Source organism: Opisthocomus hoazin, chromosome 14 (assembly GCF_030867145.1).
Source record: "Opisthocomus hoazin isolate bOpiHoa1 chromosome 14, bOpiHoa1.hap1, whole genome shotgun sequence".
Classification (NCBI taxonomy): domain Eukaryota; kingdom Metazoa; phylum Chordata; class Aves; order Opisthocomiformes; family Opisthocomidae; genus Opisthocomus; species Opisthocomus hoazin.
This window is the reverse complement of record NC_134427.1, coordinates 4,926,101-4,998,189: the sequence shown is the minus strand read 5'-3', so window position 1 is coordinate 4,998,189 and position 72,089 is coordinate 4,926,101.

Sequence of the window (72,089 nt, the reverse complement as noted above, 5' to 3'; positions counted from 1 at the left end):
TTCCACTGACTTCGCCCTGCCAGGGCTCACGACAAGAATTTCTTCATATTTAGCCTAGAAAGGAAGGATTAAAGGTTTTTGAATCCCACGGCTTCTAGTAAGTGCTGCAAACCTTTGAAATGTAAATTCTGTTATTTCTTTTTTCAGTTTTTTGCACTTTATTTATCACAGGCATCTAGAGTAGGGCCTTCACCATACGAGCAAGCCAAGGTCTCAGCTAGGCTTCAAGATCATCAGTGACGATAGTAGGTGTTACGCTGGCTTGTACGTGCACGTGGCTCGCTCGCCTGACAAGGTGAGCTGGATGGCCGTGAGACTTCCCTTTGGACACAGACTTTGGGGCTTCATGGGCCTGGAGTACTTGACGTTATGCTGACGTCAAATATTTGAGAAGCACCTGTTAAATGTGTTATTCTGATACTGAGAGAAGTGCTGATTTTCTTCATGTTGTCAAACTGAAAGTGTCCGTGGGACTTCAGTAACGGCTGGCTGTGGCAGGTGGGCACCACAGTGAAGAAAAAAAGTTCGGTTCCTGGTCTTAGATCAAACTTTCCCTTTTCCTACGGAGGCCTGCCTGACTCTGCGTGGCTTTAGGTGCAGAACTCCTTTACCAGATTAAGGGATAAAACATTATTCGAGTAGCACAGCGGCTCAGCTGGTAAGAATTAGCATAGCTCTGTGGGAGTCGACAGACATCTGAAGGATTAAGAACAGCTCAGGGCCTGGCCTAGCAGCCTTCTAAACATCATTTCTTAACATAAGCCTTAAGAACCTTGCTTTGACATAAGGCCAGGGAAAATATTAGGTAACAGCACAAGTCTGGCAAAATGCTGCCCATTACGAAAACGTCTTACCGTAAGGAATGAGCTTTGTAAGCTGCTCCAAGCAGGATGATAAATAACGCTGGGGAAGCTGACTCCGTGTACCGGGGTGAGTGTTGTGGATACTCACAGTTTATGCTTTTGGCTTGCGTCTGGCAAAAGGAATGGGTTTTTCCCAGTGAGTTTCATATTGGCAGGGTAGCCAGCTGGTACTGTGAGCATGACTGAGGTGCAGCCTGCGCTGGGTGACAGAGCTGGTCGGTAGCTGTGAGCGTGCGGCAGCTTGGTCTGCTTGAACTCTTTAAAGGGCTGATTCTGTCCAACCTCTCATCTTAGCGTGTCTTCAAGCTTCAGCTCAGGGCAGAACGTGAGCTTTCTGGGCCTGTGAGACTCAACATTCAAGTCTAAGTCCTTATTTTCCATGTTCTCCCAGGTTTCAGATAAAATGCCAGGAAGGTAGGCAGAGCTCAGGCAGTGCCAGGAACATCTCCTGTACACATCAGGCTTTGCTTCCAGGGAACTCCTGTGGGCAGATAGCAAGTGCCACTCCGTTTTTCACATGCAAGGAGGAAAGCTGCTTGCAAACAACATGGTTTCTCACCAAATTAATCCATGTTCTAGTAAAGAGTAGGCTTATCACTTTTTTTTCTTTCTAAGAGCTTGTTATTTTAAAATACCGTGTATATATTAGTGTATTTTTGAAATGCCATCGTGAAGATTTGTCAGCATTTACTGATTTACAGAGATACAGAAAGGAGATGCAACATCCATTGCAACACTGAAGTGTTAACTTGCCATTTGGACAGGTTTAGTGCGTGATAAAATATAAGTTTTGGTTCTTCTGCCAAGAGTTTAGGATTAATTAGTTAAAGATGTAGCATAAATAATGGCCCTTACATATAATCTAATATTTGCACTATGCACTATACAGGAAAAGTCCAGGATGATTTGGGCCGGGGAAAGGACAATTTTTATGTTTCAGACTTCAGTAATACTGGAATTTTACATCAAAAGTTGTGTTGTGGTGCATCTGGAGTCCAGCATCCTTCTTCTGACCTGCTTAGTGTAACTACCTTGCTAGAAAGTCTGTGGAAATCCACACTGATTTCATTGATCCTAACACCGAGAGCTGTGTTCTAAATATGAAAGCAAGTAAAACATGGGCTGGTGATGACACTGATCTCTTGAAATCATTTATTCAATCTAAGCAATACCTAATTTTTTGCAGCTAAATGGGGCTGCCTGTGGAATGAAAAAATATATACTGTAAAGGCAACAGAGTATTTCCCCTGCAAGTATATATTATATTTATTTTCTCTGTTTTTTGTGTGAATTTATATTTTATTTAAATCTTCCCTAAACCTTCTCTTTCTTTATGCTTATGAAGTGTTGAACACATTTTAAATATTACCACCATATAAAGTGACCTCTATTTTATGTGGGAGTAAAATCCTTTGCATAATCCAAGTCAAAGGAGAAGGTTCCCAGAGTGTTAGCTTTTTTCCTCCTTCCTACTTTTAATTTAAATTATGAAAGATCAATTCCTGTTTTATCTCTGCAGCAGAGGAAGTGAGGGGAGCAGTTTCCTTTTTTGTGTCAGTTTTCTCAGCTTATTTGGGTTTGGTTGCTAATATGTAATTTGCTCTCTCTAACGATGTAATTGATGATTACAGTGCCTGCCTCCCTTACTTTGTTGGAAGATCAGAGTTCTCTACTTCAAAAACACACACATGAGAATCAGGTGCTGTTATATTCACTGTTTAGTAAAAATAGGCTCTTTTAATAAAGGAGTAACTTTGTTCTTCTGACTTCATCAGTTTGGAAAGTAACTTGCATTTAGTGTGACCAAAGGGCAGTATGTTGGCTTCTAGTTCCAGTAATATTATTGATTTGAATTGCATTGTAGAAATATGACAGTAATTATTCATCAGGATATCTCTGAAAATTATTTTATGATACGAAATTGCTCTCCAGTAATTTGAAAATTAGACACTGTCGTGTTCATTTGTTGATTTTGTATTAGTATTTGCATGTGTGAAAGGAGAGGCGTAGGTAAAACTGAAAGAAAATCTCTTTAATCACTGGCCTTTTTTCTTTGAAATTATCTGCTGAAGAACTTGTTATTTTTAAAGAATCTGCTGGACATAACCACACTGACTAATTTGTGTAATTTTTCTATAACATGTCAACAGGAGTTGGGGATCTAATGTGTTCTGAGGTCAGATACTCATTGGGTGTAAATCGGTGTAGCTCGATGTATGTCAGGTGCAGATCTGGATCGTTTTCTCTCTCTGTAGTTGGTACGTGCATAGAAAACTCTGACGTCACCTCACGAGACTGATTTAAATAATTGGGGCAGCCATGGGAGATCTAATGGCGGGGGGTCAGCAATGTGTTGGAAGCGTAGCATTAGTTTCACTGCAGAAAAAAGAAGCCAAGAACGCTCCACTTACATTAACAAACGCAGCCTATGAACACTGCTATTATTTAATCAGTGGAAGCTGGAAACAGGCCACCGTTTGGGTAAATAAATGGATGTCTGTCTGGCGGTAACCGATGAGCAGTGACTGCAAGTTTTCAGGAGAGGGAAGATGTCTTCTGTTATTTCTTTCTACGGTGGAAAAACAGCCTCAGCACATCTGGGATGTCTTCCTTTCCTTTTTAAAACAAAGAGAAGCTTATGTATTATGTTCACACAAGTCCCAAGCATCAAAGAGTCATCTTAGCTTTTTCTTTCAGGTGTTTTGGAGAGTAAAGCTAGTGCAGATAATAATGTGATAATTCTGGAATCTAAAGCAGATGATACCAGGATGATCCTCAATAGTGTCAACTTCTGAGGTTTAGAGATTTGCTTCTCGTTTGCTCTGGCTGTACGGCTTAAGTTATAACAACGGAATACCTTCAGAAGGTTTGCTTTAGGGGAAGAGAATCGGATGCTGAGCGAGCCTGGTGATTAATGTGTAGGAGTAGTGTGGGGGAGGAACTGGGCCATAAGTTCTGCTCAGTCTAATTCTAGGCACTTAATTAAAGTCTCCTGAATTTAAAGCTGAAGTCTTAAAGATAAACATGTCAAAAAATGAGAGGTCTCTTCTTTCTCCAAGAGATACTTTTGTGAACTGTTTTGACTGTAAGGAAACAACAAATTGATAAAATCTTATTTAGCAGAAATTAAATAGGGCTATTGGCTGTCTGTTGTTTCCTCCAAAACTACAGTTCATTTCGTATTCTTATTCATCCACCAGGCTTTCCTTGCATCTTTAGTAATTATGTAATTACCATTTGGAATCAAGAACTAGGGAAATAATATTTGGTACTCTGTCTTGTTTAATGTTTCTACAGAAATTTTAATAAAGCTTAAAGATTTCAGGCCTTTGCTCCTCAAAGTACATATCCATATGATCCCATTACATTTGAATTCACTGTGGTCCCAGTTGTGTATACCAACTGATACCGTTTTCTGACTTCTCTTCTGAAACCTATCCCAGAGGCCTGACTTGGCACAGGCCAGAGCTTTAGAGTATGTATGGGTGGGTTGTGTCCACAATTGGATAAATACACTTTAAAGGTATATTTGCAAGTATTATCTGACATTTTAAGATATAGGGTAGAGCTTGAAAGAACTTGCAACCCAGGTTTTGCTTCTTGTGCACAGTTCCCACCAGTAACATTTTAAAGTATTGTGACTTTTCGTAACAGAAACCAGTTTGTGTTTCTTAAGACAATCTAGAGCATAATTTGAAAATTAAAAATTTGTATTTAGATGAAGGACACTAACATGTGGCATCAACTTGCAGTGCATAGTCTGAGAATTGGAATAGAGGATATGGTCCTCTGATAAGAAACTCAGTGTGCACGTGATACAGAAATGATCCCAAAGCTCAGTGGACGGGATTTAGTAGATAAAGTTTCTTCCTGCCTGCAATTTCTAACATTTTTTTCATTGGTAGCTGATGGTATCAAGTCACTTAAAAAACTGTAACTACTAGCAGCTATATCATTCAACAGACTCGAAAGTGTATTTAAAGAGACAGTTTTATTAGCTGTTATTTTCTCTTAACACCTCGACATTGGTTCTGCCTTCATTAATAAATCCACTGATACATGTGTCGTTTGGAATGGAAGGCGGCCCATCGGGAACTTGGTTCTGGTTAAGGCAAGCGAATTCCCTGTGCTCAACAATAAAGACACGGGGTGTTGCTTGAAGAAAGATTACACGTACCCCAGCTAGTTGTGCCAAAAGAAGGCCCTTATCTGACTGCTTGCGTCTAGCAAAAACTCACTGTAGATACAGTGGTGACAAAGAGAAAACTCACCACCTCAGTTTTGCAACATCTGTTGCTGAATTCACTTCTTCCAGGAAGGTGTCCTGCATGAGAAACAGGCATCTTGTTAACATTACTTTGAATAGAGAAAGGGATTAAAGATTAAGAAGGACAGAACAAAAAATATAGATGCCAGGAGTAAAGAGATCCTTCCTGTGTTTCCACCATATCACAAAAAGGCAGTGATTAATCTGCTTTTACAGCTTTTCCCAGATGTCCAGTGCATGCTGCAGGGTTTTGCATTCAAGAATGTGATGAGATGCTAATGAGTTTATGGCTTTTGGGAAACAAAGTAAAAATGTTTCTAGATGCCAGGAACATCTATCATTCATTTACAGTCTACCAGAAAACAGTGGAATTGCCCCGTCCCATTTGCAGTGCTAATTTACTGTAGGTTTCCTAGAGAGAAGAGCTATCATTAGATGCCATACAATTTCTGCAATTAGCTGGTTAAGCAGCATTTCTTTTTTAAAGTAGCATAAAAATGATATGTTCAGGAACAGCACATTAGATTTTCTTCTAAGTGGCTACTCCAGGGAATAGTATTTGTCCTAGAACATAAAGGTCAATGATAATTGAAGAATGTCAATAATGGCCAGAGCCACTACAAAAATTCATATAAATTTGTAAGACAATTTTATATGTTCTTTCTTCAGTAATATCACAGGAGGTGGTAATCCAATAAGTCAAATTCTGTAAGTAGGAAAGTGCTCAACCTGTCCTTCAAAGACTTGGCTTGTAACTAAACTTATCCTGTAGCGTATTTCTTTTTAATTAGTATTTCTAACAGGTGGAGTCAGGTGGCAACCGAAACCTATCCTGATGCATTTATTTGTGGTCTAGGGAACAGTACAAATGAACAGTACGTTGAAGTATGGCCTTAGGAGAGTATATTTTTGATATGTGTAAACCTTATCTGCTAACCCGCATTATTTATAACCACTCGCTAATTTCTTTTTAATTGGTATTTCTAACAGCTGGAGTCAGGTAGCAACCAAAAACCTATCCTGATGCATGTATTTGTGATCTAGGAGCAGTACAAATGAACAGTACATTGAAGTATGGCCTTAGGAGAGTATAATTTCGACACATATAAACTTTATCTGCTAACCCACATTATCTATAACTACTCGCTGGGTAGAGGTGTTATGGCAAGAAAGAAAAGTGAAGGATGTGAAAGAATGAGTTTTTTCCCTGTATGCAGTGGAAAGCCTTAAGAGTTGTCTTAAATCCAAAGAAGGAAGAGGCATCTGGGACGTGGAAGCCCAGAAGGCAGGATCCTTTTGGCTTCTGTAAAGTGTGTCATACATGTTCAAAAAAATGGAAAAAAACAGTGGGATTTGTCCCTCCTGCTCATCCTGCTGGAAGCGCGTTGTCTGGCGAAGGTGGCAGCGGCCGTAACGATCCGTTGCACTGAATCTGGTGTCTAAAATACGTGCATGATTGTGAACACAGGACTATTGGAATGCACATTTCAAGTATTAAAACTTCAGTGCGCTTCTTTTTCTAAAATGAATGAGAAAATTTCAGCATTTCTCCCAATAAAAACCTAACTGAGAATATAATATTTGATTTCTCAGTTTTACATGCAGCGATTAATTACAACAGTACTCATGGTTTGTTGTGTTACAAGGCTTTCCTCTACAAACTAGTTTTCTTTCTTTCATATTTCTTGGAGATGATGAACTAATTTCTCCATTCTTTTGAAAAATAAATACAAAAAGTACTTCTTCCAAAAGAAGAACTTTTCCAGGATTAGAGCAGGATAGAGCAGGATTTGGTGACCTGGGCAACTGTAACTTGCCTTGGAGAAGAAGGTAGAAGTGGTGAGGAGAACAGACGAAAAGCAAGCTACCAGGCGTTTTTCCTCAAGTCATGTAGACATGCGCCTTGTTTTGGTTTACTCAGATGCAGAGGCTTTGTGTTTCTGTTTTACTGCATTTGTTTTACTTTCTGCATACATGTTTGAATGTGTCTACTCATTTCTATATCATGTTGTACCATGTGTGCAAATTCATATCTGTCAGTGCTACGTGTTGATGCATGGTGCGTCTTCTGCATGTAGATGTTCTTTGATAATTGCATTCATAAACGTAATACTGTCTTGCATCCAATTTTCTTCTCTGTTTTGCTTTACAAAAACTAACATACAAATATATTGATGGACATTTTTGTTCATTATAGGTGGGCTGGATAGATTCACAAACATTCAGGTACAAGCTGCTGGTACAGTTGGTGTTTTCCTATCCAAGAAGCTGTTCGCCAAATCTAAATATGAAGTGTTTTTAAATACTGTGGAGGTTTGGCTCTACTGACTACTAGCTGTGGTGTTATTCTCCTGAAGTACCTTGGGAATGACATTATGCTAGTACTGCTTCCACACCTGGAGGCATTCGTGATGGCGCGTTACCAATTAATTTTCATTTTGGCTTTCAGTGGTATTGAAGCACAGCTTAGCAGAGGTACAAACGAATTAGTGTAGGATTCAAATGCTTTACTTTTGTTTTTTTCTTGAAAAGCCAGTTATCACGTCAGGTTTAGAGCAGCTACTGCCTTGATCCTTGACTGTACAATTCATCCAAGAGCACTTGTCCTGTTGATAAATTAACTGATGGGCGTAGAGTTCGCTGATGGTATTAGAAGTCTGCACAACATGACGTGGCACAGGATAGAGCCAATCTAAATTGATACCTCGGCGGTGGAAATAGTAACTCAAAAGAAGAAAATGATTGTCTCTGTATTGAAAGTACAGCAAAAGAAAACATAATTGGCTTGTATTACACCGTTAGGAAATCAGTCTTTGAATGTTCCATAACATAAGGATGTAAAGCTATGTCAGTGTGGTGCCATGCAGAAATGACTGAGCTAGATCTGAACAAGGCAGTCCCTGTACCTGCAGTGATACATGCTTAAGAATCAAAGCGGAATGCTACTGTGGCATTGTGAGGGGGTTTTTTTGCCTTGATAAGAGAACGGCTCAAACATAGCTCAGATGTTTCTGTATTTCTGAGCTATGCTTCTGAGCCCACGTAGGATTTGATGTTCAAGCGTCCAAAAACCTTTCAGTGATATAAGTCCATATACCTGTTTTGTATCAGAAGATGTTATGACTGCGGGCACACGTCAAACTTGTGTTGTGTACAACCCATTTTAGTCTGGAATTTCTGAGACAAAAATACATATAAATGGCCTGTGGTGTGCGAATGTGGTGGTTCTGCACACGCCAAGTAATTCTGGAACTTGTGCATGTGTTGTACTTTCTGCAGAAGTGAAAGTCAGCTGAGTAGCTGCTTGGAAGTGTTAGACTCCCTCCGGGTGCACGAAGAAGCTGTACAGAGCATCCGTGGTAGATGTGTTCAACACTTCCCGCTTGGGTCAGTGCTACTGTGCTGGGTTTGTGCCAGTTCAGACATCTACACCACGCTCTGCTTCATGATACAGAAACAACTTGTTAGATATTTCTGTGCCCGTCAGGTAGACGCAGTGATAAAAGAAGTTACATTAAAGGAATTCTGGAATTTATCTGCAGACGGACTGTAAATACGTCCAGGTTTTGTGTAGATGTGATAGTTTGGGTATGTGTAGAGGGATCCATCAACATGTCAGACGTTGAGAAAGCTGTGATAACGGTGGAAATCCTGTACTTGTGGTAGCTTCATTTAGTTGAATAATTCAAGTTCCAAGAGTAAGCATTTAAGTAATGGATTTTCATTCAGGTGTGTCATAAAGTTTAATACCTAGTGTACAACTATTAAAGAAAATGTTCAGGTGCCAATCTGACCTTTTCTTTAAGAAATAAAGATTTTTTTTTTTTATCTAGCTATGTGTATTATTAATACTATCGGAAAGAATACTCTGTTTAGAATAAAAAATCCACCCTGCCCATCTGAAATGGAATGACTGATTTTTAAGCCAGCACTGAAAATAATTGTATATGTCTGAATGTCAGGACTGTTCAATTTAGCAGCCATTATATTAGGTACTGGATAAGGATTGAATCAAAACTTTAGAAATCTGCTGTCACATTTTAAACAGATTTGACACAATGGCAGAAATATGAAAATATTAAGGTTGTACAAGCAGGAAACAAAAGTGCTACAAAGCAAGAAACCACAAACCCCAAAAAGCAATAAACAAATAAACAAAAAGCCAATGCCCCAAAACACCCAAAGCAGTAGACACGGGAGAGTCCCAACAGACAAGAGCTGCAAGAATTCAGTCTTTCGTGGTTTTATTGTTCACGCAAGCACTGATTTTTGAAGGTCTCCATCAGTAGGTATTTGTCAAAAGTCAGCAGAAGAAAGCCTTTTTTTCTGCTTAGTTTGGAGTCTGAAATACAATAGACTGAGATAATCAAAGGCACCAAAAATGACAAAAAAAGAGATTCATGGTGAAAGTTCTTGTGTTCCTCTTACAGCTAGAGTGGTAGTGAATCTATCATGGAATATAATCCAACGAAAGCTGTGCTGGACCAGTTCATTCTGGCAGCTACGTCTGGAACGATTCCAGAGCAGCTCATCTTTTATTCAAAGAAAATTTGAAAAGGGATTTGACTTGGCAGAGTGTCTCATCTATAGAACAATGAAAGCAAAAAAGTAAATAAAAATAAATGCAACAATAAAGGCATGTCAAAACACTAAGCCACACTAAAAAAAAACCCGCATAAAATTGACAAACAGAAAAGAAGATGAAATAATAGAAAAAATAATGGAAAAAAATAGTAGAATAGGTGAAATAAAAGCAAGTAGGAAATTGCATGTCAGAAAAAGAAGTGCAATAGAAAGGGGAAACAGAAGAAACCATGTGGAGAGAGCAAATAAAGCAGAACAATATTGAAAATCAATTTAAAGGTGAAAAATATATGATTTGTTGGGGATTAGTTTCCTTGAAAGAATTTGAATAACACTGAATAACATTGAATTATCTGTTGTTTGAGGTCTAAACTGAAATAGTTTTGTTTTATTCAGTAATGTATGGACTATTTTTCCCTAGACAGTAAGAAAAAATGCAAAGATAATTCTGTCACTTAATAACCAATTACAATTAAAACTGCAGTGGTTAAAATATCCAATGAAGACTTGACGGATTTTCACAAAGTTTATGCCTTTGAAATCATGGAAATTAAACATTAAATACAGAGATACATATTATTTTTATGCTTTTATCATAATGCAAACCATTAGTCTCTTCAGGTTGGATATTAACATATTGTAAATGAGGTGAAAATTAATGAATGAACTAACAAATGAGTAAAATATGAAGATCCACTTGAGCATCATAGAAGTGAAATCCTGTTGTCCGAATTCCAGACTTTTAACCTCTGTCTTTTGCAACTTAATTGCTCTCTGTGATCCCTCTCTTTCACTAAAATTAGACATTGCTACCTACTGCAGTAAATGCAGCTTAACGTGGACTGGGAACGCTTTTCTTTGGGTGCCAGGAGAAATCGTGGCCGTGGGAGCATAAAACCAGGCACAGGTCATTTAGCTTGGGCCTAGGTGGGGTTTGCAGCTTACTCTGAGCTCCCAATATCCTGGCCAGGCTCTGGGTCAGTGGGATACAGTACAGGGCCACTGACCTGGCACTGTCTGCTCCAGCACTGAACTCGGAGCTGGCTGCTTGGAGCAAATTTGGGAAATTGTGGCTACTGTGAAGCGGAGAAGTAAGTCTGTTATCGTGGGTTTTCAGTGCTTTGCTATTCTAACCTAAGGATTCTGAAATAGTGTGTTTCAATTGACTAAAGTAGCGTGTTCCCATGCCAACTCATTTGGAAAAGGCTGTTCGTTGTCTCTGCAAACACCTGCTCTTGTGTGGCTCCAATAGGGATAAACTCTTTATCAGAAGTCTGAGCTCATTTGGACTCGCAGGGAAAGCCTCAGTGAAAAGGAAGGTTGCCCAAACCTCGGAAACTCGTCCTGGAATAGTAGAAGTGTAGGATCAGAAACCTCTTGCTTAGGGCTTGGAACTAAAGCATGTTTTGATAAAAATCGTCAGCAACAAGTTGTGAAAAACTTTCAGACTGGGTCTAAGGAAGTTGCCTGCCCTGGGCAGCTAACTTGAGAGAAGAGAAATAAGGAGTTTTAAGGGGGACTGAAGTTACTGTATTTAAAAGCCAGAACATGAGAAGAGAGAGAAATGAATTATGCTTTTTGGTATTAGTTCTTACGTACTTCACTGCACATCTTTTCACAGTTAAAGGGTATGTTACATCCCATGCTTTAGTTACCTTTTTGTAAATCACTTTGTAAATTACGCTGCTGGTATCTGTAGTTAGGGATTTGAACATTCTTGATATTTCAAGCAATTCTATAACTTCGGTAGGTCACCGTGTAACTGAGCTGAGAATGTAAATACAGCTGAATCTGCCTTTACATAGATGTTAGAAATACTTGTGCAGTTGTGCAGATGCTCCTGCCTCTTAAATTTGGCCTATACCCGTCCCACCAAAATCTGTAGGAATGGTGCATGTGCGTATGAGAGATGGTAGATCTGTGAAGACAGGTTTTCTGCCTGTGAGCTGTGGCTGGAAGTCCACTTGATAATGCACTGAGTTTCCTTTTGAGGACCAGCAAGGAATGAACCTGCTCACACCCCCGAGTGCTGCACACGATTTCTGACAGTCACATGAGACGCAAGGAGCGTTTCGTATTCTGCTGCTTACAGAATCACTTGCATTTTCACTGGCAGAGAGTAAGACGGTTTCAGTTTTATAACAGGTTAAAGCTTTATTGTCGTAATCCAAATTAAATTGTTTTGCTGCTCTTGAAGATATATTATGGTTTGACAGTATTCTCTCCTAACTTTGGTTGCTGTCGTCATGGTGAAGTTTAAATTGGGATTACCTTTCAGCTCTAGCTGAAGCTGCAGCTTCCCACTATTCTGGATCAAACACTTGCCACGGGCAATGAAAACAATGCTGCGGTTTCCTCGCGGTGGAAGAGAAGCCGTTGTCTGATGAGCTCATGACTTCAGCGTGAGTTCCCTTCACACCCAGAGCCATTCGTGTCTGTGCCGTGCTGCAGCGTAGTGCTCCCTCAGTTATACTAACACAGCTGTTTATGGAGTCATGTTGTGACTTGGATCAGCAAACTCATCTGGGTTAAAACAAAACAAATAAAACCCCTGCAAAATAGGTAAAAGGGGACCACTTACAACTCGTGTTGCTTCTGAAATCCCTCTGTTTTCAGCCTTGCTTTGAACTCTAGTGTCTTTCATGTTTATCTTGGGCTTACGAGTTCCTTGAGCTCTGGGATGACATCCATCGTCATTATTTCTGACAGCAGATTGTGAAAATCTTAGGACCTTTGCAAGATTCCTAATCTTTTGTGTCTTCACCTGGTGGCCCGTGTCTGCATTCCTGTGCTTTCTTTAGCAGCTACATAGTGCAGCTTCTCTCCCCCACATAAACATCTCGCTGTTGTTTTTTAAATCTCACTACTGCTAAAGTGATGTTTCTACCATTAAGAACAGTGATTTAGTCATATGATCAATAGCTATTTTTGTGGAGAAGATGGTATTGAAAGCATTTAATATATGGACTTAATTACATTTCTAACCACTAAACAGTATGTGGAAAAAGTAATGGCTATATACAGAAAAAGAAAAAATGCACCGGTTTTGAAGTCATGTTTCAGTTTCTTAGTGCTGTAGTAGAGCATTTTGTGAATCTCAGGTAGCTGTCTTCAGAAAACCCAGGATTCTTCTGTGGCTTATGTTGGCATCTGCTCTTTTGAATCTGCTAGCTTTTTTCTCAAGTACAGGCAATGTTTCTGCTTATAAGCATGGCTTGGAACGTAAGACTCAAATATCACACCTATAGCTATATTGCATTTAAAAATTATAATGAGTTAGAGTTTGGAGGAATCTATAAGACTCATTCACAGTTCTGCTGTCTTGCTAGAGAGTCTCTTTTTTCATACTAAGCCCATTTTTTGAATACTGGCAGCCATAAATAACTCTCATCCAAAGGCAGTCACTAAGGTATAAGTCTTAAACTTTTGGGCAGAAATATATGAAGGATTTATGAAGTCAGATAGAGAAGCATAAGTATATGAGACTTGCAGTCTGTCAAATCACCTGAGATTTGTAGGATGGGCTCTACTGAATTAAAGTGAAATTCAAAAAGCTGCTGAAACTATGTTCTGGTCTCTTTGATCCCTTCCCACTATTCAGATTAGACTAATGGTTTGTCTAAGTTCTGCTGAATGTTCAATATAAGCATTTACAGGCTGCGCAGACAATGTGAACAATAAACAACTTCATTAATAATTACATAAAATTTATTCCCATGTAAGCAGATTCTTCCCCGTCCACACTCATTCCGGTTATTGGAAACAATGCAGCGTTCAATTTGCTAAACAAAAACAGCTACTTATTGTGGCGGGAACAAGATGCAGATTGCATTAGGATGGCATTTCATCTGATCTGTTAGAGCTTCTGGGATTATGCTTTCCTTCTCCCATTTCAAAAGGAATTCATTATGCTGTGATGTACAGTAGGAGTACAGCTCCCTTTATAAAATTATTAAGCCGCTTTACAATTAAAATTGCCATCTTTTGTCCTAATGCTGTTGCTTAGAAATGAGAAGAAAAACTGAATGCTAAGTAGAATTGTTGTACAGTACGTGCTTATTCTCCAGGAGTATATTTTCCATTTTCTTACGAAGTACTGGCCTTGTTCTAGTGTGTATTATTAATCACATATTTTATTTATCTTGGAGTAGTAGAAGCCCCCAGTTGGGACTGGGAGTCCTACTGTGTGATTGTTGCACACACCTGTAATAAAGAATAAAAGAGCTCCTGCTTCAATCTGTACGGAAGGTTACTACCAGCACGTTTAGAGGCCTCCTTTCTGCAGGCCTCGTGGGGCAGCAGCTTCATTCAGACTTTGCTAGCAACATTCTTTCACTGTCACAGAGCCCAGTGGAGCAATTGCTGCACCCAGTTAAACCATGATTGCTAAATGGCAATGGATTTTGCTGAAAAAATTGGGAGATTTTTGTTGTTTTGTGGCAATTTGTTTGGCACTGCAGCCTGCTTCATAGGTGGTGTTAGTCTTGTATTGGTTCCTGATGGCATCATAACCCAGTACACATTGATTAAGATAGTTATAAGCAGCTGATGGTAGTTAGCTCGCGTTTCGTTCATCTAACCCAAAAGGAACACTGCTGTACATCCGGATGCCTGCGATGTGTAAGAAAGCTTTCTGAGGCTGAGTCCAGGTGAATCTGAGATGATACTGGCAGTTGCAAAGCATCAGCAGGGTTAAATTGGTACTTTTTTTTCTTCAGGGTAGAGCAATAGTAGTGAAAATATCAGGTAACTGATGTAACCTCTGAATAAATAATGAAAAAATTGGGGACTGGTAATTATCTAAAAAGTTTCCAGTCTGAAAACCTCTGGATTACTTGAGAGACTGTGTATCAAGGTTTAGTAAGTGGAGTGTAGAGGAAAAGGAATATAGATCACATGGTCAGAATGGGGAGGTATATCCTAGAAAATTCTGGTTTTAAAATGGACTTCAGAGAATCACTGTCAATACTAATTAAACATAATGTGATAGCGCGATGGATTAATGTCATAAGGAACATCAAGAAAGAGCAAGGTATGCCAAGGGAAAAGCTGAAGGCTGGCCTCAGTTCAGTTACTCATTCCTGTCTTCTGTTCAATGTTTCATTGTGGCTGTTGGCAAGAGAGAGAGTAACAATACCTAGGATGCATTGCAGAGAAAAATTGCATATGCTAGATTCTTTATCTTGTACACTCTATATGATTAAGACATGCCACACACTGGTGATAGGCAACAGATGTTACATTTTAATTCAGCGTTAATTAAGCAATGACATTGAAGTAATTAAATCTACACTATATTCTGATGACCCTTTGTGGAAAAAAAAAAAACAAACCCAAAACAAAAGCCCCAGAGCTCAAAGACGTGAAAGCTTCAAAGCCAGTAACGTCTGAAGTTAACCAGCTATTTCAGTCAGGGGTTATGCTTTGGTTTCATAGCACGAGTGTATAGTAATAGCAATAAATACATGCAGTCTTTATTAGTAATGTGGCGTACTGATGTAAAGAGTAAATACATCATCAGGTTGGAAATGTGCTTCATTAATCTTAAACTTAGAAGAGGAAGGATAAAATCTGTCACACATCCTTAAGATTAATTTTAACTGCCTGTGAATATTAGTGACTGCTACACTTGAGCACAGAAGTCCTCACTGCAGGAAACAGAAACAGCAAGGACAATACCTATATAATTTTTATATATGTTTTGTCAACGTATCTGACCTGTAATCAGACGAAGACCATTTCTAGGAACAAAAGTGCCATTAGGTTCTAGCCTCATTAATCCTCAGCCTGTCTAATGAGATATCTAACATGGGTTTGAACTCATTTTTTATGATACAGATTTGTATTCCCTCAGAGCTAGACTGAATTCAGTCTACTCGCTTTCCCGGGTAAGTGATTTGCTGCTAGATGGCAGTGATTTAAATCAGTGTTATACTGAAAAATATTTGCAGTTACAGTCTAGAAGAAGAAATCCTCATATTTTTTTCAATATCCTATCTTTTGCACATTCTTTTTTAAAGATAAATAGAATTCTAAAATTATTTTAGCATAAGCACATCAGTGCTTTGTTGGAACGTTATTGTCCATGTCAAAGAAGAGTTGGTACCACTTGGATCTTGATTTGCCTTGCAGAAATTACATGCTTGTATTGACATGTTCCTTCAGTAGTTTATGTTACTCTTTGCAACGTTCATTTTTTGGTTTTCTTTGTTTTTTGTTGAGCGTGTTTGGCACAAAGAATGACAAATAGTGGTTAATAAAGTGGAAGTATAGTTCAACAAAGAAATTACTCTGGATTAGACACACTACATTGCTACCAACAGCTATGAGTTTCTTATGTAGCAAGTATTTTCTGTTATTTCCTGCTGTTGGATACTGTTCTTTCTTCCTCATTAAACAGATAACTTGCATTAAGAGATAGATGGCTAACCTGTAATAAATAAATCACAGCTATGCATGCAGATGTGTCTTACACACCTGACATATATTTATTTTTCCACAGATGATTATGATCTCGAATTCTTTTGGTAGCTCTACTGTTATACTTTTTGTTTCTTCATTAATGAGGAATTTTATTTAAAATGATAAGAATAGAATAACATAAATTCTCATGGAACATTGTATCCTACTGAAGTGTTTTTTCTTATGAAGATGACTTCAGATGACTGTGATAAGCTTTTGGCAGGATGCTGGTTGTATGGTCTGTATTTCTGAGTAATCCTGATATTTACAATAAAGCATAATATCTTAGTTTTAATTTGAGGTGTAAGTTCAGCGTACCCTGTAGAAAATTTTTCCCCAGCTTTTTTTTTTTTTTTTTTTTGAGAGAGAGAGAGAAAGTTGGCAGCTTTCTGCTCCTGGCATACTAATTTTGCTATTAAAATATACCTGGCACTGTGACTTGGAAAGACGTGATTGTGTACGTATCCTATACCATTCATTGCATGAGGAATTACGTAAGGTTATAGCTGAGTTTTTGACCAAAGCATAGAAAGTGTTATCACAGTGATCTGTTACGGATTAGATGTTTTAGATCTGATGAGAAGAAAAAGAAAACAAAGTGCAGGCCATCTGCTCCTTCAAAATGAGTAGACATCTGTTGGCTTGGGAGGGTGCAACTTTATTTCAGTTCAGGAAGGATGGGATCTGGAATTTGTCATTACAGGAGGGTTTTTTAATTTTCTGGAGAAGGAATTGGAGTAGGATGTGTACAGTCACCAGCTTGGCGAGAAGGGCGAGGGAGGCTGTGGAAGGCGAGAGGGGTAGTGCAGAGTAGGAGCTGGATCAACGCAAGAGCTCTCTTTGAAGGAGGTGCATTGCAGTACTGAAATGAGACCCCAGAAATCATTCTGTGTAACTAGATGGGCTGCATCGTCTTTGTGTGCGTTCCCACATGCAACTTTACTGCCACCTCTGTATTTCTCAGCAGAACAGAAACTTCTTCGAGTGCATTTTCAAGCACGTTTGTTTCCCTGTGTTGGAATAGTCCGTTGTGAATTCGTGCTCTTTGGAAGATGCGTGGTTACCTAGTTTTGCTGAGCAGTGGGTTTATAGTTGTATCATTTCTAACGATGTTATGTCAAGGCTGCGGAGTCAAAAGGAAGTGGCAAGGATTTAGCAAACTCTTATGATTGTTCGTGACTTCTAAGTCAAAGTCTTGTCATGAGATGCAAAAAGAAGAAATGTCACTTGCATGGTAATTTTGCCTCCAGTGAAATGTGGGCTCTTAGTATTTTTAGCACATAATTGGCAGAGCAAAAACACTTAAGAGATTATTATGGTCTATCTTCTTGTCAATATTTGATTTTCAGAGTTTGGTCATGGAGCTTCAGTGTTTTAATTTTCTGCAGAGTCTAATCTAATCAGGGTTTCTTTTTGTTTCCCCACAGACCCTAAGCCTTACATGTACATAGCTTCGAAATGCTCCTGGACATCACACAACTGATGCAAACAGCCATACACAGTGAAAAAAAGAAGGAGCCAGCACGATGTTTTTCTGATTTCTAGTCCTACCTGCAATTTGGTGGAAGAGGCGGGAGCAGGCTCAGTAAGCATCACGTAATAGATTACCTGTCAAGACAGATCCCAGTAAGACCACCACGTCTGCAGTGGCATCCTTCTGACAGGCAGTGGAGGCAGGATGAACACCATTTTTCTCTGAAGCAGAACTGTAGGCAAAATAGAGTGCACTTGCCAACAACCAATATGAAGGCAAAGTAGAATCAGAATAATTAAGGAATGTTTAGGACTGTCATTCTGTTCAGAGCTTAGCAGACTGATGCTGTATCTTGCATGTCTCAGATGCGGCTTTCACCTTTGGTCACATTCAACTGGAATGTTTCTCAGAGAAAACAGATTAGCAGTGACACTGTTCTTTCTCTTGTGAAGAATATTTCACACTACTGCAGGGTCTGGTGGCATGGAAATGTGCAAATCTATGAGGAGATGGTCACATTCGCACTTTGGGCTTTCACAAGCTTTCCGGAGAGAGGGTTCCCTGGAAATGTGAGCAGTGTGCTGCAGCACAGCAGCTGCTCCATGAACTCCCTTTCATCTCACAGTTGTATAGGATGTAACGTCCGGAATTCCTAAAATTCTGAGGAAAAAGTTTAATGCTTAAAGTTTTCTGTTTTGAACTATTGCCATAAACTCAGATAGCAGCAATATCTTGGTCATAACCTTTTCTAGAGAACAAGAAAATCCATGTTTGCCAAAAAGGCGGTCTTTTTTCCAGGAATACTTTGTGCTTAAAATGTGTCCTGGGCAGCTGTAGCAGCAAACTTACCTGAAGTGGTGTTCAAGAGTAAGATTTGTTTTTAGGATAAAGCTACCCAGTTAAATGCAAAGATCCAGTCAGAAGGACTTGAATGGGTTGGTGGCTGAACTGTGAGCCATTGAAATGCCTGAAGACCCCTTGTCCTAGTCTGCATACGAGACAAACACAAGTAAATGCCTTTATGGAGGAGTTAGTTGTAAATTCTATTTGGTTTTATAGAGCCTTACAGATTAGGGAGTCTTCTAACAGTTCTTGGATACATTTGACTGAAGAGTGTACTACACTTCTGCCCAAGCATTTTTGTAGGATTCATGTCACAGGTTTTTCTAAGAGAGGATGCGCAGGAGAGGCCATCATCTGGAAGGGAAAAGTCCATGACTGCAGTGTGGAAAAATTCTGGCCTCCTCAGTTCTTTGGCCCAGAGACGTTACTATTGAGAATCATGTATCTTCCTGAGATCAGCAATGTGATTTTCAGGTTATAATTTAGGAAATGGAAATAAAATGTGAATTAAGCCTAAGCACAGGAGCCGGGAGACATTAGGAATACTGTAGCTATTATTTCTCTATGAAGAAGCATAAATAAGACAAAGACTTTAATTACCTCTCTTTGGGGTGCATTTGACATTCCCCCTCTGCCACAGCATGATGTTGCTTGTTTTCTGGGCAAGAGTCAGACCACCTCTGCTTTCAGCAATGCAATATCCCGTGATGCTGACTGAGAAGAACCACTATGACTTTAAAATTAGTGTCATCTTATTTGTCTTTTCAAGTTCATTTATGTCAGTTGCCACCGGAGCCAGAGTGCAATCTCTTTTTAATCATTTCTTCATTCCCCCTTGAATGGTCATGGTATAGCCGGCTAGAAACTGAGATGAAAAACTCCACTTAATTTGGTTGCCTTTCATCAGGAACTTCACTTACTACAGAGCCACTCTATTAGACCACAGATGTCAAGGCAGCTCAAGACATTAGCTGTCAAAGTAACTCTCCATAACCACCTGCTATTTACATGCAAAACATGCCTCCCTGTTGAGACTAAAACTGTAAACACATTTCTAGGAGAAAACTACTGGCTTAAGCTGTGACAGAATTTTTTTCTCTTTTGCTTTTATGTGATCTTGAAAAAAATTCCCTTGCTGTCAAAATGAACGCAAGAAGCCCCATTTGGGAAGAACTCTTATGGCTTTAAATGCTCCCACAAAACTACTTTGATTTTACTTTTGAAAAAAGGTTATAATTTATTTGTCTTTCTTCACTCCCATATACCCCATGGCAACTGTGGTTACATACAAATAATAAAATCTGATTGTCTTGCCTTCTGTATGACAGAATGGCTGCTTCTGCTGCAATCCTAATAGCTGGTTATTTATACCTTTGTGCTAATTCAGCTCTGCCGAATGATGCTTTAGGTCAGCTTCTCATCCATCTGTGATTGTTTGCTCCCCAGCTGAACGCGTGAGGTGTCTGTTTTCTCCAGATCCACTGAACAGGTATTGAATGAAAGATAAGCTTTTTAGTTCCTTCACCCTCAAGGCACATTACAACTGAGAGCTATTCCACTGGTAGCAGGAGACTGTGTGGCCTAGAACTGTATTAATACAGTTAATAACAGTATTAACACCTTTTGGTGATCCATGGTCTGGAGATGTTTCCTAACACCATATGGATGTGGGTAGATATTCTGTCACAACTTCTGCTGGTGAAACTGGTTGAATAGTGTAACTTGATTAAACAGATGTCCAGTTCAGAAGCCATTTAATGTTTTAAGTTCCTGCTGATGACAGTAGCATAAATACAGTAGTGGTGTAACGGAAAAGTTGCAGAACTAAGCAGAGAGCAAATATAGACCTATTAGCTTTTGCAAACAGGTCATTATTTTTTCTGAGAGCAACTGCTAAAGTGTATCCTTAGATATTGGTAGTAATCTCACTCTGTAAGAAAGTTCATTATTCAGGAATTTCAAGATCTTATCCTCCTGATAAGAGAATTAGAGAGGTCTGTTGGAAAGGCAGTAGTCACTGCATTGGCATCAGATGGAATTTCATCAAGATTACATTTATTCCAGTACATTTAGAAAGTAATTATTGCCACAGAAATGTTATGCCAGTCTAATATTTTTTGCAGTTAATACAGAGCCCAAAACTCTGAGTTATGTCAGGCGAAGTTGGGTTTAGTGTAACGAGTCTCTGACATTCTTGTCCTTTATTCCTTATATATTCTGAATTTCGACTCCTTGAGATAGAAAGGGGACATGGGGAAGAGCATATGACTGTATTACTGGAAAGAAATCTGCGTGTGGAATCCCAAACAGGCAACTTCTTAACGAAATTGAGGGTATTTCAACTATGCAGATCTCAGTTTGTGCAGAAAGATAGATTAGGTGACCTATTAGGAGTTTTTCCATTTCTGATTTTATACTTCTGAGAATACAATGCTTGCCACCAGTGCCTGAAAGTCATTATTCCAATGTTCCTTTTCTGCTGATGAAAGAACGCTCTTCAGAGATTTCTACACATTCTTGGCATCTAAGAGATGGCAAATTAGGCAGGGAAAATGGGAGTAAGTTAAAGGATATTGTAATGCCTAAATGGAAAAATAATGGACTCCCTTATCAGAATATCCCATCTACCTATGAAAAACCTGAAAGGTTATTTTGATAGGTCTTTTTTGACTCATTTTCCCCCTGTATGTATTATGAGTAGAAAATGAAAACAATAAAACAAATTTGAAGGTACGTAAATAAAAAAGCAACCGGTAGATTAAAGCGATCACTTCTGGAAGTGCTGCTCCTGCCCACACGCTCCCTGCTGGCTGCTGCCGCCCCAGCCCGCAGCAGGGGGTTGTCCATGCCGGCGGGGAGAAGGCCGACTGGGCAGGGTGTGGGCAGCACAGCGGCTCGCTGCTGTGGTGGAAGCCAAGCAGCACCTGCAAATGACTGCAACAGCAGAGACTGCAAATGTGGGACTGCCCCCAGCAAGTTATACAAAGCGCTTGCTGCCTAAGGGAGCAATAAAGAGTACAAACTTAGTCAAGGCTAAAAAAGAATGACAGGACTGTGCTGTCCAATTAATAGTCTGAATACAGGAAGATGGATATTGCAAACATAACTGTTTCTTTCCAGTTATATCTTTTAAGCAAAAGGCAGAGGGTCATTTTGTTCTGATGCTATGAGCAGAAGACAAAAAAGGAAATGCATCTTGTAGCTCTGAAGTTGCGTATTTTACAGTTTGTAGCATCTCTTAGCAAGGAGAAAGCTAAATGCAGAAAAATCCCTAAAGCTAGAGATGCTCAAGGTTCTTTAGAATAAGATATGAAAAGAGAAAAAGTGTTCTTTGGGGGAAAAAGCTTTCAGGTATATTTCTGAACAGCTTTTGGACTTGTACTGGAACTAGCTATGGAGAAATTTCAAGGACAGAAACTTGGAGTAGCACATTAGAGGCTCATGTCCGTTGTATGTAGCCTATATATTTATTAATGAGGATAAAGTGGTTCCTCAGCTGTTCTAAAATAATGCAGTGGTGCCTCCCTGCACCACCCGATTCCCACCCTACATCTTTTTCAGCCTCCTGCTAGCTGTAGGCATAACGTTATAGCCAGTGACTGTCTGAGTTTGACCTATGTATCCTAGAACAGAAGACAGGCCACACAGTTGTAGCTGAGATTGTGGCTCTGACAAAGGCTAGGACTTCAGGAAGCTCTACACAACAGGACTTATTTTTTGGGGGGTTTTTTAATTGTTAATTAGATATCTCTTTAAGCAAGCAGGCACTCGGACATTTACCTTACATTCAGCTCTTTATTCTCCAAAATGATTACTGACATGAGGTGAGGACTCTTTTCATGTCATCTCTACCAGAAGGCACTCCACAGAGAATTAGTTCAATGTTTGGGACTTCTTGCAATCTCTTTTCCCAATAATTAGTTCAATTAGAACACAAATTCGTCTTTTAACTCTAATTTCTTACTGTAGAGGACTTGTATGTCATAGCTTCACTACTGTTCATAGTTTTTATAACAGGTAGCTTCAGAGCTATTTATTGTACAACATGAAAGAACAACAAAGGCTTTTGATTAGTAGCCTTTGATAAAGACTAGATAAGTTGGCAAGCAGATGGATTGGGAGATGATAAAAGAGATCAACCTTAAATATGGCTTGCTATAATGGGAAAACAGAACTTAGGCAAATACTTGATTAAATGTATATTTCCTGAGTAGAAATGGGCTCCTGAATTGAAGATTGCCTTAGGTAAAACATTTATTGACCTTAGTAGTTAAAAAGAGAACAGTCTCTGTATTGCAGTGACTGAAATTGGTTCTTTTGTCTTGGCATTGCATCAGCTCATATGCTGATTTTTAGACATAGCACATGACGATAGTTCGTGGAGATGTGGAGAACCCCAGAAGGTAACAGGATTTGGGTGGCTTTCCCTGTGGCACAGTCTGGAGCTGGGGAAGGAGCCTCAGTGGTGCAGGCTTCCAGACTAACTCCAGCAGAAGGGTGCCTCAAGGATGATCCAACACATGGAAATATAGCACAGAAGCCAATATTAGAATCAGTACTGAAAAAATAATCCAGTGTAACAGAGTGCTTGGCATGAGACTGAGAAGCTGGAAATAGACCAATGAGGATATTACAGTTTACACCACTTTGAACTGGGGTCCTTGATATTATTTTCAATAAAACTACCTACAAATATTGTATAAATCTAATCATCCCTAGGACAATCTATGCTATACCTTTTTGTGTGATAAATAGCAGAGTATTTATTCAGAAAGTATATTATTAATACAGATACAGATATACTGACCTATGACGTCGTTGCGCAACTGTTGTTTTTTCTGTGGTGCTGTGAGTTTACTCTGCCAAACAGGGATTGGTTGGAGGTTTTTTCCTGCCACTTCCCTCCATTGCAAACCTGGAATAGCACCTTGAAGTGATTTGAGCTACAGAGTGAGCATGGGGCCGAATATCAGGATTTTCATGACCTTCTTTACCTCTAGTAAGCTTACAGTAGTTCCAGAACAGTAGCATTTTCTTTGAATTATGAATTTATCCACATTTCAGATCATAGTTCACTGGAGAGAGCAGTAGCTGAAGAACCTCTCCTTCTTGGGAGTGATGGGCTTGTACTGAACGTTGTCTCCTTCCTAAGCAGCCTCGCTGAGGGATGATGATGGGAAAGGTAAAATACACACGTTTAATAAAGGGAGGTAATAGTGCACAGCAGAATTGCTGCTTCTTATCTGGACATTATTTTCCTCCTGTGCTATTTTCATCCTGAAGGTCTGAGTTACTCAGCAAACAGGTGCTTTCAAAGGCACCGTTATTTCTATGTGCCATTAAGCCAAAGGATAAATATGCATTTTACCTCTGAAGTGAGAAGCCAGATATTTTCTGCCCATTCATATTCTATGCATTTGGGCTTCAACTTTCATGAAAGTCAGATTGTCTCCCTGCATGAACTCTAAATTCAACATAAAGAAGAAAACTAAATTAGGATATGAGTAGTTTAAGTGAACTGCTAAATTGCAATCCTGACTTTAATTAAGTGGCTGTTATGTTTCTAAGTACCTGAAAATTTAGCTTCTATACATTAAATATATATTAAAGGATAATTTCTAAAAATTACTAATGCAACTTTTAGAATAGATTAGTATATAATATAATATACCTTATTATAATATTATATTAATATTTCTGGTATTTGATTAGAATTCATCAATAAAACCAGCTTTTAATGATCCTTTTTGAACATGCCGTCCTTTGTAATACTGTCTGATGAATAAATTTAGAAGCATCTGTGAGTTTTTGCTTCATGTACTTGACATGATTCTGGCCTTTTAACTTTTAAAACATTTCTCCAATTAAGCTGTTCAAGCCCTTAAGGCTGTCCACAGCTGCCGCAAATTGATTTCTCCCATGATGATATTTAGAATCCCTTGCTGAAACATGAGAGGGCAAAAACCCAGCATTTTTAATGTCTCTTTTTTTATCCTTTTGGACTTCCTGAGCATTTTTAAAGGTAATCTGAAAGTTGCATTTTTCCTTCCTTTCTTCATCATCATCTCCTCCTGTACTGATCATCTTGCAAATGTTTATTTCTAAAGGCCATCTTATCCGGGGTTAATCCTTAAAAATGTCCCACGTAGTACCTTTGGGTAGAAGAAATCTGAAGTATAAATGAGAAGGCCCGAAAATTTATTGAGAAATAGAGTGGTAGCTGTAGGCATGCAGTGGTGTAAAATGATAAGGTTATTTATGTTCGAAAGTTTGCCCACTTTTGCAGTTGGAGTATTAGCCAGCAGTAACCTGTGTGGAATCACTCGTTATTGGTGAAGCTGACCATAGCCTGACAACTGAGCACTGCTTAGCTCCTGGAATTCCCGTTGGGATTCAGCCGATGGAGAGGCCTTGTACTGGTCTTCTAGGTGGGAGTCAGCTCTTCACCTCATCAAAAAAAGATTTCTCACTACTGTAGCCCTGCTTCTAACAGTTCGCTATAGAATTTCTTTGCATTTGATCCAAAGAGTTGTGAAAAGGTTTGGAGGACACGTGTTTGGTTTCTGGGTATAGCTGTGCATCAGCATGTGAGCATGCCTGACCTGGCTTTTATCTTGTGTAACGCAGACAATGAAGGCATTGTGGCATAGATTTCAGCATTAAATCCACTATTGTAGGTCTCTTTAGGCCCATAAAATTAAAACCTTGTGCCTTCACAACAGGTTAGTTAGGGTAAGATGACATATATATATACACACACATGCATATATACGTATATGTACATATGACATACATATGCTACCATTATGGCAGTGTCCCATAGCTCAGTGAACACAGAACAACTGGAATTTTTAGTTTTGCTAGTGACATGTTTTCTGCTTGGTTTGTGTGTTGTCTTAGCTAGGTCACATCGTACTTTTTCTGATTTTTGATTGGATGCCTTTTGGTTTTTTTAATGCGAAATCAAAGGATGGCAAGCAAGTGCCTGTAACAGAAATTCCATCCTGAGTGTTTGGGAGGATGGTAGTATCTCCAGAAATTACTGATTTTCTGAAATTAATGACCAGCCAAAAATATCAAAGAATTCTGTTGCGTTACAAAGAAAGAAAGAAAGCGAAGTGCTTAAGGTAAATCTGTCGGATTCCTAAGACAGATTGTAAGTTTCCGTGTTGTTGCTGAACGTGGATCAGGTGCAGATCCCCATTATGGGGAAGATTAAGATCCTGATGAAGTTTAGGGAGAAGTTACAGTCATAACCAGGCAGACAGGATAACTCATGTTAGCTACCATTAATTTAATTCATGCCATGCCACAGACACAATGTTGATAGATCTCTGCAGTCATTAAGATCTTTGTATGTTTTTATATCTCAAGCTTTTCAAAATATTCATTACAGCTTCCATAAGAACCTGTAAATAACTGTGAATTTAGGAATTTGGTTTTCCTCAGACCACTGTGTAATTGGTTTGTGATTAATTATTGCACTAAGCTTTCTTAGTGTGCTGGGATTTCAGATTAGTGTCTGAACATTGATAAATGAGGTTTCACTGTTGCTGAAAGTTCAAATTAGGCCAATGAACCTGTTACTTGCAATAGGGTATATGAAAGTGGTGACTGAATTGGCAAGCATCAGAAATAAAGATTTTTATGATATTATTTAGTTTGACTTTTAGTCTTGATCCTCTCATTAACCACTGAAATCTCCTGCTCCAGGAAGTTCAGGGAAGCCCGCTCCATTTGAAACACTTTGTTTGATACAGGCTAAAATAGAATTCCTTGAGCAGAGTTTCCAATCTCATTAGTTTGACATTAAACCAGTTTGCTTACATGATTTTTATTTGCACACTGTTATTGATGGACATTTAGTACTAAAGTTCAACCTGCAGTGAAGTAAATTTCAGACAGGCGGCTGATGAGGTAACACAATGATGAAGTCTCTGTTATCAGGAGCACCGTTGCTCTTTTAGGGAGTGTGCATGGTTTAATTTCATCTCGTCTAATTGTTATCAGCAAGCTGCCATTGGTTCATTAAAAACTTTGCCCATCGAAATAGCAACAGTCTAATGACTTTATATAAAGGTCTGCTTCTAAGGGACTTTGTTTTTCATGGTAGACACAAATTAGAATGAATTATTCTGAGTTTTTTTTTCGGTTACTATGTTTTGTCGTAATTTTAAAAGCTATAAGTTGGAATCTAATTTGCTTCCCAACTTTTTTTTAACATTTAAATGAGGAAGAAAGGAAACAAATTTTGCTAGTAATAGCCTTTAGCATCTTATTTATGTTTTTTGGTTTGGTTTTTTTTGGGTTAGTTGCTTCTTCTCCAAATGAACATTGTGCCGGCTAAGCTCATTGTCATGTTTATCCGTGTTTTCAATGGTACATGCCAATTTTCTAACAGTTTTTCATAGCACTAACTTTGAGAGAATTTGGCATTGTTCTCGGAGTTTGTGAGCTTTTTTGAATGAAGAATGAAAAACTCAATTTTCATATGGATATTTACAAAATAAAAAAAAATAATACTTCTGTCATGGGTTTGGCCAGGACAGGGTTAATTTTCACCGGACTCCAGGAAGGGGCACAGCCGGGGGGTGGGGGCTGACCCCACCTGGCCAAACAGAGCCCGGTATTCCATACCATGTGACGTCACGCTGGGTTCCGGGGGGGGGGGGGGGGGGGGGGGCGGCGCGGCGGGAACGCACTCGCGGCTTGGGCGGGCGCAGCGCCGGTCCGGTTTCGGGAGAGCGGCTGTTGTACGGTTCGTGGTTGTGTTTTCTCCTTATTTGTATCGTTGTTGTTCCTGTTTTTCCTCTGTTTGCTGTTCTGTTAAACTGCCCTTATCCCGACCCACCAGTTTCTGCCTCTTTCTTTCCATTCTCCTCCGCACGCCGGCGGGGGGAGGGGCGGCCGCGTGGCGCTTTTGTTGCCGGCGGCAGCCGAAACCAAAACATTAAATTGGCGCCCAAGCGTGGGGCAGGGATAACGGCAGGGCTGAGCAGCGGGTGTTAAAACTGTTTTCTTAGATTTGCTTAAATTTTGTTATACACATTTTTCTGTGTTAAGTAGTCGCCGATAAAAAAGGAAAAAAAAATGTTTCTGACTTTGATCAAGTGGCTCTGCTATGTAAATCCGTACTTGCACTATGTGTTCATTGCCATGCTGTTCATCATCACTGGAAAAAGGATTAAGATGATGATTTTGCTGTACTGTACGATATCGACTTATGATATGATAACATCACTGTGCATGAAATTAGTCTTGTATTTGCATGCGGCACTGCGGTCATTTCCGTACCTCGGATCCTATGTCTTAGATTTTGTTAATAATCAAACCCAGTCTGTGGGGAAAACCGAAGGGGATACCTTCCCCCACTCTTTCGCCCCCCCTCTCTTCCTCAGGCTGGTCCTAACTGCTTTTGAGAATTTCGAGTACCCGTGGGAGGCTCAGGGCAGCACTCTCCTTTTGTTCTGCCTCCTGAATGGGTTCTGGGTTTTGTTTAGGGTTAAGCAAGTCGTTAGGAACATCCTGCAGAGACCTGCCCCGGGGCTGGATAGCTGTGAGTGGCTGGGTGTGTGGGACAGCATGGGCAGATGTCTAGAGCAGTGGGCACCTGCGGTGTGTTTTAAACTCACCCCTGAACAAATACAGAATCCGGACAATCTGGTAAAATATCTGAAAAAAGTGTGCTGCCACCCTGGGAACTCCAGAGAGACACAGATCACCACAATGTGCTGGGGTCTGGCCCATGCCTACCGAGCCATGTTCAACACTGTTCAGTGCCTTAAAGGGGAAAGGGGGGGAAGCGAAGCGGCAGGCGCTGCAACTGGCGCTGCCCCCCCAGCCGGCCCTGCAGCCCCTCCAGCCCCAGCTCCAGCCACAGGCACAGTGACTGAGCCCAATGACCAACCTGTGCCAGTAGCAGTCGCCCCTGTAAAACTAAAGAAAGACGCAAAGAGAGCAGATCGCTCCGGGAGGGATGACGATGAGCCAGGGTCATCACGGGAGATAGAGACAGAGATCATCACCCGGTCCCTGTCCCTGGGGGAGCTGCGAGAGCTGCGAGACATGCGGAAAGATTTCAGCTGCCACCCAGGCGAGCACATTGCCACCTGGCTGCTGCGGTGCTGGGATAATGGGGCCAGCAGCTTGGAGTTAGAGGGCAAGGAAGCCAAGCAGCTGGGATCCCTGGCCAGGGATGGGGGCATTGACAAGGCTATTGGGAAAAAGGAACAAATCCTCAGCCTCTGGAGGAGACTTCTGTCAGGTGTGAGGGAGAGGTACCCCTTCAGTGACGATTTTGTATGCTATCCTGGCAAGTGGACCAATATGGAAAGGGGTATTCAGTACTTGAGGGAATTAGCTGTGCGGGAGCTGGTTTACTGTGACACAGACGATGAGCAGGTACCCACAGACCCAGATGAACTCCAGTGCTCACAATCCATGTGGAGGAAGTTTGTGCGGAGCGCACCCTCCTCGCATGCCAACTCACTGGCAGTTGTAAACTGGAAAGGTAAAGACGCACCAACAGTGGATGAGGTGGCTGTCAGACTCCGGCAATATGAGGAAAGTCTCTCTTCCTCCCTTGTCTCAGCTGTGGAGAAACTGGCCCGGGAGGTGCGGCAAATCAAAGAGAACATGTCCTACTCCCCACCTGTACGGGCCAGTGTCTCAGCTATTAGGGGCAAGCGTTTCCCTGCTCAGGAGAGGGAATACAGAGGCTACACACCACGGGGCACCCTGTGGTTTTACCTGCGTGACCACGGAGAGGACATGAGGAAGTGGGATGGAAAACCCACCTCAAGTCTAGAGGCACGAGTACGTGAGTTGCGAGATAAAACAATCACAAAAGGGGACTCTGTTAGGAAAAATGCCGCTCCAGTTTCCAAAAGCCAGCTCTCCAGACCAGGTAGACAGTTTGATCTTGATTCCGATCCTCTGGAGGGGACCTCCAAGTCATTTTTACAGCAGGTGAGCAGCAATTTCTCTGACGAGGATTAGAGGGGCCCTGCCTCCAGCCAGGTGGAGGAAAGGGACAACCGTGTCTATTGGACGGTGTGGATTTGGTGGCCTGGCACGTCAGATCCACAAGAGTATAAAGCTCTAGTGGACACTGGTGCACAGTGTACTTTAATGCCATCAGAGTTCAAAGGGTCAGAGCCCATTTGCATTTCGGGAGTGACAGGGGGGTCCCAAGAGCTGAGTGTACTGGAGGCTGAAGTGAGCCTCACTGGGCAGGACTGGCAGAAGCACCCCATTGTAACTGGCCCCGAGGCTCCGTGCATCCTTGGGATAGACTATCTTAGGAGAGGCTATTTCAAGGACCCAAAGGGGTATCGGTGGGCTTTTGGCATAGCTGCTGTGGAGACGGAAGAAATTAAACAGCTGTGCATTTTGCCTGGTCTCTCGGAGGATCCTTCCGTTGTGGGGTTGCTGAGGGTTGAAGAACAACAGGTGCCAATCGCGACCACAACGGTGCACCGGCGACAGTATCGTACCAACCAAGACTCCCTTCTCCCCATTCATCAGCTGATCCGCCAGCTGGAGAGTCAAGGAGTGATCAGTAAAACTCGCTCACCCTTTAATAGTCCCATATGGCCAGTGAGAAAATCTACTGGAGAGTGGAGACTGACAATAGACTACCGTGGCCTGAATGAAGTCACACCACCGCTGAGTGCTGCTGTGCCAGACATGCTAGAACTTCAATATCAGCTGGAGTCAAAGGCAGCCAAGTGGTATGCTACAATTGACATCGCCAATGCATTCTTCTCCATCCCTTTGGCAGCAGAGTGCAGGCCACAGTTTGCTTTCACCTGGAGGGGCATCCAGTACACCTGGAATCGACTGCCCCAGGGGTGGAAACACAGTCCCACCATTTGCCATGGACTAATCCAGACTGCACTGGAAAAGGGTGAAGCCCCAGAACATCTGCAGTACATCGATGACATCATTATATGGGGCGACACAGCGGAGGAAGTTTTTGAGAAAGGGGAGAAAATAGTTCAGATCCTTCTGAAAGCCGGTTTCGCCATTAAGCCAAGTAAAGTCAAGGGACCTGCGCAAGAGATCCAGTTTTTGGGAATAAAATGGCAGGATGGGCGCCGTCAAATCCCAATGGATGTCATCAACAAAATAGCAGCTACGTCTCCACCAACCAGCAAAAAGGAAGCACAGGCCTTCCTGGGTGTTGTGGGTTTTTGGAGGATGCACATCCCAAATTACAGCCAAATTGTGAGTCCTCTGTACCACGTGACCCGGAAGAAGAATGATTTTGAATGGGGCCCTGAGCAACGACAGGCATTTGAACAAATTAAACGGGAGATAGTTCATGCCGTAGCCCTTGGTCCAGTCCGGTCAGGGCAAGATGTTAAAAACGTGCTCTACACCGCAGCCGGGGAGAATGGCCCAACCTGGAGTCTCTGGCAGAAAGCACCAGGGGAGACTCGAGGTCGACCCCTGGGGTTCTGGAGCCGGAGATACAAAGGATCCGAGGCCCCCTATACTCCCACTGAAAAAGAGATTCTGGCAGCATATGAAGGCGTTCAAGCTGCTTCAGAAGTGGTCGGCACTGAAGCACAGCTCCTCCTAGCTCCACGATTGCCGGTCCTGGGCTGGATGTTCAAAGAGAGGGTCCCCTCTACGCATCATGCCACCGATGCTACGTGGAGTAAGTGGGTCGCTCTGATCACCCAGCGCGCCCGAATGGGAAACCCCAGTCGCCCAGGAATTCTGGAGGTCATCATGGACTGGCCAGAAGGCAAAGATTTTGGAGCATCGCCAGAGGAGGAGGTGACACGTGCTGAAGAGGCCCCACTGTATAACCAGCTGCCAGAAGATAAGAAACAGTATGCCCTGTTCACGGATGGGTCCTGTCGCATTGTGGGGAAGCAGCGGAGGTGGAAGGCTGCTGTATGGAGCCCTACACGACAAGTCGCGGAAACTGCCGAGGGAGAAGGTGAGTCGAGCCAGTTTGCAGAGGTGAAAGCCATCCAGCTGGCTTTAGACATTGCCAGTCGAGAGAAGTGGCCAGTGCTCTATCTTTACACCGACTCTTGGATGGTGGCCAATGCCTTGTGGGGGTGGCTGCAGCAATGGAAGAAGAACAACTGGCAGCGCAGAGGCAAACCTATCTGGGCTGCCCCATTGTGGCAAGATATTGCTGCCCGGCTAGAGCAGTTGGCTGTAAAAGTCCGTCACGTGGACGCCCACGTCCCTAAGAGTCGGGCCACTGAAGAACATCAAAACAACCACCAGGTAGATCAGGCTGCTAAGATTGAAGTGGCTCAGGTGGATCTGGACTGGCAACATAAGGGTGAACTCTTTATAGCTCGGTGGGCCCATGACACCTCGGGCCACCAAGGAAGAGACGTGACATACAGATGGGCTCGTGACCGAGGGGTGGACTTGACCATGGACACTATCGCACAGGTTATCCATGAATGTGAGACATGCGCTGCAATCAAGCAAGCCAAGCGGGTAAAGCCTCAGTGGTATGGAGGACGATGGCTAAAATATAAATATGGGGAGGCTTGGCAGATTGACTACATCACACTGCCACAAACCCGCCAAGGCAAGCGCTATGTGCTCACAATGGTGGAGGCCACCACCGGATGGCTGGAAACCTACCCTGTGCCCCATGCCACTGCCCGGAATACCATCCTGGGCCTGGAAAAACAAGTCCTGTGGCGACATGGCAGTCCCGAAAGAATTGAGTCGGACAACGGGACTCATTTTCGCAACAGCCTCATAGACACCTGGGCCAAAGAACACGGTATTGAGTGGGTGTATCACATCCCCTACCATGCACCAGCCTCTGGAAAGATTGAACGTTACAATGGGCTGCTAAAAACCACTTTGAGGGCAATGGGGGGTGGGACTTTCAAAAATTGGGATACCCATTTAGCAAAGGCCACCTGGTTGGTCAACACCAGAGGGTCCACCAACAGGGCTGGTCCTGCCCAGTCAAAACCTCAGCGCCCAGTAGAAGGGGATAAAGTCCCTGTAGTGCACATGCGGAACATGTTAGGGAAGACGGTTTGGGTCAGTCCTGCCTCGGGCAAAGGCAAGCCCGTCCGCGGGATTGCTTTTGCTCAAGGACCTGGGTGTACCTGGTGGGTAATGCGGAAGGATGGGGAAGTCCGATGTGTACCTCATGGGGATTTAATTTTGGGCGAGAATAGTCCATAAATAAATTGTATAAAGTTAGTTGTTAAATAACCCTGTCACTGTCTGTTATCACTGTTATAATTGTTATATTTTATACCAGTAGTAGCATAGTAAGAATTGTCCAGATTAAAGAAGGATGGACTTTTTCGATGAAAACCTAGCAGAGCACAGCGATGATAGAAGTGGACCTGGTTTTCAACAACTGGCATCCAGCAACTTCATCAAGATCAACATCTCTTGCAGACTGTGGGCACGGGCTGCACCAGATACATCAGCCGTGAGCTCCGGATGCGGCAAGTGACCGCCCACCACCACACATCACCTCTCCTGCCACGGAAGACCATTATGACAGATGGAGCCTGAAGTCATGGATTAAATGAACTCAAGGGACACTTTAGAGTGATGATCCATAGACTAAGGGAATGATATCTGGAGACAGGAGAAGTGGTGGTGATCAACTGGACAATGGGGGACCTGGGCATGACGTAGATGGTATGGAATAAGGGGTGGATAATGTCCTGGGTTTGGCCAGGACAGGGTTAATTTTCACCGGACTCCAGGAAGGGGCACAGCCGGGGGGTGGGGGCTGACCCCACCTGGCCAAACAGAGCCCGGTATTCCATACCATGTGACGTCACGCTGGGTTCCGGGGTGGGGGGGGGGGGGGGGGGGCGGCGCGGCGGGAACGCACTCGCGGCTTGGGCGGGCGCAGCGCCGGTCCGGTTTCGGGAGAGCGGCTGTTGTACGGTTCGTGGTTGTGTTTTCTCCTTATTTGTATCGTTGTTGTTCCTGTTTTCCCTCTGTTTGCTGTTCTGTTAAACTGCCCTTATCCCGACCCACCAGTTTCTGCCTCTTTCTTTCCATTCTCCTCCGCACGCCGGCGGGGGGAGGGGCGGCCGCGTGGCGCTTTTGTTGCCGGCGGCAGCCGAAACCAAAACAACTTCACATATACCTTGTTCTAAATAACAGAAGAGTTGAGCAAATTCTGGCCTCCAGAACGGTTCATTTTCAGACATTCAGCATTATAAGTTCCTTTAGCTATTGTATTTTTTGCTACTTTGCTGCCTACAAAGGAAGTTTTCCGTATGGTTTAAGCTAACTAAAAGATAAATTATAAAAATGCGTATTGCCCATTTTTTAGTGTCATTTTAAACATGGTCCGAAAAAGTTCATATCAAACAACAAGGCATAAGAAGGCGACTCTCCAAACTTCTGCCTTAAAATGGAACCTGTAGCCAGAGAAAAGAAACCGAGTGTATTAAAAATATTTACATAAAGTCTCTTGGCACAAATAGCAGCAATGTGTAATTATCTCCTTGTTATGCTCTGCTCGCTGATTAGCATTGAAGGGGAGGGCCTAGAATAGAATAGGCAGAGCAGGAAGGCAGCCAGCACATTAGCTGCCACTTGTGTATACATAACTCTTAATAAATCAAATTGGCAAAGTATCAGCTGGCACTTAGTTGCTGTATGTGTTGTGCAGTAATGTTATACAAAATATAATTTTTTTGACATAATCAATAATTATTATTGGAGACATCACAATTAAACAGTTAGAAGCAAGTTATTAAACTTTGTTGATGGTGTTTTCTGTGGGAGGTAATGAACCGTGCATACTAGAATTAATCTTACTGGTTTCCATTGAATTTGACTCCAAAGCCACTTCGAGCAAGACATCACATAACAGCGAGGTTAGAAGCTTTTATCATTATGACAGGCTCAAACCATCACGCTGTGTCCTGAAGGCACAATATTTTTTCTCTCTAGCTTTTGTGTAAAGCTTAATGAATACTCTAACATGCCACACAGTGCTTATTTATGTTACTAAGCAATTAGTTTTCCACTGTCTTGAGAAACTTACTACATGAAAACAAATAGCAAAGAGCATATCCATTATAACTAAGTTTTCACATCTTTGAACTTTCTCCTATTCTAATGAGAAACTCTGTTTAGTCCCGGTTGTTTCAGATTTTCATCTTTTCAGCACTGAAATTTCTCTTTTGAAGCTTGACATTGATAACCAGAACTCATTGGTATTGCACCTTTGTTATAGCCTTGTTTACTCTGTCTGTCTCAATGCTGCACAAGTTATACTTGCAAATACTATAAATCCATGCAGGAGCAAAGGCCATTACTGATTCCGATAATCCTCCTGAACGAGAGCGTCTTGCTCAGGAGTGGGCAACAGAGACTGATGTTAACAATTCAAGGTCATTCTCTGGGCCGGCATGGATTCTCTGGGATGCCGTGAACCTACATTTATTTCGCGGTGTGAGGGAGAATACATGCTTTAGTCACAGAGAAGCTCTGTATATGGGTAGTATGTATATCTGTATACCATAGAATCAGACAATAATTCAGGTTGAGAAGAGACCTCGGGAGGTTAGCTGGTCTAATAATGCTCTGCTTAAAGCAAAGCTAACTGCTGAATTAGTTCAGGTTGATGAATTTTGTTTATTCCTGTAAAATTTGGGCTTAGAAGCTGTGGATGAAATGGATTGAACAAAAGGAACAATCAGAAATTAGGCAGTAAAAAAAAATAGAACAGGAGGAGGAGTATGAGGGAGGTTGTCTTTCCAAAAATTGGAAAGAAAATAGAAAAGGGAGAAAAGACAAAATTCAGCAAAGTAGGAATGAGATAAGACTTTCTCCCGTAATTCAGCCTAAAGGCTTTTCTGGCAGGAGCATCCTCATCAGACAGAGGAGGAGAAGTGAGGGTAGCTGAGAAGAGCGATGTGCAACTGCATGAAGTTTTGGTGTGACTGAAAAACAGCAGATGAAATGTGAATTTCTTTTGTTCCAGAAGATGCCATGAAACAGCACAGTATTCTTTTTATTTATGAGAGTTTTGCTGCCTTTCTGTGGTGGGTTCTCTGTGGCTGGCCGCGGTTGCCCATCCAGCCGCTCTCTCACTCCGCCTCCTCGAGAGGACAGGGGGAGAAGAGAAGATGAAAAGGCTCGTGGCTTGAGGTAAAGGTGGGGAGATCGCTTACCGATGGCCGTCCTGGGCAAAGCAGACTTGGCTTGCACAAAACCGTTGTCAGTTATTGCCAATTAAAACTGGATGGTGAGAAACAGAGACACAGACTAGAACACCTTTCCCCCAGGCCCCAGCTTTGCTGCGGGCTGGGCCCTGCCCTGTGGTGAGCCCCGGCCTCGCCTCACGGAGGGCCCCGCAGCCCCCACTCCCCAGCCTGGGCACCGCAGCCCAGAGCGGTGAGAGCTTGCCGGCTCATTTAGACTGTTGTGTTTAACAATAAGTAGTAATTGACCTTGTCAAAAAGAGCTTGGAGTCCAAGATTTTAAAAACGTGTGGTGTAATTGTCGCTTGGTGGTGGTTGTAGTAGCGGATGCGTGGAGGAGACAGCAGGCGCCCAGGAGGTGAGGCTGTGCGCGGGAGCAGCGGGCTGCAGGCCCTCTCAGGCGCTGCCGCTACTCTGGCATTTTGGGGCACAACGTAAGATTTGCATTCCGCTCTAATGTAGGCAGTGGAGGAGGGACGGGGACCACATCACCTCTGCAGAGTGTGGAGATGGGTCTGGAGATTTGCTGGTGTTCACGTTGGTAGTTCTTGAAATACAACTTAATTTATCAGAGTGGAAGGTGTTGCAGGTGCCGGGAAACTTGTGCCTTCAGAAGGAAAGAGTGGGGGACTCGGTTCTGAGAGTGGGGGTATTTTTGCTTTTGAGCTACTCCCTCCTGGGACAAATGAAAAAGTTGTATTAGCAAGTGTATCCCCTTCACCCCCATCTCCCCCCAGTTAATACACTGCTTACAAAAAGAGAGCACAAAAAGACATTTGTTTGGAAGACATGAGAAATCTCCGAGTTGGATGTAGTGCTTCTAAATGTTGTCAGATAATATTCGTAGAGAAAAAGAGCTTTCCAATATTCAGAAAGCATAGTCGTCATGAGTAGAACAAATATACCTACTAATCTGCTTCAAAGTCTCGCTGCGAGTAGTGTTTCTCAGTGGAAAGGGAAGCTGGGGTTTCTCTCTGGAATATCCAGTCTGTACACCCAATTAGGGCTTACAGAGGCAATTAAGGCTGTAACTGTACTAACAGAGAAGCAGCAGAGTTATTTTAGCATGGCACTCCACTTGAATTAATATATTCCACTTCTTTGCAAGGTTAATTAGTGCCAGTTGTGATGGGGATACTAGATAAGTACGTTAGGTGGAAATTGCTGACTCATTTCACGTTTTAAGCTGAGCAGATGTATGACGACAGCCATGGATTTTTGGATACTCTTTAATTATTGCAATTTATGAGCCCCTAGCCTGAAGGTAGGTAGATTTTTGTTCTTATTATTTTGTTTATTTCTTCTCTTCACATTTTTCAATTAGCATTAGTCTCAAATGAAGTGCCAGATTGTTTTCTATAGATATATAGCCAACGCTATGTTGGCTTAAAAAATGAAGGTTTCATTTACGCCCTACTCCCCCTGTAACAAGCTTAACAGCTTGCTACATAAAATAATTAAAAAATGAGCTTTGTTGTTTCTCTTTTGAAAGGGTTCATGTAATTTTTAAACCTCTTCTAAACATCTGTCCTGCCGTTGCTCTCTGTCAGAACATTTAGACAATTTGTGATGTATTTTTCCTACTATTGACAATGCAGGCAAAAACAAATGAACACCTATTGGGTTTTATGCTGCTTCTGCAGTGACAATTATGTGAGAAAAACATGGTAATTATGTGACAAATGCCCTTGTATGTAGTGAGGGGGAGATCTGTTATTCTCCAGTGATACGGTTGGATGCACCTCAGTATAATTCTGGTTCCTTCTCAAAAGATTTTCTTTTAAACAAAAATGAATGTGTTGCTACATGGTAACTTATTATTAAGTTTGTAATTTATGGTAATTTTAGGTAGCATACACTGACTGTCTTTCAGTCTTGGTTTCTTGAAGGAATGCCAAGCACCCAGATTTCTGTTCAAGTGCTTGTGCAAACTTTACCTCATGTTTAATAACATCTCAGTAAAATAGGGAAAGTAGCCTATGAACTATAAGTGAACGAGTGAGATTCAAATCACAGAGAGGGTCTTAGCTATGCTGGGAGTGTATTGTCGGTACAGGGATAAAAGAATAAAAGACAGAAAAAAAATGTTAGAATGGACTTAGACCTCTAGTGACAAACTACTCAATCAGCAATATGAAAACTACATCTCCGACATACCATTCATTGGAGATTTTTTTTTTTTTATATTGGTTGGACAGTGTGTGTTGAAGCTCAGCGGACCCGTTAATTGACCTGTAGCTAATTTTGAAATAGCCAAGATAAAATCTTCTTCTATATTATGCAGGTGTGCAGGGTCCTTGTATCATCAGGCATACTCAGGTTCACGAGCTTAAAAGTTGCTGTTCCTTCCAAATAATTGGTTTAGTGCTAAAAAAGTGCAAAATTGCATTTTTAAGCTCTCTCCATCTCATTTGTTATGAAGGAAAATGCACTTCAGGTTTGTTAGTTACAGCTAACTTTTAAATTTGTGAATATTGCTTTTTCTGAAAGTTGTACAGGGTATCCTATGTAATATATCTTCTCCCTCACCCTTCATTTCTCATTCCCTTGAATGGTTTGATCAGAAGTTAATAGATGTACCTGTTTCATTCTAGGAAGACCAAACACAGTAAGTTGTGTCCTCTCTGGATCTTGCTGGTTCCTACTAAATAACTGTGTAACATTAGTGACCAAGAGATACCCTCTCCTAAGCCTAGATTTTTTCTTTGCTTTGTTGGGTTTTTGATATGAAATCTTGGTACCATCTTTGAAGATGAAGAGATCTTTGGGGATGAGAGGAAGTTGTCTTGTCTGGGCATGGCTGAACTGCATTGCAGAATGGCCACATCCCACAGTTCCACCATGTCTGGCCATGGTTTATGTACTTCTAGTGGCTGAAGTTCCTGCTGTCAACTGACGCGAGATTAGGTTTTCAACAGGCTGACTTTCTAGACTCTGCTGCTAGCTTCAAAAAGTTTTAAGTATGACTACCACTCACCCTAAATTAAAAAGCGTTAGGATATTTGTCATCTTTTCTTGGCTGCTTAAATGATGGTAGCTGGTCTTAATGAGAACTAGCATTTCTTTTCTCTGTGGTTTCACTTAGGAAACGTCTGCTTCCTTCTGTGAATCCCGAAAATAATTGTCCTTTTTCTTCACTTCTCTTTTCTGAGGAAGCCAGCAGCTCCGCAATTGATTTTAATCTGCAATCAACCAGAAACTGAATCCTAGAAAAACTATCCATTGTATTCTCAGAGGCATAAATATTAGTTCTGTTCATCCAAGTAACTGGTTTAGGACAGCACCAAGTAGCCGAAGTAAGGAATAAGTATCATGGAAAATTTGCCAGATCTTGAGAAGAAATGAAGAAGCACTGCCTTTCTTGGGTGGAAAGAGAAGAAAGATTCAGTTAGGTAAAGATGGGTTCAATGAGTGCAGCAGAGAACACCGAAACAAAGGTTTGCTGTGAGCTGCAAAACAGAATTTTGGTAATATTTTCAATATAGCATAAAGTATTTTTTTTTTCTTTTATAACTCTGTGGTGTTGTTACCCAGCAGCTATTTCCTACGATATAGAAAGTAGTTTGATTTGGTTAGTTCTAAGGCTCATCAGGCTTGACCTTATTTGTTTCAGCACCTATAGCTGCGAGATTCTGGAGGCACCCTTAGAACTTACCGTAATACACATATCTGCCTACCTACATCTGTCACCATGCACACATACATATATATGTTTAAATGTGTTGCATCTCAAGTGTGTGTGTGTCAGTGCTTATACGTGGTGCATACACAAGATGTTTGTCTCATGTCTGACTGACATGTTAGCTTGAAATAAAATAGAAGTCTGCATTTATTATTTACTTCAATAGACTGTCTTTCAATGCACTGTTTTTTTAACTGAAAAAGCAGGTAACTTGCATATTCTCTCCAGCTGTACTAAACTATCACCAAGTCTGGGGATGGTGGGGGTGGTTACTGTGTTTGGTTTTTTACAAAGAAGTACATTCATCTTCCTCCTTGTGGAATTTATACTCTGATTTACTCAGGAATATTTGTTCTCAGGATTTTACAGTACACAAACGTGCATTTTGGAGAGTAAATGCTTTTGTTTCTACTGGACATTCAAAAAAATAACTTTGTGTAGCCAGCTGTTACACTACAAAAATCATGCCGGACAGATGTTTGTTAAAATGACTAGGATTAGAATAGATACAGTGCAGCCTTCTTATTTTCTCAATAGAATTAGGTTGCAGAAAAAGAACTTAGGCTGATTCAATATTTTAAAGTAGATACTTGCACATTAGAAGCAATAGTAATGGTCAGCAAAACTCTCTGGTAATCTTTAGTGCCTTAGCAAGGATTAATGCTGCTCCAGTGAAAAAGAAAAAAAGACCCTACAATAATAGTGACGTGTTTATGTGCCCCTGGTGCGGATTTTCCGGAAGTTGCACTGTGTCTGATTTTGTGCCTTCTGCTCTGCGTGGAAAGCGTAGCTATGTGTTTATTCCCCAAATATTACCTTGTTTTAAAAAATGGTTGTCAGTAAGACAACTGCAGCAAAAGAGCTCACTAAATTACTATCTGAAAAATGTCATCATCAATGTTTTGTTCACTTAAAAGTGTGCTTTTGTGTTGCAAATGTGCTACAGTAATTTTCTTTCATTTCAGCCGTTATAACAGCATAAGTCATCTCGGTTACAACTTAATTCCACTATGATTTTGTAGTAACAAACTCTTTTCCATTGTAACAGAAATTCAGCTACTTGTATAACCATATAGCCAGCATTTACCCCAACTGACCTTGATCATCATAGTAGCTAAAAAAACCCCCCAAAATAAAAAACAAAACCTGTGCTACAAAGTGTTTGCATTAGATTTTTCTTATTTTCCATTGGGTCAGAATTTATGTAGGATGGGACTACCAGATGTTCAAATGATATGCTAGAGAAAGTCTTTGAAGAATCAAAAACATACTGAAATTTAATTTCTATAATCTCACTTTTTATGTAAAAGCCCTTTAACATTTTTGTGACAGTCTTCTCTAGAGTTTGAATAGGAATCTATAAAACTTTAAAAACCCATGCAATTTAATAGAAAATTCTATATCTGTAGTAAAATTCTTTAGACTGCTTTAAAATTTGTAGATATAAGTTATAGTTTGCAAATTAAATTTTATAGGCATCTTCAATAAGAATAGATTTCTGAGTAATATGAAATAAAAGACGCTACTCTTGCATTTTACCACAGTGTGTTGTGCAGCTTTTGTTGTTGTAGTTGTTGTTTTTTAAATAAATATAGCAGTACAGAAGGGTCAGTCGCAGTATAGAATTTAATATGGCCCAAACTATTTTTTCCATAATTCTAAATTTTAATAATAAAATTTTGTAATATCTTACTTTTTAATAAATTTTTGTAAGAATATCCACATATCTGAATTTTTTCCTCCCAGGTTCCTGGGAGGTGTTATTTGTGAGATAAATGTTAACTTGCAAACAAGTTCTCTCTGGAGACCAGTGTGCAGAAGTTCTCCACAAAGAGAGAGCCCGGTAAGTTACTGTGAATATGACTTTTGCCAAAGCTTTGTAGCATGTACGATTTATCAGGACAACACTGATCGGTAGATGCCTGTTACAAAATTTCAGTGTGAAGTTTGTGAATTAATAGTATGAAGTAAAACATATAGTTGGAATGCCATTCTAAATAATTTCTTTTTGATCTGTGATCCCAGTCTGACAGATGCAATTAAATGCATGCTATCTATTTTGTTTATTTTGTTCCTCGTAATAAAATTACACCAGTAACTGAACATATAGGACTCTACAATGAATCTGCAGTCAGACTTTTCAAAATTTGAAGTATTATATCGGTATAGAAGGGTATAATTTGCTGCTTTATGTAAATGACTTAAATACTGTGGCTGCTTCAGCTCTTAAAATGGTACCCTTGAAGCTGGACTGACATTGATACTACAATTTTAGAATAAATGATCCAGCTCCATAGAGATTACATGGGATGCTCTGTTTGGTACTACTATGTGCAAAAAGAGAACACATAATTTTGGCCAAATTGCTTGTTTTGTTTGTGTGTTTAACTGCAATACCGAATACAATGACACTGCAGTTGGATGGAGTTGTCGTGTAGTATCTCAGCAATAGAAGGTCAGAGGTATTTGAAGTAAATGGCAATAGGATTGTCAACCAGGAGTGTCCCAGTGTTACTGGGAAATAAACTGGCAGTAAGTGGGGAGGAAAACCTGGTATAGCTTTGCTGCTAGTCAGTTAACAGCCAGATGTGCCAAGTGCAGGGAGCATAACAAGCAGCCTGGTCCAGGTTCTTGGGTTTGAGGATGTGCAGCCCTGACGTTCCTCATTGCCAGTCTGCAGCTTAGAGCAACTTTTGACATGCAGGGCTTGCTGAGCCCCTGGGAAGTTTTTCAGAAAGGAGGAAAGACACTTGTGAGAGGATTGTCCAAGCTCATTAGTGAAATTCTTCCTTTCCTTCAATAACAGTTTCTTTGGTCACCCCAGTAATACACAACAGGAAGCCAAGACGCTGATAAAACTGCAGTGCAGTGTGCTTGCTTTCAGACATTAGGCTCTGTGTGACCACTAAGGCCTTCAGGAAGGGGATCTATTGCTGTTACTCATTGAAGTGTCGTCCTACATGTCTCTGCTTCTAATGAGATAGGGCTGTGGCTTATTTCATTCACTGCTGTTCGTGAATTGTGCTTTCATTTTTCTCTCTTTTACACTAACTCCTAGTGGTGAAAATCACGACTCCAGAGGCTAGTTAATAATAGACACAAGCACAGTAATAACTATCAAGGGCAGTTAAGTACACGTGTTTTAGTGGTTCTCACAATCTTCAGAAAAGCAATTAGCACATCATTTCTTACAAAACACTATGACAATTAATTCATCAAATGTGTTTTGACAAGATTTTTGTAACCTTTCAATAAATACCAGTTTTGATAAGGATTCTTCATTTTCAAATATCAAAAATACTAATGATAAAATACCAGGTAAATCTGAAAGTGGAAAGTGATGAGGTGTCCTCCTGTATGTGAAGTAGAAAATACTGTACAGACTCATACAGAGCAAAAGAACAGCATCAGTATAAACACCATCCTCTCTGAACGTAGAATAGTTTGCATTAGCTGCACCTTAATGTGTGAGTAACAAGCTTGCAATGTTTCCTGGTCTACCTGTGGAAGTCATTGCCTTTCTGAAATCGGCAGTATGGTGGGGGGGGAAAGACGCATGCAGGTAAAACTTGGCTTCCCTCCTACAGAATGGTTTTATGCGAATGGGATGCATGAGGCTGAGAATATTAGTAGTCGGGTCACAAAGCTATTCCAGCCTTCGGGCTCTTGTAATCGATGGCAGCTCCTGTGCAGGGTGCTGAAGACACGCGGTCGTTGAAAGCTTTCAGTCGATAGTGTTTCCACTCTCCTGCTTTTGCTGCAGCCTTTTCTCTTCCTGGCGCAGAGACTCTAGTTGCATCCAGTGCTCTCGGCTGCCCTGCTTTTTTTTTGAGACGAGGCATGCAGTAGAGCCAAGGGCATCATACAAGATAATGTAGCTGCTTTTTTTTGTTGAGCATGGAGAGGGAGATGACATTACCTGATCACAGAGAAAATTGGACTCCCTCCTGTCACAGCCGCATTTCATCCTCAGTTGGGTGGTTTCTTTGTGGTTGTCGTAAGGAAACACTCTTTCTTTTCATGCATGTAATTTCAAGCTAATTTGTTACTTCTCAATGGACAGTTACACTAATATATGCTACTATATACACTATGTATTATACAGTGTAATACTTGGATGAAGTACTGTCCCTTTGATCAAGCTAGTACAAGGTGTAAAGACTTGAACCATGATCATTTTGTTAAACATCTGTGTGGACCACAATAAGTAACAAATCATAAGAATTGAGAGCTGTGTTACATAGCCTATGAGAAGTTTGCCACTGCTATGAAGGTGCCACTGTCTTCTGCCCCGTTTTCTCATGGGAGTCCATGCCCTGTCTTGTATAGCGGGAAATTGCATTTTCTGTTTATTCTTAACAAAAGGCAGAATCAAAGAAGCTAACAGAGCTGTTTGCAACCAGAGCTGACTGTATTTAAAGGTTGGTTTGAATTCCATTGGAAGTGTTTTCTGAGCAACATAATGGTTGACTTAAAAGATTAAGGATAGCAGACTTGTATTTACTGTAATCTCTGGATTTTGTCATTAAAGCCAAAGAAATTTTGTTTTAAAATGAAAGTGAGTGCATACAAAGTCCCATATTCTGACTCACGGTGGCTGCCTGACAGAACCACCTCAGCATTAGCTCTTCCTGTGCTAGGGGCTGTGCAGGAGCACTGGCTGTCGTGGCTAAACCTGCTAATCCCAAGGCTGGTGAGCTGGCTCTGGTAACGACTTGTTTCCTAGCAGGAGAATATAGATGAACCTGCAGATCATTGTTCAGATGACCCCATCAGTTGGTGAAGGGGACCGGTAAATGTGGGTGACGCAGTCTGGAAAAACAAGAGTATGGATTTCTAATAACCAGAAGTTGAGATATCCACACATGTTGGAAGTAAGTTTTAAAAAGTGTATGTACTGAAATACTGAAGAGCATGTCAGAGGGAGCTTAATTAACTATAAATTGATTATTAGAAGACTTTTTGAGGGTTAATAATTATGCCTGAAAGAAATCAGTGCACAGTGTAATTAATTCTAAAATGCTTAACGTATGCTTTAAACTAATACAGTGCAAACAAAATAATGTAATTTTCATTTCATCAGTAAAGTATACAAAATGAACTGAATGTGTTAGGACATCCAAGCTATTGTACACGTTCTCCTTTGCTAGTCCAAAATTACCCTGAAAAACAATGTAAAATGATTTTTTGAAAGGATTTTAAGTTCTTTTTCTCGTTCTGCTCCATGACACAAAATGAATAGAAAGTCTTGGGTCATTTGTATACCAGGTCTGTTGCTTACAAGTCTTGTGGATTGTTGAAAGTGTTGCTAACCATGTACATTTGGTTCTATAAAAACCATAAGTGGTTAGTGCACAATTTTCTGATTTGGCCTCCCGGCCCCCCCCATTGATAGGTTGAGCATGAATAAGAATGCAAGATTTTTATTTACATTTGGCTTACTGGAATACTAAAGTATCGCTTCTTTTTTTTTTTAAAAAAAAAGCATAGTAATGCTCTTTTTAAAAAAGAAATGCAGAAAAATACTACAAAAATCAAAAAGACATCAAGAAAAATCAGTGATGCTTTCAGTCACTGGGGGAATTCCCGGTCCCTTGTTCCAGGGAACTCCAGACTCCTAGCATCCTCGGCCATGGCCAGTACACCTTTGCTAGGCAAAAATGGGTATTTGTAGTCTGGGATAAAATCTAGTTGCTTTGAATTAGAACAAGCTTCCCTTGGAAAACGTGCTTTTAGTAATAGTGGGCATTTGAGGAATCAAGGTATTATGATGGCAATTTTGACTTCTCATTAAGACAGCACTTTTCTGTAACGCAATTTGTCAGAATATTGTTGACCAGCTCTTGTTTCAAGCGCTGTATTCTGTCTAACTGAGACCAAGCATTTGGAAACATCCCAAGGTTTTTAATCTCTGCTTTACTGTCTACTGCTTGTGTTTTGGTTTATTTTAAGATAAGATTCAATATGTTTTGCGGCCATCCCTAGTAGGAGTGAATACGTGAAATGGAGAGGAATACTGAAACATTGAAAATCCTTTTCAGCCTAGCCCTTAATGTGTGTGATTTGGGGCAATTTACTGCAGAAATTTTCTTGTATCTCACAAACCTTACTGACAGAATCATACAAAAGAAACAGCTGTTAAGAGTTATCAAAAAAGAAAAAAAGTCTTTTACAAATATTGATCTTAATTTTAAATGAAGTCCTAATTTGGCATCTTCTGTGCAGAGTTGAATCAGATTGTATGTTGCTTTCGGTGAGAACCCAGTAATGAGTTTTTTCCATGTGGCAAATTTGTCAGCTGCTCTAAACCCTAGAAAATATCTTACCAGTGTTTTTCCCCCCTTCCTTTCTGTAGCACGTAGCCGTTTTCACAGCTGACGGCAGATGACCCAGTTCTTGGCTCTCAAACTGGCTTACTTCATACATGCCCTTCTACGTGTTGCTAATCTTTCCTTTGATTCCAGAAGCCAGTGACAAAGTGCAGCCTAAGAGAAAGAAAACAAAGCGCACATCCCATGTTCTTTGCAACAGCTTATCTCTATTTTGCTACAGTTACGGAAAGTCTTTGGTAGCAACTGTATTAATATGAATGGACATTTTCCATGTTTAGGGCTGCGAATACATATGCACGTTCCCCAAGGCTGGGAAAGCCACTTTCTCCCATGCTATTTGTATATAATACAGAATTCAACTTTTTTTTTTTTTTTTTTTTCTTCTGTGGCAGTGGGTAGGACATTTAGACCTTTGGGGCCATTTTTCTGCTGTTGCTTGAACCTACGTTTTTCTTGGCTCTTGAGAGATTTCACACACATGACTGTAATAATCTTTCAGTGGAGAAAATAGTTTTTTTTGTCAGAAGCAATGCCCAATATAACCTAGAAATACTCAAAACTATAAGGATTGATTTTCACACTTTGGTAATGATGAGTGTTGACTTTTTTTACTGTCTATGTTTCAAGGATTTATTAGTAAGGTGAGATTGTGTAAAGCTTACAAGGCTGCTTTAAAGTTATGCTGCCAAAATTTTTATGAATATCCAAAAAAACTAAAATCATTGTCTGAAAATTGTTTGCATTCTGTTTTTTGGCAATGCAGTTTTCTGAAGGTTGTAATTTCCATTTGTGGTACAGTAGACTAAGTTTGGTTTGATAGCATTTCAGCAATGTTCGTTTATTTTGGTCTTTGCGATTTGACAGAGAATTGGCCGTGCAGTATTGTGTTGCCATTTTGGGTATTCAGTTTGCGTGAAACTCCTGTGTCTCCCAGGCAGCATGTTTTGGGGCTAAGCTGTTGTGAAATGGGAAAAGCTTCTGCCGGTCAGGAAGTGCTTTCTGCTGCTATTGCTTTCAGTGGTAGGATTCCGCAGAGTAGATGTTGAGGATGCTTGGTAATACTCAAGACTGCACTCAAGCTATATTTATATACCTTAATGAACTAGAGAAGAATCATTCCTTTACTCAGTCTTGGCAGCTTGTGACATAGCTCATCTCCCATTGTTCACCTTAAAAAAAAAAGTGATCGTCTGTAGCAGTATTTCAGTTGCAAACATGAGGAATGCCAAGTCCCATAGAAGTTGCCTGATTCTTTTCCTTAAAGAAAACACACCCGATTGGATCAGTGCCATTTTTTTTTTCATTTGTGAAAGTGAATGGTGTATTGCATTGCATAAATGGAGAGAGGAAGTAAAAGACTTATTTCCTGTTTTCTCTTCTGATTTTTTGGAAATCCTTTGAATTCCAAAGCAAACAATTACAGTGAAGTTTTTACTTAAACGGGAAGAAACAAAAAGGTCTTGCTTGCCTCAAAAAGAAACAAAACAATAGCAATTTTTTGCTGTTGTCAGAATAATCACTTGTTTTCACAAGTCTGCTTTTTCTATTGTACTCAGTTCACCATATGTTTAGACTAAGCCAGTAATTATTTATTACTGACAGCAGTGCACCAAGATGTTTGATTTCCAAAGCAGAGCTAGACAAAAACAGTTTTGTTTTGGTTTTTTAAGGCAACTGATAATTATTTTTAAAACCTAGAATTTATTACAGGAAAATAACATATTAGAATTCCAGAAAATGGTAAGGAAAATGTTTTATTGCAAAAAGAATTGAAATGTTTCCAATCTGTAATTTGATATGAAACATTTTTCATTTCTCTTCTGAAATCAGTAGCTGAAATTATTTATCATAAATTTCTAGGAAGTGATGGGGAGAATAATCTCAAAATGTAGAAGAGGAATATGAATTTAAAATAGAAATATATTTAAATGTCACAAAGTCAATGTATATGAAATGCTTTTATTTCCATATCCATATCTATGCCACTGGAAGTATTTTTTTCCTGTCTAGAGTATCTATAGGCAAGTGAGGAATGGCAATGCCCATATGTAGCCACCAAAGACAGAAGGCATAAGACTAGTGCATATTGGCTCTTTGTATAATTTGCAGAGTAAATTAGAATTAATTAGACAGATTTATAATTTGCAAAGTAAACTAGAATTAATTAGATTCTCAAAAATACTATTTTTCATTGACTATAGTATTGACGACTTCTTCGTAAAGGTGATGCTTTACTTCCATATTTGATGTGTCCAGCATACTAAATTAGCTCACATAGTAAGCAAAATCGTGCAGGGAGCTGAGAATACTAGACCTGGCCACGTGTTCAAGTGCCTAAGAAAGGTCTGAAGGAAAGTCTTTGTCAGCTTTGTATTGAAAGTGTGACAGATACGTGAACGTAAACTGACCCTGTGTATACCTGCTGACTGTATTCCTGGAACCTTGTGAGAGTGTGCACAACACAGAAGTATCGGAATTTCTATACAACAGCAATTACACTCTGTATGGAGGCTAAAAGAGTCTAAAAAATAAGGCAAAAGTAAGTTTATAGTATTACTGTGGTACTTTTCTATATAGAAGATGGGAGTATTCTAAGGGCCACAGATTTCTTGTTAACCTCTGAAAGCATCATGCAAGCAAGACATCCTAAATCACAGGCTCCATTCTTCATTCATACGGTGAAAAAAGGGAATTCTGGTCTTTCTCCTGTGATTTATTTGACATTTGTTTTGCAAGAGAGTTTTTCCGAATAAATTGGTATTTTAACATGTGAGGCTAAAGTAAGTGTAACTATACTCTGAAGTGTCCTTAAACTGCAACAGGATATTTTTCTCTTAAAGCTTTAGTCATGCTGCTAGGGAAACAAGTGGCCCTCATTCTCTGTCCTGGTGATTATTTACAGTATTGCTTTAAATCAAAGGTGGTCTATCATTCTGATGTTTGTTGGTTTAAGTTAAATATCTATTAATATGCATCATCTTTAAAACAAATATTTATATTTTCAGCCCTTCAAGCACCAAATAAATGCAAAGAAATTTTAAATATATTTCTAAGCTCACAGCCAAAGAAGAAAGAGAACTTTGATTGAAATTTTAACTTTAGAAAATCTTATTCTGAATAATAATTACTGATACTTGATAATGTAATTATGCTACTTTTCTGCTTCTATACTAGTAGATTAATTTCTTCTATGGCTGTGTGAATGTTCTTAATAAATCAATTTGAAAAGTTTTACAGTTCTTCTAGTACAGTCTTGTATTTTGAATTGGAGCTGAGTTTCTTGTGTTTACTGAAATGGGTGAAATATGTTGCACAAGCTGGTGCCCATCTCTGTGGCAACATATCTCTGCTTTCTTTCTCTTATGCTGTGAAAAGACCAGGAGCATCTTATACAGCAGTATTCATAGAAATAGTTCAGAAAATAGCTTCGTAGACTTTTCACTGGTCTCCGAAAATGGGTAGAGCTGAAAGTGTGATTGCAGTTCCTTTTTAGCTCATGCCCCTTGGGTACTCCAGTGTTTGTAACAGCATTGACCTTCTACACAGCTGTGCAAGAGGAAAAGTCCTTTCTGTCTCTACCATTGTCAAAACTGGGCAGAGTCCTCCTCTAGTTGTGCGGTGTTCTGGTTTGTAAGTTCATTTTGCTACAGTATTATGGTAGTTCTGTTTGTATAAATACATTTTATTGTTAATGTATATTACTGTATTTTTTTAATGCAGTAAATGCTAGCCTTCAGCAATTAAATTGCATGCAATAACTTACAAAACCACGGCTGTACTTTTGTATATGTCTCTGCAATTAAAGCATACTATCTTAGTTACTTGGAAAGGTCACCTTTTTGCTTTATACTTGACTTTTTGTGTGTAAAGAGAATAAGTACAGACTAGTTATGAGACGAGCATTTAACTGGCAAAGTTTGTTATCTTAAGCTAATATTGTACTTACCTTGTATTAGGCCTCTTCTCATTAGAAGTGGCTGAGACAGTCTGATTTTAAATATTAAAAATAAGATTAAAAATTAAGTAGTTTTGCATGTTTCCCTTCCTCAGGGAGACAATTTTTGTTCTGCAGAAGTTCCGGATAACTGTTAGTTCCCTGCAGTCTTTCATTACCTCCATTTCTGTTCCATTTCTGCCTCGTAGTGGTCCTTATTCAAGGTGTTAGCTCATTAAAAATGCCATTTACCCTGCTAATTCTAAAGATATAGTTCTTAAAAATCTCGTTGATATTCCAGAATCTCCGTCCCTTTTCCTCCCAATTAATGCTGTTTACATATTAAAAAATGGAGATGTATTGAAGATATTACTGACCTGACAAAAAGTCTCGGTAAGGAGAATGAAATCATCTTGTTTAGGTGTGCAGTGATACCCAGCTTCATAGACAAAAAGAAGCAGGCTGGAGGAGGAAACCCCGATAAGCAGTTAAAAAAGAATCTTGAAAGACTGAATAAATACTTGGGGGGTTTCCCTGATACGTCGTGCTTTCAACTGTTTCACCTGCTACTTTCTAGAATTCTGATAAATCTATCTTTTTCCTGGGAAGAAGACACTTCTGTAAAATTCACTGGCTTACTTTATTACCTTCTAACTGCACCAGGAGTAACCCACTTTGCAACAAATGGGAGGAGAGACGCAGAAAGGGAAAGAGAATCAACATGTTCTTAACCCTGTATTTGATGCCCTTAAGGGAGGTTTTTTATTTATTTTTGTTTGCCACTCCAAATACCATAATAGCCAGTGTAATTATTTCATTTCTACCATAATAGACAGAAAGAAAAGTTATAAGAAGTAATTAAAAAGTAAAAAAAGGTAATAAAAAGATTTCTGTTCTCGTACGTGCTTATGCATGTGTGTATGCATAGTATGGCACCGTTGACTCAAGAGGCTTATTTTTTTTTAAGTTAATATTAATGAATGCAACTCTATTTACACTTTTTTTTAGAAAGCTCCTGACCTGTCCAATATGCAGGCGATAAACACGCATGTCTGTTGCTAAATGTACATGTATTTTAGTCACTTCAAGATTCATAGAATAGAACAGAACCTGCATAGGATCATTAAGGTTGGAAAAGACCTCTAAGATCATCAGGTCCAAACATCAACTCAACACCAGCATGCCTGCTAAACCATGTCCTGCATTCAGTCTTCAAGTGTTAAACTGGTAATATGTGGAATTTGATATGCTAGCTCATGATAGGTTTGATTTTAAGAAAAACAAAATCTAAACTGTGTATTTAAAGTTTTGCATAATAAATGCCAACAATTATTCTTTGCAGCTGAAGTGAAACTTTGCTAGTCAGTGAAGATGAAATAATTGGATAATAAAGGCTTAGCACTGGTGTGTAAATGATTGATTAACAAAGAAAAAATAAGAAAAAAACAGATTAAAGAGGTTTTTTTTTAAATTGAGTTCTGAGTTTGAGTGGAACAGTGTTTGACAGACAGGTGTGGATGGATTTTGCCATTGATTTTAGAAAGAGGGGGAGTCGTAAGCCTAAATGCTTATATATAATGGATCTTATTTCTGTTATAATGGTGCTGTCGCATCATTTTAGCAAATAAAATTGCCCTAGTACAAAATAGAAGTCTGGCAGCAGTGAGTCGTTCCTGTTGATTCTTCAAGTTGTACTGGAATAGAACTGGTACAAAGTAGGTCAGTACACTGGTAAATCAAGTCTTTTATATTCTTTAGGCATCATCTTTAGCATTGTGGTAGACTTAGTAGCTTAGGTTAGTGAGACGTAGTTTAACCAAAAGTATGTATTGTTTTGTTGCCTTGCCCTAAACCGATTACGTACAACAGTTTATTCTGATTCTTGTAGTTCCTCTTACTTTTCTCTCCACATTAAGTGCCCATAGCTCAGATCCTCTTGCTCTCTCTCTGAGAAGTTATGAGATACAGCATTTTGGTCAGGACTTGCATTCCCATGAGTATGGAATTGTTGAATAATTATTTCCACATTTAAGTGACAAGCCATTGTAGTTTCTAATGCCTTGCACATTTTCAGCTTCATCTTATAAATATTCTTTTTTAATTTTAGTATTTGAATAGCTAGAATATGCTCCCTTGGCATCCCTGCCAATGTTGATTATATAGCACGTGCAACCAACACTGAAGGAAGAATTTCTTTTAACAGCATTAGAAATGACCATCATAATGAGCTGCCCAAATTGAGGATGATCAAATCTTTAAATCCATTCTGTGAAGCAGTGTAGCTTTTTTGTATGCAGTACTGATTGTATGCCCATTCTGATGAACAAAACCGTGATGTTTCAGTCTACATGTGTGCAGGTGTGTAATTTATTTTTTTTATTTCTTTTTCCCTGTATCTAAAGTTGCACAATTGAACTACCTTGAAATAATGGTATCTGCACCCTTGCTGCCCTGAAACTGGCGTATTTCTATCATAGTCCTCTGGCAATACCAGAAACAAATGGGAGACTGACTTTTTTCAGTACTCTGCAAATATAGACAGTTTTCTGTTTCAACTTAAATACTTCTACAAGAAGTTTCAAAAGATTTGAAAAAACAAGTTTTCACTTCACAGTCTGATGGGAAATAATTTTATCAGATTTTGTTATAAATGGAAATGTAAACTGATCGAAATCTGGTTTGCAGGGTCCTGTCCTCCCATCTGCTGCCAGCCGTGTGTTCCTGCCTGGTGCTGCACTGGCATTTATGCCATCGTGTGGTAAGAGGGCTCAGGAAGCTGATTATCTAGAAACTAACCCTATGGAAAAAGATACCGTTTGGGTATTTAACTCCCTAAAATGGTTTATCTGGACTTGTACAAATACTAGTAATGCACAAGCGAAGGCTCTGAAATACCTAAGAAAGGGCAAGGGAAATGTCAGTTGTAAGCCTGGCTTTAGGTTAGCTTAGTGACTGTGTAACAGCACTCAAAAAACATCTAGACCTCAGTTCTGAAAACTGGTGACTGCATAACTCACCAACTGGCTGTTTATCTGAATAACATCTAGGCTCTGAATCTGCCAGAGTCACACTCCCTGTCGGTTACATGGCAGACCAATCAAATCTTCTGGAAAGCAATATAACTTAAACAGAAAGTAATTAAAATTCATCCCTAGGGATACTGATATTGAAACAGCTCATTTAAAATACAGCTGTATTTGTAAAGGGATAATATTTATGACCCGAGAACCATAACCTGCTTGTGATGTAATATAATGCCTAGAATTATCAAATTCCTTTGCAGTTTGTAATGTTTATCTATTTTACTATAGATTTAGAGAATTATGAAATAAAGTTTTAAAAACCTGAAGAAAAGTTTTTTAAAAAGTTGAGCCTGATGTGCAGCCTATTCGCAGCTACTTTTGCAAGTCTTTTTTGTAAAATAGGGAGGCTAAATGCTATCTGTTCTGAAGGAACACTGAGCAAGACAAAGTATTTGATGTGACACATTCATGCTTTGCTTGTCAGGCAAAACAGTTTTCACTATTATTCACTGCCCTCTGTATATTGAAGAACATATCTAAAGTAAGCTGAATGCTCTTGTGTTTTGTGATAGTGTGTTACTGGGAAAATAAAACAGCTACAATTATCTGCTCAACAAATAGAACTTGTCAGCTGGCAGGCATGCAGAACTAATGCAGATGGCCAGCTCAGAAAAGCTGTCAAACAGAAAGACTGAAATAAAATGTATTTGCTTCATATTCTGTAGACTTTCTAAAATACCTTTTTTTTTAAAAGTCAGTTCAGAGAATTTTAGTGCTTTTTCTTCACTCCGGTGTTTTCCCAACTTCTGGAGAAAAAAATAAATTTCTAGAGGAAGAGGTATTACCAAAATCGTGACAGGTATCTTTGGATGTCACTTTGAGACTGTGGAGAGGTTCTTTGCATGCAAGTGTTCCTCTCTTTGGAATAAAAGAATGAGATTTATGTCTACTGTGTGTAGAGGTTTTGGAAACATAAAGTTAGAGATTTGGTATAATCCAGGATAGGTAACAGTTTTCCTTTTCTGAATGAATGTCCTGTTTTCCTCTGCTCTGAGTTGCATGTTGGTAGCACCTCAGAGAAACACTTTTATTGGAGGGCATTTTTATTATTTACTGTTCTGCCAGTTGTTTTATTCCTTACAGGTAATGAAAAATACTCCTTTGGAACTACTCGCCCTCACTAGGTGTTATCTCTCTGTGCAGCAGAGACATGAAAATGCTATGAAAATGTTGGACTAAAGTAAAAAGTACGTTAAACAGTTACTGTTAGCATAAGGATTCTTGTATGTATTGGAGAAATTGTACCTTCTTTATTTATTAATATGTGGCTTTGCCTACCCTGCAGGGCGATGGTATGAAGTGAGGGCTTTATGTAAAATAACGGAGTCCATCCGGAGTGTGTCTGTTAAGACTTTCATAGGTAATGGTTAAGGCGTTTTGGTTTTGTGGCATCACATTTCCAATTACTCTGGTTTTTGTCTGTTTGTTTTTTTAAATAAGTTCATAAGATGCGGGGGAGGGGGGGGGGGTAATCTGTTTTGTTTTGTTTTGCTTTTAACGGGTGCTGTGTCAGGGGAGAATTTTTGTCCTGTAGCTTGACAACAGAGGAAGATGCTGTGACTAGAGAGGGAAATAACTTGAGAACAAACAGGAGACTCGGAAGCGCCACACTGTACATTCAGACCGTGGAATGTATAGCTAGAAGTGTTCAGTCAGTTGGAATGGACTTTGTAAAGGGCTTCTGTGTGAGAGCAGACAATTGGTTAGATGTATATTATATGGCAATGTCAGCCTCCTAGGGAGGATCACACGCACACCGATGGTCTGATCTGGTAAGGTGCAGCCTTTGATCTGAGTGAGAAGCAGCCACCCGTGTGAGTATAAACTTATTTGATTGCACTAGCTCTTGTTATTTCCCTTTGCTCTGTGGCATACCCTAGTACAAAGCTAAACTGGAAGATTAATATTCACTTTTGTGTCTGTATCCTTTGTTGTTCCCTCTTAAGGAGAAAAATGTTGAGAAGCCCTTATTTATTTTTAATAGAAATCCTAATGCGTGCCGTAGCTTGCTGTAGTTCAAACCACTCTACATCCCAGACTGGTATGTGGCAGGTTGTACATCGTTCTTTGCTTAACTTCGTACAATAAAAGTAGCTCAAGGCTGTGTCAAAGATTAACCTGCTCACGGGATTCATGAGAGAGAGAGCTAGATAGGGTGAAAAGCAGCTACGTTTTTTGTCAGGTTTTTTTAATGTGCCCAACATCTTATATATTAAAAGCTTCCAGCACCTGCTGTTCTTTAAAAGAGCTTTTGATCTTAAATTCTAGGAACTTGGGGGCTGTAGGAACATTGGCTGCCGAAGTGCCGCTTATGGGACCTCAAGGGATATTTACAAACACGCAAAAATAGCACAGGAGGCTAGCACGCCACTATGGCGTTTATTTCTTTAATATTTTAACAAGCTTCAGAATATTTCCGTAGAAAGTTGTATAAACATTTTTAAAAATCTTTTTGTATTTTTGTTTAGATGTCACGTCTTGTATGCGATAATAGTACATAACATGCTTTTACTGAATTTGCAATTCATCGTGTCTTTTTCCTTTAAGTAAGTAGATACAGAATGCTGAACTTCAGGAAGAATTATAAAGTCATGAAAAGGACCTTTTTGGATGTACATTTATCTATCTATCATGTTGTTTCCAAGACACAAATACACGTTTGCTTTAGGGGGCTGTACGTGTGTGTGTATATATATGTGCGTGCATACACACTGAAGCACATAATCCCTATATACACTTACTTATTTTGTGTGTAGGTTGGTGAGTATACATGTATATATTGAAATGCGTTTGCGCACTCCGGTTTTGAAGAACTTCTAGCATCTTCAGTAATTCAGATTTCTGTTTAACTGGGAGTAATATTTTGTCTCACATTGAAAAACTGAATTGGATTTGAAGAGTTGAGCCTGAAGGATCTTGTTCAAACTGTAGAGCAGAAATCAGACCAAAAGTGTTGTCTTCAGTAAAGAGCAGTTGTTTTCTGGTTTCTAATTCGTTGGTGGCTTCACACCACCCCGACACCCTCCAGTCCTTTTCTTCTACTTGGTTCCATGTAGTTTTCAAACGTCTGAAAAATAGCTTGGTAAACTGTTGACGTTTTCCCTCACTGATTTCTTCTGCTATATTATTTTGGCTGTGTTTTTCTTGAATTTTGACCATTTCAGTCATTCAGTGCTGACAATGTAAATTTTCTCTGCTCACATTCTATTTGTGTTGAAATGTGGGTGTTAGAGATGTTTGACTTATGTTCTTCCAGGTGTCTGAACTCAATTTTCAGTATGCCGTATGGGACCACAGAAACATGAGAGAGAAAGGTTTAGTAGCCTTTCAGCACAAAATGCAAGTTATTATCGAATACTGTCATCAAAGCAACCCTAACTACAACATTTTGTTACAAGAAAGTCCAGTATAGAAGAAGTAATTCCAGGAAGTAATTTACATTTGATTTATACAGTATGACGACCATGACTTTTTACCTCTGAGCACTGGTGCAAAATGCTTGTTTTAGCATGGGTGTTGGTAGAGTTACCCCAGCAGAACAAAGGAAAACACAAAGCAGAGCAACAAAAGAACCCCATGCACAGAGATTGTCAGAAGTAACACTGAAAACCATGAAGCTCGTATGTGTGCACACACCCCACTTACTTGTCACCCTGTAAGAAAGACCGCAAAAGAGGGAAAACAAGAAAAGGTGAATTGATTTAGTATATAAAATACATTCATTATTTAATTACTTCAAGACAGCAGTTACAGTACAGTCACTAGTGCTTCATATAGCCAAGCATTCAAGTTGCAGATATTGAATTTACTCCAGTGTATCATAGATATAATTGTAAAAATATAGCTTGACACATCTTGCATCGATTTCCCAGTCTTACAATATTGTCGGGCGTTCTTTTACTGCTGTCAATGTTTTTTTAATGCTAGATGCATTGGAGAATTCTTAAGTCTATCATGAATTTGCTTCAAAAACAGAGACTCCTAATTCCATCGTAGTCAGCTGTTAAAGTGCCTGGCTTTGAAAATGGTGTCCCAGTACTTACTTTATCAAGCAGTAGGCTTTGCTAACATTCCTGAAAACAAAACTTAATATCGAGACTTTGTCCCTCAGTGGCAAAACATGTTGTACCTAGATTTTGATGCCATATGTTCCTGTTGTCATTGTATTATTTAATCCAGTTATTTCAGTAGAACAAAATACGTAAAAAATACACTGAGGGCTCGGTAAATGGGCCTTGCACCACAGCCACGTTATCTCTGGAAAGACATATTTCATTTTGCTTTTCACTGTTTCATTAGTAAATACATAACTTGCCAAAAAAGGTCAGACCTTAAACAAAATCTGAAGCCAGGTTTACATTTGGCCAATACGAAATGCACAGTTAATATCAAAACAAAAGCAGAAGCGGAGAAATCAATAACCTTTGACAAGTAACTGATAGTCTAGAGAGAGGCTCTTAAAAGGTGTTGTTGGTCAAGGTAGCACCACAAATAAACATGAACTTCCACATGAAGTGTCAAAATTACTTTGGATAATTCAATCATGAAAGGAAATTTTCTAGAAAGTTCTTTATAAAGATTGTAGAAAAATTGAATTTATCCTGTTTACAGCTAACAGATGCAATGCCTGCTTTTTGATTTTATTTATTCATTCTTTTGTTCCCCTCACTGGAACTCATGAGGAAATACACTATATCCAGCAGCACGAATCCCAGTGAAAAATGTTGATGGTGACTGCATTCCAGTGCAGGCAAAGCATATTGTAAATAATGTTCTGCCTTTTTTTCCCCACCTCTTTATTAGCTGCTCTCCAATGCTGACTCTTATCAGTGCACTTATATGTCGGTATCTATAAATCATCAGCATCCACCATTGATCTGATAGTGAGGACAAGAACGAAGTATTTAAATCTCAGCTTTGATTTAGAAGTTTGCATTGGATGTTTTTACTGCCAGAATTCCCTTACCGAGAAGCTGAATTCAGTAAAAAACCGTAAGACTAGAAACCCTATGCTTGGAGTCTTCCCATTTCTCCCTCTTTCCCCCATAGCTTTTCCAGCAAATTTCTTCATAAAAGGCAATTCAGCTTCAGTAGAAATTTTATGACTGATGTGAAAGCATAGCTGCTCTTTTGCAGGAGCAGGGCTTCTGATACAGGGCATGGAGTTGTGGATAAGTCACGAGTGCCCCTACCTGCAGACAATTTTTAATACAAGGGCTTAACTGTAACTTTCTCAACCTAAAGACTCTTCCTGGGCAATGTTCAGATATTTCGGCTTTGTTTTGGATTAATTTTTTATGTACTGTGGCGGCTGCTGTCCTTAGCTTTTGCTGCTTAATTCTTTGCTAATTGTTTGGCTTAGAAAGGAGCTTCTCTAAGGGTCCTGAGGTCAGTCTCTGTAAACGACGTTGGTTTCTGGCCGTGGCTCATTAGATGAAGACATTAGAGAGGTTGCCAGACCTTGTCTTTGACTTTGACACCTGAGAAGAAAGCATGCATATAATGTCAAAAGAGTTACTTTTGACTTTGTGCTCTCACACGCACACAACCTCTCATTGTTATGCTTGAGAAGAAAACTCAAAACACTTCAGTGGTTCAGACATATTATTTTGTCAAGTCCTTACTCTGTCTTGTTGACAGAATACATTTTCTCAAAAGCTGAAATCATTCTGTCAAGGAAACTTATTTTGTTCAATAATCCTGCTTGTTGACAAATGTTCAAAAGGGAAAAAAATCTTCAATTATGCTGGGAATGTTCGGCCTGGTATCTCCAGGTTTATTTGTTTTGCCATGGGAAAGAATGGTTATTAGTTTGTAGGTGAACTATCCAGGTCGTGATGTAATGAAAGAAAAACGTATCTTCCTTATACTTACGTGAGTGTGCTTTAGGGGAGGCTTTTTTTCAAAGCAGTTTGTTCAATTTTAGGTCACATTCCAAATGACTGATCAGCAGTGGAGGACAGGCAGCATGTGTATCAAGAGAGTGGAGGAAGGATGAGGGGAAAACAGACATAGCTGTCATTTATGTCAAGCAGCCATGGCAATGGAATGAAGACGCATTTTCAAGTGGACTGATATTAATACAAATGCAAAAATATGAGAATGATATAAAGTGTTCTCACTAGGCGATTTCTACTTATCTTCTCCCTATGCCCTCCCAATTAAGTCAGTTCCAATTTAGAAAGGTAAGTTCCTGTGTTTTGGGTTTGTTTTTTTTCAACTGAAGAAGAGCGGAAAATATGCCAGATTTGCTCCATTGAGTGTCAGGAGAACTACGAACACCTTAATATTCAAATCCTAATTGTCGTCATCTCAATCCTGGATCCTGTGTAAGGATATATGTGCAAGGCACCATGAAGAACAAAAGTGTTGCCTTCCTTGCTTGTTTTTGTTTTTAGGTGGCGTTGGAGATAAGCTTACACTAATTTTAGTGGGTTAGAATTAAGCTTTTGAGGCGGAGACCTGGCTGACATTTCTTCTGTGACTCTTAATGGAATTTAAACTTTTGAGAAATTTAAGGCACTTGGAAATACCTGTTGGGCATCGGAGGATATCAGGGAAGAATTTTAAGCTGGTTTTGATAGTATTTTATGAGGTATAGTTTGTTTTGTATTTAAAATTTAGTCTAATGAGTGTTTGTATGTTTTAATAGTTAAGCCTTACGAGCTATCACTGCTTCTGATCATGTATCTTCTCCACTGCATATTTGCAAATGATGATGGTGTCTGTGTACTTGTGTTCCATTCTTCATCCAGCTTCATCAATAAACCTCCACTCAGTCCCATAATCCAGTTCTGCAAGAACTTCCTGTGTTGATCCTTGGGTTTGTTCAGGTTTCTTTTGCTCTCTAAACTCCTGACAAGTAAAATAAATACTGTGATTTAGTTTTGGATAATGATCCTAGTCCATTAATTGATACTCACAAAGTTTTTCATTCTTTAATAGTGCAGTCACTTTTTTGTTGTATTTTGACTTATTCTGTTCTTCCCCACTGTGCTGTCTGCCACATTTGTTTAAGCAGAAGGATGGGTATTTTTTTTCCTTTTCATACATTTCATTCATTCTATTGATTTACCAGTCCTTTGTAGTCTTACTGTCAATTGTCTTGATCTCTTTAATTCCTAATACACAGCATTTTTGTCATACATTAAAAAAAGGTGTCATTCTATCTGATTTTCCATTCAAAGGAAATTCACATTTTTGAAATAATAAGCAGTGCATTATAACGGATGCTTCTTTGACACCTTTAGATCAAAGAGAAAAGCAACAGGGTTTTTAATAGATACTCTTAGATGTAAATCATATTGAAAGTCTGAGCAAAAGTAGAGCAGTCCCGACTTTTCCTTTCAGACAGCCAGCCTTTCTATTTATTGGTTTCGTCTCACATCATAGTACAAGTTTCACACCAGAACGTGTTCAGCAGAGTATCCGAACAACATCGTGAAGTTTCTACAGCTCTGATGTTCTCACCTACAGACACAAAGTTTGAAGAATGTGTTTTTATTAAACTCCTCAGTTACAAGAAGATTCTGCTGTTCATGTTGTGGGTGTATATGAGGATGGCTGCTTGGCCCCTAAGTGCTTTAGCAGATGCCAAGTGTTTGTGTGGTGAGAGCTGCCCAGTGCTCTCAATGGAAAAGCCCAGAGTCAGTCCACGCAATGATGACTGCTGCATCGGAAGTCGGCAGGGGAAAACGAGCCTTTTTAGCAGAAGGTACTGGACCTAAGCAAAAAAATATCTACAGTACTGGCAGGGACATGTGGTGATTAATTTTATAAAAGTCTTTGTTTTGCTGATGTCACTGTTCTGTTATTTGTTAGCTAAGAGAGATGGGGTGAGATTTTACCGAGAACAGGATTCGCAATTACAGATTTGAAGTCTCAGATAAGCTTCATTGCAACCAGTCAGTAGATGCAATACATTTCCGTGGTGGAAGTATTGAATATACTACATTCTCTGGTGCAATTAACTTCATCTGGAGTTTTCTAGCACGAAGAGGGTTTTGATACATTTGTCTTTGACATCTCTTTTCAAATTGTGCCGTTCTCAAAGCTGATAATATCTGGTCTGAGCTTTCAGACTTTCCTTTTAACAGTCTTTAGTATAATTTCTTCAGGTTTCTCTGGTGAGATGAGCTGCCGATTCTTTGTCCTCTCAAGGTGTTCATGGTAGAGAAAAAGGCTTTATTGCCACCGGCATTAATTCATGTTGTGTATCATTTAGAGGATCATCGTAAGTTGAAGCCTTCTATTTCTGGTTTATTCTCCAAAGTAATGAAAGATTAAGGCAAAATGAATAATTTAAAATAGTTGCTGTTAAGCTCCTTTAGCTGATTGAGTGTCTACAGAGAAACCAAGGCAACTTTTCAGTTGAACTCAGAATAAACGTGAACACACCTAAATAATCATAGAATATCATAATAAATCATTATAAAGTACATTATAAATCATCATCATGATTTATAAATGTTATCAGTTTCTATTATTTTAAATACCTTTAGAAATCATTATGCTTTTTTACAAGGTCACTGAAGTACAGAGCCATGGTTCTATTGTAGTGCTACAGAACATATAAATGAACGTTTCTCAACGTTATAAAGTTGCTGTAGTCCTAATGCATTATGATTCTTTTTTTCATGTGGTGACAGCAAATGCAGGAAGCAAATTTTGTGTATCTTTCTTGAGTGATGCTGAGCAGTTGGTTCCTCTCTGTGCTAGAGCTTTAATGTATGCACTTACAGTTACAGCAACTAACAAGGTAAAGAGATGTAGGACCTCTGCTTTGAGCCAATGCGGCTACATTCTGAAGTTCTTATATTCTTCAGTGCAGTTTGTATGTTTTCATGTTGTGTGTTCTTGAACATCATGATGCATGATAGGAGTCCTGAAGATTAAGGAAAGAAAATTAATAAACCTAAGGTTTCACATCCTGTATGTATACCTGTAAGGCCCTTATCAGGGTATAGTTGTGAATGTGACTGCGCTGGCTGATCAAGCAAACAATAATGCCAGAAATAGTGGGAGTGCCTGACTGAACAGAGAAACGTGAATTCCCATACACAAGACTTTCTGAATTAGTGCTCCATCATGGTTAGGGATTTAATGTAGAGACATTGATTTACTAAAAAATGTGTTATGGAATGTTGTAGAATTGTTACAGAGTGCTAGTTTATAATAGCAAATCTACCCCGTTTTCATCCCCTTTTGTCTCATCTGCTGTATGCTCAAATATTTTTCAGTGATTTAAGAACAAAGGAATGAAGCTGAGATGAAAGTAGTCCTATAGTTGTAGCAAATTATTTTTTTTTCGTTGTTTTCTGTAGCAGTATCCATTTAAAAACTCCTACTGTTTATTATATACCAGGGTGATTTTGAATAAGTTTCTAAAAAGAGCAATACAATATTCTAGTATGGTCTTTGTTATGCTGTGTTGAACATGCTGTCAGAAAAAGCCATTGCATATTAAAAGTATATTTAGATTTTTTTTTTCAGGAATTTGTTCTGTAAAATCTGCACTTTGTTATTTTGCTATTTCTTTTTTTTTTGCCTTTTTTCCCCTTGTATTTTGGACAAAAAGGACCCTGAAACATGTATAACATTTTCTTTCACGGTTTTTGTCTTGTTCCAGTGTTTTTTTATTTCAGTGATACTATTGCACCTTGAAAGCCAAGGTGGGAAGTATTTTTTCTTACACGGACAAGAATCATATGTCTAGTCACTTGTTTGTGGATTGGTTAAATCATGCCTTGGTTCTAAATGTTGACCTCAACTATTTTATAGTATTTCTTCCAATATAAGGAAAATGCATGTCCTTTACCATAATTTAAGTTCTGAATCTGTGAAAAAAAAATTACAAAAAGGTGATAGAAACTCTTTTGGGAGGGGAGCTGACTTGTGTCTCAAGAACCTGTTTTCCAAATTACCCAATATTTTGGCCACCACCATGAAGCAAAATAATTTTAAAGCATTTGAGTCAGCAGATTGATTTCAGGGAGTTTAGAATAGCCCAATATTAAATAGTAAGCAATTTTCAACCATAACTATAGTGGAAGTGCTATTCAGCTGTAATATATGGAAAATAGGTAAAATAATTCACTTGTGTAATACCTGCACTGCATTTCAATGTTTACCACCTCAGCAGTTTTTAAGAAAAGAAAAGTATTAATATGACAAATCATATACCCTAGGATAATTAGAAGATGTGCTTAACTCCAGCATTATATCAACTTTCTTCTTCAGAAGCTTCCTACTCTAAACTTTTGTTGTGTTGGGTGAAAAAAATTAAGGTCTGTTCAGATGTCAGTGACAGAAAGACCCTATGAATCTTGCCGAGGAGATCTTCACAAACACAGATGTCAGTCAGCAGATACAGTCATGGTGGAAATAATCGCTCTTATGTCACAGTGAAAAACAAGCCTAGAACGCAGCCACTGTGAGGAAGACGTTCTGGAAGGTTCAGAGCTCCATCACTCCCAGCTAAAAGTATTACTTGTTAAGGGAAAGACCCTGCTTTTGCCACTGTTTTTTTTTACTGTTGCCTTTACTTGTATCAATCATGTTTAGTTTTTTTTTTAATCAGAGCCTTCAATGGTCTATGTCTGCGTCCTTTTCTTGGTGTCTTCTATTGTCCATTCCCTTGGAGCATAAGCTCTTAGGAGCCGCAGTTGCGTTTGTTACTGTCTGCGGTGGTCATGGTTTTAATTGCAATGTGTTGAAGATGTGATAAAAATAATCGATTAAAAGCATCATATTTCATAAAAAGATTTATTAGTGACAGATTTTGCCACACTTTCTGTATATGGTTGTCCACTTGACTCTCTGGTCTGCTTCTGACTAGTCATTACCAAGTCTGGTGTTTTCTCCTCCTCCTCCTCAAGTCTTAAAACCGAAGATTGCAAATTGCAAAACATCACTGGAAAAATTCACCTGAAAAAAGACAGATTTTGGTAGAGAAAATAGGACTTGTCAGTAGATTCTCAGAATTGCACTGTCAGATGTAATAGAGAATTAGATTTGTTTTGTGGGGCCTTATACAATGACAGCAAAGAAGTATTTCACCAGGAAAAAGATGCTATTAAAGATTTTGTAGATGACCATAAGTGATGCTGCACTTAATTATTGAAGCAGACTGTCCGACGCTGTGGCTCTACCTAGGAATTTAGCTGCTTCTAAACTCCCAGAGATGAAAAGTTAAAGTATGGAAAACAATCTATGAATTTATTGTTCAAAAAGCTTCCTCAGCAATTTCCCCCCCTCAATCTAACTATAGATGCTGTAGAAAAGTAAATAAACTAGGCATATTTATTCTGTGCGCCTTGATGATTTCCAGAGAAAGTTGTACAGAGTAAAACACTTTCAAAATAATTTAATGGTGCCTGGATTTCCCTGATGCTGAGCTGCTACAGATGTCATTCCAATGCATGTGGAAAGCAGGTTTCTTGACAGGTGTGCTTCTTTCTGTCACACAGCAAGAAAATGCACATTAGCAAATTAGGAGCTCTTTGTATGAAATACCAGACACAATTTGGGGGTTTCTGAGGATGATAAACTTCTTTTTGGTCTAACATCTGGATCTTGTTATTTCAATAGCTTTTCCTCAGTGGTGGAAACATTGTCTAATGTGCACCTTCTGTCATGCTGGTTGGTTTAAATGTTTATTTGGGAGAAGAAAGGAAAACATTTTCAGTACTAGATATCTACAGCATGAATCTGTTACAGTATTGCATAGATTGGAAACAGAAGTGATTTTAAATTCTGGGGAGCAGATGGTTCTCAAAAACTTGAGACAATATGCTTTTCCATCAATTTTAGGCCAAGTGCAAGTATTTATGCCTGGTATTGTAAAAAGAACTAAATTAAAAAAAAAAAGCCAAATGACAATAAAATATTTCCCAAATACATTTATTATCATGTGACTACTTCAATGTTAGTTTTGCTGAAAGGTTGTTCCTTTGTCTTTTTAGCTAGCTTTAGATTTAGTTCTTTGAATCCACAGCTCTAGTCTCACAGTTAGGATGGATTCCCTTGGAGTTTTGTGTCTGTTGTATCCTTTGTTTTCTTTTTTCCCCATGGAATTTTGTATCACCTGCTACTGTGCAGTTGGTTGAAGATATGATTATCGTATCATTAGCCATTACTTGTGCTGTAAATACTACCATGAGAAAATTGATTTCATTTTTGATTGCCAGTATTGTAGCAAATGTAAATTATGCTTGGGATTATTAGGAAAAAACCTAGATGGGTGATTGTACGGGTTCTCTAGAACGGCTGTCAGGTCTAAACGCCAAGTAACAACGAGTTCACAAGTCATCAAAATTTTTAAAAGTAACTTTTGAGAAGATGGTAATTTCAAATACAGACTTTCTGAAGAAAATAAACCGGTCAATGGTATCTTGCTGAAATTAGGGTATAGTCCTGTTGTTTTTATTGATTGATTTACAACTTTTGGAAGCTTCCAATGTACTTAGCAGAATTACAAGCTCCATCTCTGGCTTCCATTAACTTCTGTCACTGTTGCAGACTTGGCACTGTATGACTGACATATAAAGCCATAACTTCACAGTGGAGCTACAGACATTTATAGTAGGAGAATGAAATAAATGAAAACGCTTTCATCATTTAAAGCAGAAGGGATGTCTAGGGTGAGAGTGGTGGGTTCATTAGTACTTGTTTGTTTAACAGGAATTGGAAAGACACCAAACAGTAAATCATGCTGCCAGCAGTATCTCCCTCACCTCACAAACAAGCAATACAGCCTCTGCAAAAGTGAAGGAATGTTACTGCATGTCGTTTAGTCAGAAAAATAGAAATATGGGTTTGGTCATGCAGAAGCTTCATAGCAGTTTAAATGAGTGGGTTAGCTGGGACGTAACATTTACAGAGCTGAAAATGATGCTATGATCCACGTCACTTCAGATACTGTAGGTATGTCGGTTTATCTTATACTGACAGTGAGGCCAGTGCTGTGTTGAATCACAGTCTTTTCTAAAGATGCTACTAGTTTTTGAAATCTATAAATGTAGTTTTCATAACTGGCCAAAGTCTTGTGGTATGTGAGATGGCAGCAGGCTGAAGTTCAGATTTCAACGCAGTATTCAAGCACGTTTAATGCTACACGTGTGAAATTAATAGGACTACTTATGTCTAATATTTTAAACATTATTACAAGATATTGAATTGAGCTGTTTCAGAGAATATCTAAACCCAAGTGTTAATAACTATTATATCTAGCAAATATGTATGTAGATTTACTATTTAGATAGAAGGGCTTTCCAATTTGGGATATAATTTGGTCTGTAGTAGCTACATGAATGGCTGTTTCCTAGTTGTCTTATCTTTAAACGTCTTCTAGTAAAAGACATTGGATAGTTAAATATTAATAGTAGCATATAAAAATGGAGAGGATAAGGCAGTATAATCTGTGAAAGTGACATGGAAGAACAGCATGTAATTAAGTCTAAGCATGTTATGATCAGAGTAATGCTGCCTGAAATATTCTTACTATATCACTTTTATTTAATTTTTAATAATTTATTTTTCATTTAGATAAAATAAAAATCAGATCACAATAAGAAATTGTGTTTGTGAATGAGTGTATTGCTGATATTTTATAAGTCATGTCAAAAATGATAGGTGATATTTTGATGAAAAATGTAAGCATGAGAACATGACTAGCAGTAAAAATAGATTTAGAAAGTATTACATTTGTGTAGTAGCTTACATTTAATTTTGTAAGCTGAAAAGAAATATATGAGAAAAAATTTCCAAGTAAGTTACAATATAAACAAAAATTCAATTTTATTAAAGGAAAAACAATTATTCTAAGTTACTTTTCCAAATCTGACTTTCAGTTTTAAAAATGTCATTAAATGAAATATTTGTTTATGTAAGATGCCGAGACTGGTGCCATGAACATCTAGGTAATAGATTATGCAGCCAGAAAGGGAGTATTGTCTCATCTAGTCTGACTTTGTGAATTAATTTTTGTTTGCATTGGTGCAGATCTTATAGGAAAAAAGAGAAACCACCATATCTTTAAGATGATTAGCGTTGAAAAATCTTCTGTTTGCCCCTAAGCTGGCACTGTTACAAAATTGAACCTTATTTCCTACTATTTCCAATTTATCTTCCAGCCATTTAATCTCATAGTTCTGTCTGGTAGACTGAGCCAATTGCCAGATTTTTCATCTATAGAGCAACAGTTGATCTCAAAAGCTTGACCTTAAGCTTTTTGATAAATAAAGCATAGTGAGCTACTACATTCCCCATGCATATTGTCCTGTCATTTAACCATTCTCATGGAATATATCTGAACGCTCTTGCGTTCAAGGGGGTTTTTTTAATGTTTGGACAAAACTTGGATACTGCATTCTGAGTATCTTTGCTTACTTGAGGTTTTTTCTGTTTATTTCTGAGTATTAGACCTTTTGGACTCTGCTGGAGTCTCACATCCTGGCCAATTATCCACTGGAATTTCAATAGTTTTTTCAAGAACCATTACTTTGCAGGACAATATCTATTCTGGTATAATCATGATTCTTTTGATACTAAAGGTATGATTACATATGGCTGTATCAAAGTAAATGTTAATTGTATGCGTGTTACCAAGCTATCCAGATCGCTCTGGGTTCAGGGACTATCCACTTTATAGTTCAATGCTTTTGCATCCTTGTGGATCTGTGACATTTACCAGGGAGCAGATTGGGTGTCTTTTCTTCTAATTAACCAAATAAGAGTGAAACAATGTAGTGCCAAGAATGTATCCTTTTGGGGTCTTGTTAGAAGGACATATTGATGAGAATTCTATTGTACGCCTATAGGTAAAGACCTTCAATTAGTTACTTTTATTCAATTTAGCTTGTACCTTCTTTATTTTGTATTAGTCTTTCTAGTTGCTTGAAGTACGCGGGATTAATTGTATTGCTCTAAATTTAATAATCCACTGGGTTCCATATCAGCTATTCCATAATTTTCTTTGGGATTAGATTTTATTAGATGTAGATCTGTCAGGTGTGATGTCTCCCTAAAATCTGTCTTGTCCTGACAGATCTATTGTAATCAAACAGAATGTAAGTGAATGTAAACTGTTATCCAAGGATAGGGTTTCATGTACCAGTAGCTACGCATTTTAACAACCTCAGTTTAGGATCTTTCTGTGTTGAAGTTAATTGGAACTGGCAGACAGTCATCGCAGGTGAGACACAGTCGTAGAGACTAACACCTTTATTCAGGAAAGAACTAGTTTATATTTTGTGTATGCCACAATGCATAATGCAATTCCTGGCAGACTGAATGATAAATATGTCATAAATTTGCTTTTTAACTGGTGCTTTTTCGCTTATTCAATTGGAGTAGGCCTTTTTTGGATATTATCTTGGATTTGCTACAATCAGATAATCATCTATTAGCTTTTTAGAATTATGTTTTTCTATCTTAGTTCTATCAGATCTTTTCAAGTGTAAAACTTAGTTATTCTAATTTTACTGTAAGATTCAATTCTTATGAATTTTAGTGGCCTTTTGGATGATTTGTACACTTACCATTTCTTTTCTCTTCTGCAAACTTGCTTAGAATGTGTTCAGGAAACTTCTATTTTGACTAGACTATTTGTGGTTCACTTTTTGTACATCACTAAAGTGTTTGCTTTGATCAGAATCACTCAACAGTTTGGGTTTTAATAATCTGAATGTATCTTTCACTGTTCTGCCATATTTATTGTGCCTAAGTCTTACAGGAGTTGAGAACTTTTCTAATGGGTCCTTAGTTCTCGGGTTTATACATATTCTTTCCTCATCCTTTGATTTCTTCTCTGTATTGATCTTTGTTCTGGGCTGAATTCCCATGATGTGCTGCTGATTTTGTTGCTGCTGTTGTTGAACCAAATGACACCCTGGGAGAGTCAAAGGATCACCACAGTTCGTTATCAAAGGCCAAAGAACCCATTTTGTACAGGAGGGTAGGGCAAATAAATTATAGCTGGTACAAGACACTGTGGCTGCTTGTCAGGATAGGTTAATGCTAAATTGAATTGTAATGAAGTGTTTTGATTTGGGAATGGTTAAACTTTTCATTTTGATTTAAAAAGTCAAAGTAGTATTACAGAAGTTATGAATGGCCCTTTTGTTATCCATTCTGAGCAATGTATTTTGGAATTTGCTTTTAAATAGCAATACCAACAATAACTTGGTATAACATGTTGATCATCCTATTTTACTTGAAAACAACTTCCAGTTTCAAAAATTATTAAATTGAGAGACTCTTTTTGCTCATTAGGCTCTTCCTCAGCCAGCGTATTTGTACAGCACGATGTGTGGAATAATACATTTGTATATATTAGTGAAATATCGATGGCAGTTCTAGCTCTGAAGTAGCATAATTTTAATTATATCTGACACAGGGCCCCTTTGATGCTTTTCCATTGATTTATTATTTGAAGTTGATATCAGTCCAGATTATATACTGCAAATGTGTTCCAGAAGAAAGTCATACTGCTTATCTTTGCACTGGAGCTCATAGAGAACACCAAAGCTGTGATATTTTGTTTAAAACAGTACAACCTTGAAGATGACAAAAGAACAAAATGAAAATAAATTATAGGGAATGACTAGACATTTGAATATGTGACTATAATCGAGCCAGGGCTTGGAAAGCACCACAGAGGATCTAAATATTTTGTTGATAACAGCAGAACCCCATAGTTATACTGCTATTTTACTGTTCTTGAGAATCACTGATACTATTATATGTTTTTCTTACACATATGAAGTAGGAATATCCTGTCAACAGAGGGATAGAAAGAAAATTGAAATACATAGATATAGGCCATTTTATTAAAAAAAAAAGTTTAAGTAACTTTTAAGATCTTTTTCTTAAAAGCAATTTATGGGCACACAAGTTGTACTGTTTAGTAGCTTTCATTTAATTAATATGAACATGTTGCTGAGATTACAACAAATATGTCAGAATGATTAAAGGAAGTTAGAAAAGACTTTAAAAATGTTGAAAAATAATGATAACTAGTGACAGTTCTGTAACTTTTTACTGTAATTATTGTACATAAAATAAGTAAAACTTTACGCAGAGTATTGAAAGCTTATTTTATAAGTGCTATGATGTCATCTTTCAGAACTTCTGTGGTGCAAACTGACGCATTTCTGAATTTTCAAATGTACATGTTTATAGCAGAGTCCAGATCCACCTTCTAGACCCAGGCAGGGTATACAGGAACAAAGAGCAGCACATAGATCCACATTCTGTGCACCGCATGCTCTGGGTTAATCCAGTCCAGAAACTCTGTAGCTGTGTAAAAATGACTCTCTGCTTGAGCTGATGTGCCAGGACGAGGGATGTACAACAAGCATAATCAGTCCTATGGCCAGTTGCTGGCCGATTTCAGATGTTGATATTCAGGACAAGTCTATGATAAGTATGACTAATTTTTGTTGTCGTAGTGCCTCTACTACATATTTGCTGTGATTTATCTTTGTAGAGTTCCTTAGTTATACTAAGGTGCATTCAGAATGCTGTAGGCATATGTATGTACTGTTAGGAGTCAATAACAAACTAAAACACTGTCCAAGCAAAATCTTTATGGTCCTGACCCCTTGGCTCCTATTCAGTTCTCATATTCGACTTTTGCTTTACCAGAAAAGCCACTAGGATACTTTCTATAGAGTTTACTTGATTTCTTGAACTGACCTGAGTGGCGAAGTAACGTTTTAATATTTAATAGTTGGAAGAGTTGCACAATTGGGAAAAATATAAAATATGTATTTAATGATTGAAACTGCTCTGAAGCTTCTTGCAAAATGTATTTATGGTTGGTTGCTATAATAGAATTTTAAATCTACTAGGAATTAAGACTACTGTTCTGGATAGTGGACAGTTTCCAATGGGAAACAAAAAACTTCGCATAGCTTTCTCACTGCAGCTGGTTTGCAGTTAAATGTTAAAGATTTTACTTTTCATTGAAAAGGAAATCTATTGCTTGCTTCAGCTAGCATTTAACAAACATGCGAAGTATGAAGGTGATTATCCGACTGAGGATGAAATGCTGTAGTATTCCATAACCACAAATGGTTCCCCGAAACAGTTGGTATTTCTTAGTTGTCAGAGAAGCACTTATTAAACTGTCTCTGTTAGGCTTTAGAGCAAATTGCCGTAGCGATGGGAGGCAGCAGCTTCGGCCTCTCTTGACACCTCTTGTTCCACAGGCAAGCCGCAGCCTCACGGAGATAAACCTGTCCCAGCCAAGAGGGACAGCGTCATAGCCACATCCTGGGTCATGAAAAGCTACCAGCTTTTCCCCTCTTACACAAAAATATCTTACTGTAATTAAGACTGAGCTGATAATTACAATGCTAATACATGAGACGGCGCATAATTCCTCTCCTCTCTGAAAGCACGTTAATGATGCCAGGTGGTTGCAAAATGGAAGAGTTTTGCACTTGTGTTCTTTACATAAGCAGAACTGAAACATGGGGAAAAAAAATTTGTCATTTTCACCAGAAAACTATCTGACCAGCACTGCAATTCAGCTCCTTAGAAATGCCTTGCATTTAAGTGATGTTGCGTTGCACACAAAATACTAGAAATATTTAATCTTTTCTTTTTAATACTGCTCAAGCAATAATATCTATTTACAAATATGTTGTTTTGGGGAAACAAATGCTTTTGTGAGTATATTGATCAGAATGTGTTCCTTTCACTACTTTCTAAAGCCTGAGAATGATCTCTTTTTTTAAGACTATCTTCCATGAATTCTTGCATGACTTTACCCAAATGGAATGTGAATAGAATATAAAATTATACGAGAAAGCGTTAGTGACAACTGAGATATGGTATGTCTCGAGATTTACAGTGAGGGCTTCACACTGAGACAGGGCATTCAGGCAAGCTCTCCCATACCTGGCTACAAGCCAGAGAGCCTTCTTAGTCATCATCAGTATCAGCCAGACCCATCTCCTGACATCTGCACTACCAATGCTCTACCTATGCACCTTTCCTTAGGACATGCTCTAGAGAATGAGCTGGACAGGCTCACTTCTGAGTGCCCAAGCTTTTAACATTGACAGCGACAAATCCTGTCCCAAGAGGCAACTTCCCTCCGATTTGGCTTCAAGTCACTGCAGAGGGTAATTTCAGGCTGCTAAAATGGCGTGAAATGACTGCGAGTCAGTTGTGTTTTCTTTTCTAGGGATTGCATTGATTCTGATAAAGGTTTTAAAATACTGAAATTATTTTCACAAGCCAGGGCTATGCTTCTGTTACTAGATATTAAAGCATTGATTTTGGTCGCTTACTGTATAAACTTCTTTATATAGTATGCGAAAAAGATCAACAAAGAGAAATAATGATTTTAGACTTGCACAATGGTTTGA